The 72,089-nt window shown below is 36.0% G+C and overlaps 1 protein-coding gene across 1 annotated transcript; it reads left to right on the top strand.

Moving 5' to 3' along the window:
- Nucleotides 1-21,936: 21,936 nt before the first annotated feature.
- LOC309686478 (putative phospholipid-transporting ATPase IIB) lies at nucleotides 21,937-64,612 on the top strand (the record flags this gene model as incomplete). The annotated part of the gene is made up of 6 exons (XM_082499178.1): nucleotides 21,937-21,951; nucleotides 29,591-29,642; nucleotides 46,388-46,482; nucleotides 55,082-55,162; nucleotides 64,415-64,490; nucleotides 64,605-64,612. The coding sequence occupies exons 2-6, from the start codon at nucleotides 29,612-29,614 to the stop codon at nucleotides 64,610-64,612; spliced, it is 291 nt and encodes a 96-aa protein (XP_082355304.1). The 5' UTR covers nucleotides 21,937-21,951; nucleotides 29,591-29,611.
- Nucleotides 64,613-72,089: the final 7,477 nt, after the last annotated feature.

The raw sequence follows: 72,089 nt of genomic DNA, 5'->3' as shown, positions 1-72,089 counted from the left end.
TTGTGTCTCTACTTTTTTGGCATTTGCTAAACTAATGGTCATTGTGGCATCTGATTCAGCTTCTCTGTTGATCTGTAATGGAAAAAGTAGTTTTAAGAAGGGGGAAACTCACAGCAAGGAAGGCAGTATAATTCAGTTGCTTCACTCAAATGTTTAATTTTAGTGGTTGAAAAGTCCTCAGTGTCTGAGGAAATTATTCTGCAAAGCGATTGTATCTAGTCAAATCTTCAGTCTGTTTACAGTTTAAATTTAAAAACTGATTTAAGCAACGCAAGATTTCAAAGGTAGTCAGGAAACTTCTGTCTACAGGCTTGTAGACAGAAGCTGTCATGCTTGTTTGCTTTCCCTCAAAAAAAATATTTTTCTTGGAACTTTTTTGCTACAGATCTGTCTTGACACTTCTTACTATGCAGCTAAACTGTCTCTTCTGTTTGTATTGTCCTCTCCACCCCCCTGCCTTGGAAACTAATAATGTTTAAAACTTTAATTCCATGAGCAGTTTTATCGAGTGTAAATCCAAGCTGGCACCGAGTGGAATTGTTCCACCTTCTCCTGCAAGCATGTAGCCTGTGTTGTTTCAACTATTTTTACATTTATTTTTTTTATAGATTTTAAAGATTGGGGGTGGATCTAACTGAAAATAGTCCTCCCCTTTTTATTCTGTGTTAGTTTACAGCTGGATAAATTTGCGGGTCTGGTTTACCCATGCAGTTGCATGAGTAGTAGTGTCAGCACAAGGGAAGGGGCAAGAATCCACACCTTTCTTATGGAAGGAGGGTGGTACTAGCCATTTTGGCAGCAGAAGGATGGGTTCACAGCTGTTGAACTGACGGTGGAACCATGACATAGAAAGATTGCTGTTCATTTTGCTTTAAAGACAATTTAAGTAATGATCAAGGTAACTTGATTTTTCAGACTTGTATGTTACTAAGTAACAGGGCTGAATTTTGAATGTTGAACTAACGATTTTTTACGATAGAATCATTCTTTTTCACTATTTAAAAGTGATGGGAAAAAGTTGCTGAATGGGCTTGTATTTGTAACAGAAATAAAATGCATGTTTATGTAGGATCAAACCAAATTGATGTCCATACCATAGTGAAAGTTTCAGGGAGGAAATCTTAAGAATCCAGCATTTAAAACTGAAGTTTTAAATGTCAGCTCGTGAGTATTGGTGTAGTGGCATTTCTGTAACGAAGTGAATGATTTTACTATTGCATAATTTCTAGTTTTCTTTTAAAAGAGCCTGCAACTTTGAATTCCATTTGTTCTTTGGCAAAATTACTTTGCAATAGGCCTGGGATAATGTAGGCTACAGACAGGAACATTTAAAGTGGTACTCTGGCAACGTAAGCTAACGATCAGCCTTCCTTCCCTGCACATTTGTGTGTACCATGATTCTGTAATAGCAGAAAAAACAGAATAGGAAAGGATCTTAAGAGGTCATCCAGTTGATTCCTTGCCTGCACAGGATGAATTACACATATCACTTATGTCTGATCTAACCAGATCTTGGAGACCTGCAGTGGTAGGAATTCCAGCCCCCTTAAGTGTTTCTTTCCACCCTAGTTGTTAGAAGCATTTACTCAATGTCAGTTCTCCCCTTTACTTATTTGCCACAGTTGAAGTCCATCATTACTTAATCATGGTGTTATTCTCCACCTAGAGAATTAATTGTCCTTTTCTTCTGCAACTGTTTCTTACATATTTGAAACTATATTAGGTCCACACTCAGCCTTCTCTGAACGACTCCTGTTTCTTTCCATGTATCTAGTAGACAACCCTGCCCTGCTTTCTAGACCTCCAATTGTTTTGTTACTCTTGTGCGTGGTCTTTGTTTTCCTGATAGACCTGTTTGATTTTGGTATTCATAATGGTATTGTAAGTCAACTGAGATCTTGCTAGCACTGGATGGAGAAAAAGGAACCCATTCGTGACTTGCTAGCAGTACGCCTGTCCACGCTGACCAGATGCATGTCTTTTTTTGCTCATTCTCAGCAGTAACTGAGTTCTCCTCTTATAAGCTGCCATCTACTAATGCTGTACTAATTCTGTATTTGCATAGCTGATTATTTCTGTGTAAACTTACTATGTTGTGCTTTTGCTTGTTTAACTGCGTTCTATCTTTTCGAGATAGTTTTTCCAATCTGTCAAGACAGCTTTGAATTCTAATATCTTTGCACGTACTCCTGTCTCTTCTAGCATTTTTTGTCTGAAAAATGAAATATTTGATAGTCCATTACACAGTAAGTTCTAGATAAAGCTTTGCAGAACTTCACTGAAATTATTTTGGTTTTATAACAAGCTACTCTGCAATTACGTTTATTTTTTTGCAGCTGTGTCAATACCTTTACTTTCATTATGAGAAATATCTTGAGACCGAAGTTTTATTGGAGACATAGAATCATAGAATGATTTGGGTTGGAACGGACCTTTAAAGATTTTCTAGTCTAACCTCCCTGGCCATGGATCAGGGTGCTCAAAGCCCCAGGTGTCAAGAGAGGATGTGTACTCTAAAGGAGCAGTGCATGAGGCTCTTCTCAGAGGGAAATCGGTTCCATTTCTGAGGTTGCTCTTGCCATGTCAGTGTTGGTTATGACTTTGTTTTCTCTCAGGTGTGTAAAAGTACATGCAAATAGGTTGACTGTACAGAATTAATCCAGGAAACAATGCTGAGGTGTCTGGATCATAATTTTCCCCCCTCCTGTTCTCAGCAAAATCCTTTCTGCTGGTTTGAATACAACTTATAAGAGCTTCCCAATGGTTACTTTTTCTCCTTTCATGGAAAATATTGTCAGTGCATTCAAAAACCTCACTAGGAAACGTGTCGCTTTCCTTCACCTTCAACTTCACCTCCTGATGTAGCTGAAATCCACTGTGACTGGCTACGTCTGTGCTTCAGCTGCAGTAGGTGCTTACGGAAGGGCTGTCTGCTCAGTCTTCCTGATTCACTTGCCTAAAACAGGCTCATAACATGATTAAAGCACACACACCCCAGTATTAAAAAATGCAGAGAAATTCTCCTTTAACATACGGGATTGTAAAACAAGTATATACATCGTGTGGCAAACCTGCCTTTCTTTCCAAACTGTCAGTACTTAGTTGTGTTAACAGTCTGCCCCTGCGGATAGTCCTAGCAGGTCTTAAATTGGTTATATTTCATGAGTTGAATCATGTCCATGTTAGTTTCTTGTTTTACTGTTAGCAAACAGTCTGCTGAGCCTCAGTGGCATCCTTCCATTTGCCAGCCTTTTGTTCCTCCTACCTTATGATCTTATCCCATCGTTCCTTTGTCCTTGACCAAATTGCAGTTGTTTAAAGGTGGCTTTAAGCTCTTCCTGTTTGTCTCATTGCTCATAGTTTAAACCTTCTTCAGCAGATTTGTAAGCTAGTTAGGCAAGGATGCTCGCTCTTTCTCCTGTGAACCGAAGTTCACCATTGCAGATCGTTGTGTGATCTGCATTTACGTAGTTGTGGTTGTTTTTTTTTTTTTTTTTTTTTTTTCTTTTGGTTAAAAGCATTTGACAGTGTGGCATTAGGTATGCTTCTCTGTTTTGTCTGCTATAGGCAGTTTTATGGAGGAAACTAAGATTTACAAATTATGTGGTAATTATATACAAAGCTGTAAAAATTTTTCTAGCTTTATCTAACAGAAGTCTTATTTCCTTTTCAATCATTAGCATAATTTGAGTATCAGTAATACAATATAAAGAGCTTAACCAAATGACTATAAGGTATGATAGATGAGTTAATTATTTAATGGTGGGGGAATTCAGTCACTGCTAATACAGAGTTGTATTAACTAGAATTTTTTGAACCCGTGTCAGGGCAAGGTGTAGTGAAACTTGTCATTATTTTATTAGGATTTCCTGTAAAGACTGTGGAAGTGTTTATGTACATCTGAATGAGTTGAGTACTGTGTAATTGCACTAAATATTGCAAGTCAACATCATGCTTGCTTACTTAAGTGTGGCAAAATTTTTTAAGCCTGTTTTTCTTAGGTATTTGCCTTTAGGGTTCCAGGTTTGGAAACAGTAATCACGTATAGTAAATTTTTAGTTTTAAAGTAAAAAATTGTTTTTCTTTTCAGTTGTTCTGATTGGCTCATAAACATTTGCCGAAGAAAGAAAGAGCTGAAGGCTCGCACAGTGTGGCTTGGGTGTCCTGAAAAGTGTGAAGAAAAATATCCCAAAAATGCCATAAAAAATCAAAAGTACAACATCTTTACCTTTATACCTGGGGTAAGGCTACTAACCATTTTTTTTTGGTGTTGGGCTGACTATACGTTCTATAGATTCTGCAAAAAGCTAATTTTATTTGCGCAGATTCTTCTTTTTCTTTTTATGTTTATCTTGATGTCTTCAATTGAAATTGACAGTTTGAGAGCAAGGCTGCTTTTTTTTTTCTAAATTATTTTGTTTTCAAAGGGCTGTTTACTAAAGCAATGCAGTGTGTATGAATGAATGGTTGGAATTCAGTGAAGCTTTAGAAATTTGAGAGGGGTTTCCTTGCACATTTCTATTCATCATTAGAAATTTGTAATCCTCTTTTAAAAATAGAAGCACTTGTACAGAGTCAGTGAAAATACTACAAAGCACTGACTTTAACTGAGAAATAAATAGTTGAAAATTGCAGTGTATTCCCATAGATATGCTTTCAATGGCAGGGAGTATGACAAAATAATAAATAATGTATTCTGAAATAGGCAACTCCTTAAAGGACGAAAACAACTCTCACCAATTTATATGACAAATAAGGCCTAATAGTAACCTAGTACTTTTCAGAGTTGTATTTCTTATTGCAGTTTAAAAAATTGTGATGTCTTTTTGGTTTTGAATGCAGTTCTTCAGACAATACTTTTGTTGTGGAGTGTAAGGGTTTTTTGCCACTTTTTTCTAAGAAGACATACTGTGTCTTAATTTCAGGTTTTGGCCTATAATGTTAACAGTGTATGTGAAGACAAAAGACATTACAGTTTTGTCAAGTTCATACTTTTAAAATAATTTGTTATACTGAAATACAGCAATAGAGAAGACAATTTTTTTTACATTCAGTAGTTAAAACCTAAAAATGTATGCTGCCGTGATTATAAATTTTACTAATACGCTTTTACTAATACTGCCCAAGAGTCCTGTGTTCTGTTGCAAAAACTGTCTTCTTCATTTGAATAGAGACACACTTTGTCTTAAATTTTTTATTTAAGTGATCATGCTGGTTTATAAGTGTATTGATTCTGTTCTTCTGGCCTCATTGGTCCAATGACTGGCAGGTGCTTTCTAATACATTTCTTTATTAAAACAACAAAAAAAATTAATGGCTTTGTAATTAAGACTGATCTCCTGTCAAAGAAATAAAATGTCACTTATCACAGGTGGATAAAATATTCTCGTCTCTATCGAACGAAGTAAATGTTTTCTTCTGAAGTTTAAATTATTAAATACACTGAAACTGGTTAAGCCACGTATGCTTTCCTAAAGGTCACAAAATTCATTAAGCATATACTAAACCATTGATTATTGTGACTAGAAATCTGCAGTGTAGATTACAAATCCGAAACTAGATTCATGTTTCGTATAGGGATCAGCTATAGCTTGCAATTACCTGTTGAGAGAGAGAATGTTTGTTCTTTTTTGATCTTTTTAAAGTCTTGGTTTTTATGGTATAGGCAGAATCAGATTTTTATTTTGGTGGTAGTATTTGGAAACTCAGTCGTAACTTCAAAATTAAGTGAGATCCTAAATGTAAAATGCAATAGTTGGTGAAAATAAGATGTTTCTAAATTTTAATTCTAGACATAAACCAACACTTTTCATTGATTAGAAATACTGTGTAGCTATCTGGGTTTTATGCTGATCCACTAGAAGTAATTTGTAGGGAACATGGTCCTATAGGTTCCAAACCCATAAATGTTACTAAGTCGTAAATATTGACTCCAGTGATTTACCCTGGTTGGAATTTTCATCATGTGAAGTTTTGTCTTGTTTAGCGTTGTACCTTTTTTAACGTTGTGGCTGGCAATGTGTAATATTCAATGATTTCATACCAAAATGCGAGCTTGAAATAACATTTAGATTAACAGAATTTTACTTACTGGCTAAAAGAGCTGTAACATTTCTAAAATATCATCTAATTTCCTAATATTTATATAAAATACTTACTACTTCTTCCGGTACACCAGTTTGTTCTGTTTCTTTGTACTATTTTGTATATATCTTGGTCCAGCTGCTTAGGAATTTTCTGTAAATTTCCATAAAGAATATCTTCTGTGATGGGCAGGTTTTTAAGATATTTCTCCTGAAATCAAAGCAGCAGTCTATTTTTCTTTTAATCAGTTTTATGTAACTGGAGACTTTTCAGTTTGCTTAACAGGACTGAAATGTTTACCTTCATATTTAATGAACTGTCAGTGGTCTGCCAGGATTCAAAAGATTTGTAGGAAGGTGCTTTTTAACTCCGATGTTCTCCTGCAAGATGGTGCTCTTGCAGATCTGTACCTTCCAAAGTACTCTTTGGACTTTTCTTTGACCCGGTATGTCAAGTCTTTTTAAATTGTTATACTCACTTCTACCAGTATGTTTATGAACTTCATGGGTATTAACATAAGGTACAGGTTCAAGCTGAATTGATTTTATTTTGGAAGAATGCTCCAACTTTCACTGCAACTTCAAATTTGACTTTTTCTGGCTTTACAGTTTTGTTGGTAAATAGTGGAACAGAATTCCATGCTTTTGAAAAAAAAAATCTTCTGATTTGAGGCTGTTGAGGTAGCTGTTAGCTGAACAGTAGTATATCACTCTTGCAAGAAACTGGCAATTTTGAGGTACTGCTACTTTGTTGTGCCTGCCAGAAAGACAGTTTGACATGAATTTGCCTGAATATTTTTTCCTAGCTCATAGGCTTTTACACAATTGAATAATAATGTTGGACTGACAAGAGCAATAGATACCTGTCCAATAACTTTGATTTTCATGCATAAGTCATTGTAATATTAACTGCATTATAAGAGTAAAAGATGGAGACACTCTTTAAATGTGGCTTTTTGATCTATTTTGAATCTTTTTTAGCTTTGAAACAATTGATTATCCATTTTCTCAAGTCTCAGTGTTCTAAGTTCAGTAGCCACTTCTGATCATCCTGCTGGAGATGCCATGTTATCCTGGCCTATTAAAGAAATATGTGAATGAAGCCTTTGAAGATTCAAAACTCTAAAATGAATAATGTTCTTTGTTTTAGTTATAATCACAATACTATGTTGAGGACATGTGCTTGCTGAAGTGGTGCTTTTAATTACCAAAGTAATCGCTGCATCTGTCATTCCTTTGGAATATGGGACAGTGTTGTGGTTACTGCGTCTTCACTTTAAACTTGGAGTTTAATCTTTTTGGAAATATATTGCTGAGCATTTATTCTAAATTACCTCAAAAGCCCATATTATCCTGTCACAAACTTTCTGTAGTTTGAACTTTCTGAAAACCTGAACTGTGGTTGCTTTTGTAAAAAGCTTGTCTTGCTCTGGAAACTGAAGAATACTGCCTTATTCTGAGATTTCCACGATAACCATTTGGAAAGAGAGCAGTGTTGCTTACCCTTACTCATGGATCTTCTCTGTAGTGTTCGTTTTATCTTCCTAAAGAACATTTATTCTTGAACGTTGAGTAGTTTCACTATTTTTAAGAGCAGTGGGAAATGGTAATTTTGAAGGAGTGCATCTGACTTGATGGTAGCCTTTGTCCCTTTGAGAATCAAAGGACTTCAGAAAGAATCATAGAATCATAGAGTTAGTGAGGTTGGAAGGGACCTTTAAGATCATCAAGTCCAACCGTTAACCTACCCTGATAAAAACACCACCACTTCTAAACCATGTCCCTAAGCACCTCATCTAGCCTTTTCTTAAACGCCTCCAGGGATGGTGAATCCACCACCTCTCTGGGCAGCCTATTCCAATGTTTAATAACCCTTTCAGTGAAAAAATGCTTCCTAATATCCAATCTAAACCTGCCCTGACATAACTTGAACCCGTTTCCTCTTGTCCTATCACTTGTCACCAGAAGGCAGATGAGTTGTAGTTTCCGTCCCTGCAAGAGGAGAAACTTCAGCGGTTGTGTTGAGAGAGTGTGCTGAGGGAATGCAGTGAACAAAAGTAACGAGGATTTCATATTTACTGTTTTCTGTATGTGCTGCAGATAGGGCTGAAGTTTTAGGATTTTCTCACAGCGATGAAGAGCCAGCATGGTATAGCCTACTCAGTTTTGTTACTCTGTAGAAGTTCGAATGACAAAGACTAGGATAATACATTTGCAAATGTTTTCTGTTCATTTGATGCCAGTTTTTTTTTTTTAATTATTATTTAAGGCCAGGATAGGAAAATTTTTAAGACGGACATTGTGAGACCGATAAAACAGAATTTAAGTATTGGTACTTAAGGGAGAATGAAGATTTATTTTTAATGCTGTATTTTTAGGAAGAAAAGTTTTATCAGTTAAAAATGAAAACTTAATGTAAGAAATGAAATTTCAGATACGAACTTATTTTGCTTTTTTTATTGATACTATTAATAAAAAGAAAATTTTAAGTAACTTAAACATAAAGGTAACTAATGTGGATATAAAATTATTGCAAGATGCTTCTACAAATCTCTGAATTGTTTACTGTTAAAATTTTAGAGTAAATATTTGCATAGTGGTCTTTATGTATTTAATATGTGTAAAGATTGAGTGGTATACTATAATAGTATGCCATATAATGGCTTTATATATACTATAATGAAAAAGTGAATTTTATGTACATTATGGGTATAAATTTTAAGGCTTTTATCTATTCTTTGTTTTTTTATTTTAGGTTTTATATGAACAGTTCAAGTTTTTCTTGAATCTCTATTTTCTCGTCGTGTCCTGCTCACAGTTTGTACCAGCATTGAAAATAGGCTACCTGTACACGTACTGGGCTCCTCTGGTAAACAGAAAAATACTATTAAGTAGAAGTTTTGGGTTTTTTTTAACTTCAGATTAAAGGTTTATGTATATGTACATTTCATAAATTTGCATCTGGTAAACTACAGTGATTAAAGTATGTAACAAGTAAAACATTTACTTGAAATTACAGTATTTTACAGCAGATACACCAGAAACAGTTGTAGGATAGTCCTGCACTCCACCTGCCTACCACGCTCCTGCCCTACAGGCTAGAGATCGGTTTTGTTAACCAGTTAGCCTAAGTGAATAGTGTTCCTTTCTGGTGCTTGTCACTTGAAAGGTTTAAAAAAAAAACAACCAAAAAAACTTCCAGCTAGTAGAGAGCCTTACTTGGTAATGTAGGTAATTTGTGTGTTAAATAACAATTAACTGAAAGAAATTTGCTTACTATTTTATGTTTTCAGGCTAGGTCAGAATTGAAAGCATAATTTTTTTGCATTCCTTCTGTACTGGTTTTGATTGTGTCCTTCCTTCACAAAAATTGAAATAAAATATTTTAAGCCATGGATGAAGCAGGAGGAAAATGCATCTTGTTATTCATTAAACATGTTTTTCCTAATTGATTGTCCAGCTAGTTGCACTGGATTCCTTTCAAGATGTCTTTTTATTATTGAGCCCTCTGCAGTATTTTCTTGGGAAATGGTTCAAACCAGTTGCTTCTGACTCAGGTTTCCTAAGGTTTGAAAATTGTATTCTCTTTAGTGGAGGCCCTTTTGGTAGTCTGCCAGCTATATTTCTAAGATCAGGAATGCTTTTCTTATATGTAACTAGGTAATTACCTTCTCTTTCATCTTCCTCTTGGCCCCTCCACAACAGGTTCAAAAGCAAGGCAGGAAGAACAAATGGTTTATTTTCTATTTTTTTTTTTAAATCGTATTTTTCAGTAACATTTATTCTCAGTGGTATTCAAGAGGAAGTGACATGCTGACTGCCTGAGTAAAGCTCGTTCTTAACAAGCCAATAGAGTAAATATTCTGGATTGATTTAATTGTTTTAATTGTTGCAACATGTGTCCTTTTAAGTATTGATAAGTGAAGAGACTGTTCTGAAGGTTCTTCACATCTCTATTTCCAGACAACTTTTGGCTTCTGCTGCAGCAAAAAACAATTCCAAGACAGAAAACTTGTTCAACAGTAGGATTTGAAATAGATATTTACAAAGGTCTTTGTCACTGACCCAGTAAGAAAAGACAGAAGCCAGCCTTGTCTGGAAGTTGATCTCTTCATGGTGAAGTGCTTTGTACAGCTCTATAGTATAGTTACTGGGGTAGTAAGAAAATAAAAATCACTTAGCATATCAGCTGATGTCATCCCTGCCCAAAGAAAGGAGAAAATACCATGTTTTGCAAACACTGGTAATTTGTTCTGTATTGATATGTTTGTCTCATTCAAGGATATTTTGAATAATGTTTCCCAGTTTTCATATACAGTTTGATAATACAACAATATCTCAGTTAGGGCTAGCGGTACCCATTTTGGCTAAACTCGTTTTTACTTGGATGGCTTTTTCACTAATGATCAACCTCTAGGTAAAAGAGACTAGTTGGATGTTGAGCAAGGCTCAGTATGTATAATGCAAATATGAAACATTTAAGTCAAATCCATTGGGCTGGCTCTGTTGCTTAGCAGATAATTTTGGTTTTCTTTAAAGAGCATGTAACTGCTGATAAATTTTCAATAATAACCAGTGTTGCAGCTATGTATGGCTTGTATTTTCTCTCTGTATTTTAAAGGAAACAAAAAATTGTTTGGTTTGATAGTTAAACCCAACTGTATAGAAGTTGACTATGTCCTAAAAGGGTTTGGGTGTTTTTTTTTCATGGTGTGTGGGTGGTTTTTTTGTTGTTGTTTTGGTTTGGGTTTTTTGTTTGTTCTGTCTTTTTGTTTTTTACTTCAACAGTTTTTACAACAAACAGAAATAATACACTTAGATCATGCACTGGAGTTCTTCAAACAAGACTATTTTGCTGGTTTGTTTTCATTAGCGCAGTAGCAAATGGACTTCTCATTTTGAGTCCAACATACAAAGGATATAAAGCATACAAGACTGATTGTAAGCAGTATGCTAAAGATATTTAACTGCTTATAGTTAAAGGAAGATGACAGGTTTTTTTTTATAAGACTGGCTTCACAATTTCAGCTCCCCTTTGGAAGAGTATCAAATTCCTTTGAGCAAATGGGGGAAAAGGGGAAATGTCTCTTAAATTGTTCCTCATAATCATGGTCAGCTGTACTGACCGAGCTGCCTGGCAAGGCATGGTGACCACTAGGGGAAATTCTTGCAATTAACACCTTGCATTCTGTGCTTTGATTACCGTCTAGTTAATAAGATACATGCAAATGACAAATATATTTGAGGGTGCTTCAGGAGTGCCCGTTAAAATATCTATACTGCCAAAGCTCGTAAAAATGCTGCTGCCAGAAAAGGGGAAAACCTTACCACTCCTTTAGTTATGCCCTAGGAGTGAAGAGGAATTCATTTTGCAAAGACACTTTTTTTTTTTTTCTACAGAGTTCTAATATAATTGTTGTAGCTAATGCAAACCTGCATTTCCTCTACAGAGGAAAGTATTGGTGAGTATCTGAAGCTAGATTAGATAATCTAGAACCTTATCTGTTGGAGGATTTGTGAATATTTGAATTTTTTGGCCTTTTTACTTATAGTAATAAGATCCCTTTACTGTTGAGAATTTTATTTCCTTTTCACTGATGGAGAATGACTGAGCACTTGAGTTTAAGAAGCCAGAAGACCATATCTGAGGAGACGTAGAAAGGCAGAGAGGAAACTCTTACGTGCTTGTCCTGAACTGTTCTGTATTCTTCCTAGCTTACCATCTTTTGTGGCCAGAGACCATCTTAGTTGCATGTAGTGCACTCTGCACTTCCAGCAGAAGCTGCAGTGGCACTATCTTGTGAAAGTAGCAGCCAAAGGATGTAGAGACTTAGTTTTTCAGAACAAATGCCCTTTTTCTTTGTCAATATTTGTGACACATTGGTAAATAAATAGATTTAAGATGGCAAAATTAATTAAACTAACAATCCATTTACCTTTTCATTTCTGTCTGTTAGGAGAAAGGCAGTGAACTTAAAATTAGAATTGGAGACTTCTTAATGTTTTTGGTAAAACCATAAAATTTGTGGAAGATAGGGAAATACACTTATTGAACTATAAAAACTGTCTTTAGCTCATCCAAAGCATTTTAATTTTTTTAAATTTCAAATTATATCTAAATTGTGTATTTGGAAATGTAGTTATTCTAATTATATTTGTACAATGTACAAGTATGATTTTCATTTTTTTGGACTAAACAAAGATATTATTTTAAGTTTGAAGAAAACACCAAAACCCAAATAAGAAAAAAGTAGATATTCTAAGCACATGTTCCTACTCTGTATAGTGTTCCTACTCATGTATTTCTGTTCTAGTACTTTGACAATTCTGAATTGCATAATTATATCTTTAACAGGGATTTGTTTTGACGGTCACGGTGGTACGGGAAGCCGTTGATGAATTTCGACGTTACAAGAGAGACAAGGAAATGAACTCACAGTTATACAGCAAGCTGACAGTACGAGGTTAGCAAAACCATTTGTATAAATCCTTAAAATAATTAATCTTTTTCTTATATATACATTTACAGACTTTCAGTTCGAAGAAATAACTTAATGGTCTCAAGCTGCTGTATTCAGAATGAAACTGATACTGAACTAAAAGTCCTTGATTTCCCTCAGATAAATATGTATGTTAAACTGTTTAAGAAGTGTTGTAAATATTTTGTTATTTGTAAAGGAGAGGTGTATGTATATAATTGTATATATTTTTGAAGCATTCTGCTGTTTAGTACCACTACTTCAAAGTGCAGTTCTCCTCTGAAATTGATACTGAACAGTAACTCAGCAACTGTCAGCTGTGTATCAAGTGTATATAGGAAATAAGGGATCAGTAACTAAGAAATACGATCTATTTAAAATTCACTAGAGCCTTTCAAACTTGGTGGATATATTTGTACTTAAGAAAAGGAAGATGTATTGTGAGTCAGCTTCAGTATCAAATATACTGATTTCAATTTTTGCATATAATTTGAAATCTATATGATCATGCAGTAGCAACAGCCAGTTTTCTTTCCAGAAATTAATAAAAGGAGAAATCGCAGTTACAACTTTTTTTAGACTCAAAACCTTTGGTAGTTTTTCACGAAGACTTTTAAGGAAATGAAGCACTTCAACTGTGCAGTGACAATTAAATTTGGTAGGATACTGTAAATTTTAAACATGGGCATAAAAGAAAAAACTATGCTTTCCTCTCCACTTTTATGTTGCTTAGCTCATTTTAATTTTTGTATTCAGAACAGAGTATCACATAGAAAGGTGCCAAAAAGTAATGAAAAACCTATTATCAAGTCAAACTGTAACAAATAACATTACAAAACAACATGACCTTGCTGTTACCCTTGAAAGTTATTTTGCTGCAATATCCTGGAAAAACTCTGTTACGGATTTTCCTTGGCACAGAAGTTCTAGAAAGTGGGAAGTTTTTAAGGAATGTGAGGTTGTGTCTCAAGCAGTTAAAGTATATGGCATACATTGTGCCAAGTGTAAATTGTATTCACTGGTTACCAAATACATTTTACTGCACTTTTTAAAATATTTTGGTGAATATCTTCTGAGAGACAGTGGGAAGAGTAACCTCACCAGATCTGGGAGTCTTAAATAGAAACTAAACTCTTGGAGTAGCTCTGGAGTAGCGCTCTCCAGGAAAAAATGGGTGAAAAGCATGTAATGTAGCACAGGTGTGTTCTGACTAAAATCTTGCCCCATTTTTTAAAGTAATAGGAAGGTAAGTAAACAGGCAACAGTCCCATTAGTGATGACACAACCTAGCAGTTGAGGGGAATTGATACTGCTTCCTCAGTGTATGGAGGCTTGCATTTTTTTCTGGAGTTTGCTTACAGAAGGGAACGACTGTAGGGAATATTTGCCTGTTGTTCTTCCCTTCTGTGTCAGTCTGAAATAACTTTATCAACATTTGGACATACCGCTGTGGAAATTCACAATTGGGATAGCTATCACTTGTTTAACACAAGTGGTTAAGTGGTTGCATTGCTGGCCTCCGCATCTTTAGAGTCTTTAATGCAGTCTGGGAGAGGGAGGGTAAAAAAAAAAAGGAAAAAAGAGGACTATTAACAGTTTTTCTTTCAAAGTTGTAATTTAACCTGCTAGTTTGTTTATTCATTTTTTAGATCTGTTATGGTAGGCCACTGAACACTCACCGTTGAAACATACAGTACAGTCCTACCCTATTCAGCAATAGTGTTAGTAATCTGAAATTCTGAGTTCTGGAAGCACATGTATAGTTTATAGTTACCAATGTGATGTAAATGTCAAGACTGACATGTGCTGTTTTAAGAGATAAGTGTGGTGCCTTTTGTGCTTCTTTTTGTACTTAACTTGTTTAGAGTTAATATTGGAGTTTCTGGTAAATTGCTAGGCATTTAAGCTGCATTTAAGGAGAAGTTTTGGAATCCTGTCTTCCTCTTTCCCAGCTCATGAAATATTTCATGAGGTTATGTGTATCTGAGAAACTTTTCGTTTTGTAGCTTCTCCTAGAAATAAGGAAGTTGTCAAATTAAGATTGGATTTGGTCACCTTGACACAGTTGTTTTCTAGATATGGAATAGAGATTTAAAAATATACAGTAGTATATAGGTAAAGCCCAGCAGTTATATCAGGAACTGGCAGGTAGAGAGCAGTGACTTGTTCAAAAGCAGTTTTAAAAATGCCTTTTTTTAAAAAAGGATGTCAGCTTTACCCACAATGTGTATGTCTGTTTCAACTTTTAGGTTTTGATGTCAGTGTCATCATGATTTCATAGGTGGTTTTTTGAAGATCCTGATATTCTGTAGAAGTAAAGATTCAAGATCTCTGCTTACAATGAACTCTGAATTCCATGTTGACAGTGGTGTGATCAATGAGCTAACAATGTTTTGAGTCGTGGTCGATTTTAAGAATGAAAACATTATTGCAGTCCCCACTCAAAATTAAGCTGTACTAAAAATTTCCACAAATGCATAAATACAATAATGAATAGATGATAAATTGCACCTTCTTCATAATATAGGTTCTTTCATAATAAGGCATTCCGAAACTGAAAGGAATAATTTTGAGGCAAAAAATAGGACTTACTGCTGTGATAAAATTAGACCAAGATTTTTACAGATTTTGAGAAGGATTTAGGTATTCATCTCTGCAAATCAATAAGTTAAGTAATATGCTTCTGCAAACAATTTTTATAAATAACTTCCAATATAATTACCTACTTTTTAATACTGGCAGTACTCTTCAAGTGGAAAAATTCAGTTAGGCTTACTACACCGGCCTGCAGGCTAATGGTTTGGAGAAAGAAGGCTTTGTTACTTGTGAATGAACAAACTTGATACTGATTTAATTAAAAGCCTGAAAATCGATGCCACTCTTAAGAGTCACTTTTCAGAGTGGAACTGCACTTTATACTGCTCTAGCATTTGTTTTTTACCTAGTGATTTTTACTTGTGTAGGTTTTACAGTCCTCTCTTTGAAAAAGCTATTTTCCATCTCAAAGATGGAGAAACTGACATAGAGAGGTTAAGCAGGTTCCCTTTGCTCAAACTGGACAGTAGGAAAACTTAAAGTTAGCAAGGGTCAGTATTACCCTTGGTTTAATTGTACACCATTTATGGAAGATCAACATGAGAATTTAATCACTTCTAGTTAGTTGTTTTACAAAATTGTTTGTTTACTATAGGGAAACAAACATTTGTAGCAAGAGAAGCTACTGGGATTTGAATTGTGATTATTTACTTCTATAAAAATAGTGTGGGTAGGCTGATTTGTAAGTTAAAATCTTTTTATACAGCATTGCAATAGCTTAAAATCAGGAATTCTTTGACTACCTAGTGGTGTTGACTTTCTGTGGTGTCATTATTAGCCTCAGGAACCCCTAAAAGGATAAAACATGTGAATGTTGCCTTAGGACATGCGTGTTGCTGGTGTAAGAAGTACCAGCTTTTTGAAGATGGTGGATTCACAGTAATGACTCTTGAAGACTTAAAATTTCTTTTTAGTAGTTCAAGACCTTGAATAAGTATTTGTTCTAATCAGTAAGTCTTAGCTTTTCTAATAATAATGAGCTGTTCAGAACAGGAAATCAAGGGAGAATGTACCTTGCTTTTAAGTGTTACTTAATTGTACTTAGGCAGCAATGGCCAGCTTAATGCCTATATAGGAATTATGATCCAAGAGATATCCAGTGTTATGCAGTTTTTGATGTGTCATGTAACATGGCAAAACTCAGTCATCCCTTGGTGAATTTGCTATGTGTAACTTTGCACTTGTGAAGAAGATGATCTTGCTACACATGAAGTTTGAATGGTTTCTACTTTTTCAACCCTTTGTGTCAAGTGATGAAACATGCAAATCAGTAAATGTGTTGAATTTTTTTGTGACCGAGTCAATTAAGTGTACTGTTAAGTGTACATGTCTTTCACGTGAATCTTTTCCTGTGTATACTTTCCTAGGTTATGGTATTGAATCTCTTAAGTTGGTCAATGTATGATGCATTCTGCTGTCTTAATCTTTTTCTTGAAATGTTGCAAAATCTGCTTTCATTTTTTCTTATCAAAGTCTGCAAATCCTTAATAGACAGTTTTCAGTCAGTAAGCAAGTTAAAGTTGGATGGAGGAAGAGTATCTGCCTGTAGAACTGAAATTACCTTGCTATTGAAGATCCTGTCAATTTAATTGCCTTTTTCTGCTTCAGAGCAGCTCACCTGCACATCTTTTTGTAAAGCAGAAACTGCAATGGAAAAAATTTTAGACCTGTGCATGCAGGTTTGGGAGGACTTCTGTTTTTCTTTCCTAGGGGACCATTGTACTTTTGGCACAGCTTCTTGTCTTGTGTGCTTGGGTATGACTAGTTAAGTGCCTATGAAAAAACACTGCTGTTCTGCAGAAGAATCACCTCAAGTTCATAAACAGGTTATCTCTTTCATTAAGCTGCCAAAAGCCAATTTGATAATAAAATCGTAAAGCAATTTTGATTCTTTTTCCCTTCCCATTCTTGAAGTTGGCAGTCCTGCCCTGAACCTTTCCTAGTTAGGTTTGCCTGTGCAGTGTTACTGAAATTTTGAAGAAAAAAGATCAAGAAGAAAATAATTATAGTACTCACAACGGTGAGTTGCAGAAGCGGCGTGCATTTGTCACTTCATCTCAGGATGCTTAACGTGATTTTCAGAAGCGCTGCAGAATTCTATCTCACTTTGCAACCTACAAAGAAAAAGAAAAATGTCAGGAAAGATAAGATTAATGAAATGATTCCATCCAGGCTTCAAATGTGAAAGAGTTATGTCTTTGCTGTATCCTTAAGGGTTGTTTAAAAATGTAGTGAAGTTGAAAATATATGCCAAAACTATGTGAAATTGAGAAAATATCAATAACTGCTATACATAAGAGGAGAACAAAGTGTGAAAGCTAGTAGATTTCCTTTAAAATTGGAGAATTTACAACACTGTTTTAGAGAGCTACAGTGATTTGAATTATTTTTTTCTTTTTTACTTTTGAACTTCTGTTTATGCAGTGGGAGCTGCTCAGTTCCTAAAATGCCACCTTACCCAGTTTATATCTCAGCTGACCTTTTTTTAAATTGCAAAGTAGTGTATGTCAAGAGGCAGTCAGTTTTCAGTCATTCATACATGTTACCTGCAACTTTAAAATAAGATATTTGTCAGAATGTCTTGATTATTGTAATATTATTCTTTTGCGGTTATTTGAAATCTGTATTGAAACCTCTCATAAGATTAGAATTTCAGCTCTTCAAGAACAGGCTGTCCTTCTGCTTTTTAAAAAGCCACTGCATTAAAAAAAAATCAACATTATTTCTGAATGTAGAGGCACAACATTAGGTCTTTATTGCTTGCAATATTTCAAACTTACTGATGACTTCATTCCTGGTATTTAGACCATTCGGAACAGATAAGTTTTTAAAGTGTATCAATTTAATCTGGCTGATTAGGGAAGCAGTAAGCAACAGCAGAAACAGAACTTGAAATTTTAATGAACAAAAGAAATTCAAAAAGAGGCTGGAAGAGAGGAAGTGTCAAGGGGAGTGTTTTCTTCCACGTGTTTGCATCCTCCAGGAGATTGGATAAGAACAGAATGAAGGCTTTCCATTTCACTCAGGAGGAAAAAATACACAGAGGAGAGGAGCTAGGAAGTTTCTCCCTAGAGTTTTATATTGATGATTAAAGACTAACCCGAGTTCTCTATGCACGATTGAATTTGAAAGAAGGACCTAAGGACAGGGCTTGCACTGAAAGATCGGTATCCTCACCTTGGACTCACTGTAGCTTTAAGCTCCCTCCTCTCCCCCGCCTTGTATTATGTACACTCTAATCATGCTGACAGCTCAGGCTAATGGATGCCAGGTGAAACTTCCATATGGTCTATACTTGACCCCTTTCATTCAAGAGTTTTATTTATGGGTTAGAGACAAGCTCTGTTACCAACTCCCAAAGCAGTACGTCAGACAGTACTCAAGGTACCGTGGGTAAGATGTAATAGCAAATTAAAAAGAACTTGAAAGTGCTACTCTCAGAAGTTACTGTTCTTTCAGGAGTGGGTTGCACTCAGGTAGTAGAGACACTTCTTAAAAGAAAAAAAGCCTTTCTGATATAGTATACACCCACGTTTTGTTTACTTCATTTCTTAATTTTTTTATGTGAAATACTTGTTAGCACATATGAGATATTTATTAGTTTTTCAAATCATTGCAATTCATTTCAAAAGGCTTTATCTTGGGAGTATAATGAGTTACTACAGACACATTTCAGTGTTCCAGTTCTGCATAATTCTATATGTTGCTTTAGGCAAAAGCCTTGCGCCTTGGTGGACTATAAAGTCTGGATGCGCAGCCACTTCTGACAGCTTTGGACTTTTTATTGGTAATTACACAGATGGTAAAGAGTGTTTTGCTACAGAGATGTTTTTAGAGAAAAAATAGTTTGCAAAAATAATTTATGCAGTGAATAACATTCAGTGTCCTTTTTTTCCCCCTCTAAATGCATCTTCACTAAAATGTAGTATTGCATTATTTTAATGTTCTCTGAAATGTTGTCTAATGATTCTCATTTTTGCTAGTCTAAAGGAAAGTGTTATTTGTTGACTTCTCAAAATTTTAAGCCACTTCTTGAATTACTGCCACGTTTTACCATTAAGTTTTTAATGGAGTAAGTCCTGCCATTCAGATCCCTTGTAGAATTAATTGTCTTTTATGTCACAGACCACTTTCTTATGTGTGGGGATATACAAGATGCTCCAACAAGATATGTTAGTGTGTAATAAAGATGGTATTCCATCATGTTATACTAAGCCACCTAGAAAACAGTCTGATAAGGAACCTTTTCAATTCATAATGTGAAATTCCCTGGATTGCTCATCTGAGTACAAGCAAAGGTGCGGTGTGGGTTTCTATTGGTATGCTTGGCACCAGGAGTCTTTGCTTTTTGTCTGCCCTACATCATGTTGCAAATGAATGTTCTACCTTCTATTGTCCTCTTGAGACTTTGTCTTTTTATCTGTACTGTAGATGCTGTTAGAACATGACTGTGGAAAATTAAGTTGATAAAACTGCTAGTAATTGCATTTGATTAGTATCTCTGAATAGTTTTGGTCATATGTGACTGTGTAGGTGGCATAGATCTGAGACTTAATGCAGCTGGTACTAGGATTTTTTGGGCTGTTATTACTATAATTAATTGATTGACTTGGTTATCACACTGATAAACTGATGAAAATTGTTAGTGGAGGAATTGAAAACAAAATAGAAAATGTTATCCTTTTGGTAAAGCTAACAGACTTAGAAAGCAAAGTTAATATTATGATGTTTTTCTGGTATATACTATTCACCTCTAGTAAAAACTTGAGAATTTATACAGAGAATTCACAGGCTCATGCAGCTAAGCAGACTAAATATGTTGATTTGATATCAGAGTGTTCTTTTAGGATTGAGTTTTAGTATTAGTTACTTTAGGTTAAAAAAAAATAAAACAATGTTGAGAGAGTGACACTAACTTAATTTCCATTGGTATCTTGAAACTCCTGTAGAGAACTGCTAATGTTCCTTGCTACAGCTTTTTACACCTTGGTCTTCTGCTCCTTTCACACTCACAAATGTGTTATGGCAGAGTTAGGACTCAGATTGAAGATACAGTTAGTTTGTTTTGTATTTGGGGGAAGGTGTTTTTGGCAACTGAAAATTTGAACTGGTGTAAAAGATCATTATCAGTAACAAAGACTGGCTTTCAGAAATAACTTCATAGACAGGCCAAACAAAAGTTCAGTTTTTCCTCTGACATTGGACATTGTAGAAGAGCTAATGTCATGGAACATACATTAAACATTAGCTGTAGGAGTATATTATTGACTGAAGTAAACATAAAGCAACTGTTACTTTTGCATGAAATTATATTTTAAAGAGCAAGTACTGAAAATAATTACTCATAACATGAATCTTACTACATTTGACTAAATGCACATGTAAGTATAAGGAATTTTTTGAGGTTAACTACCTGATCTCTCTTCATTGAGAGTTATGATGAGGTCGTCTCATGGATTTGGAACCTACCTTATTTTTTGTTTTATACTTAGTATAATTTTCAGAGATGATAGAATGCCCATTGACAAATCTACTATTCATAATACTTTTGATTAAACTCCAAACTGCTGCTCATCCTGTGCTTTTATGGGTCTTCTGTTCTAATTTTTCCAGTCTGATTTTTATTTAGAACCGTAGCACCTTACCATGTTTTGACATACTTGCTATCTGATACCTGCTGATCAGATACCTACTGCTTGGAATCGTGACAGTGTTTCTGATGGGAAAAGAGATTTTGTATGGGTGTATGTTTCAGCTCATCAGGCTGTGTAAATACGTATGTGTTTCTATCCTGAGTTTATCACCTGTTATGTCTTGGAAGAGTATATCCATAGGTCACGATGGGTTTGTCTACAAGGTTTTTTTGGTTGTTTTTAACTCAGGGAATCAACTTTTTCTGGAATTGTAGTAAGGACCTGGGACTAGAACTCCTGAATTCTAATGAGATCAGCAATAACTCATTTTGATCAGTAGCTTAACCTCTCTGTATCAGTTTTTCAGTCTATCATATAAGAATGTTAAAACTCAACAGTCTTAGAAATATTAATACCTTACAGAACATGCATAAATTAAATTGGTACATATGCTGTATATATTTTTGAATGAGTTGTTCACAGCAGTTTATGAATGGGTAGCTCTAGAGAATGAAAAACCTCTATTTCATCTTTTGATATTTTACTTTTCTAAAATGAAATCTTCCGGCATTTATTCTAAATTTAGAGGGACTTACCTGTTTTCCACTATAATTGCCAACAAGTGTCAGACAGTTCCAATTACATCAGTAACTTCAGTGGCCAAGCAAAGCTACCTGTTAGTAACTGTGCTGTGACTAACAACTCGTGTGTGAGAATGCTCCATTACTGTAAGCCTAACAACTCTTGACTTGTCAGAAATAGAAGTGCTGTTTAGTAGGAGATGTGAAAGATTCCTTTTTCCAATTTCACAAGTCTGTTACTGATACTGTAGATCAGACTTGCAACTCTACCATATGTATTTTATTCCTGTGATACTTCTACAGTAGGTAACTGGTTACAAAACTAGACTTTTTTTTAACCAGTGAATTATTTAAACAGATGAAGCCTATTTATTAATGTGTTCATCAGAGATCTATTTTGTATAAATTGTAGCATTTTCACCAAACAATAATATCTTTATAACTTGCATTCTGGGATTTATATTCTTGTGACTCTTTATTAATGTTTGCCTAAGTTGATTAAATTTCTTCTTTTTTTTAAGGTAAAGTGCAAGTTAAGAGTTCAGACATACAAGTTGGAGACCTCATCATAGTGGAAAAGGTTGATACTTTTTAAATATATTTTAGAGACTAAAGATTATTAACATGCTAATTATCTTATGAAGAAAAGTATATTGAGGTACTTATCTGTGAAGTACTAACTAGCTAGTATTTTAGTTCAAGTCTTATTTGAGAATCTTCAAGGAAGCCTATTTTTGGATTAATTATAATCTTAATTGAATGTTATGAATTGGTATATGCTTAAATTTAACTAGTGAAGGGGATACAATTACTGAATTAAATTCTCTGGCTTGTGCTGTGGTGAATGTTCAAATAAGTGCTTTTCTATGTCTGAAGCCTTCAAGGATAAGTTTTGCTTATATATATATAAAACATTTATATAATATAATATGTATATAATACTATATTACATATAAGAAATAAAAGTTTATATATTTTTAAAAAAGGAGAAAAAGCTTACTAGTTGGATTGCAAATGGTGAGTGAGAGCTGTGAACTTTTTTCCCCTCTCTGTGTTAGTATTATAATAAATACAGTGTTGCTTATTTCAGTTGGGTTTCTGGGGTACTAAGAAATTATAGTGACCTTGAAAGTCAACTAAATTTTCATGTCAGAGGAAGCTGTTTTTACTCAATTTCATTCTGGAAAGGTGACTCACTTTCTAGGTGCCAGCAAGTGATTCCCATTACGCTTTGTATTAGAGATCTAATCCATGGAGATGCTGGAAGGAGGCACCTCAAGTTGAAGCTTGTATCTACAGCTTTCTTTGAAGTGTTGTATGGCGAGTTGCAGCTTGGCAGAATAATCCTTAGTGGAACCTAGTCAGTGACCAGACATTTCTAAACTTCTTGGTGGTTTTATTCCTACTGAGTGGAGTAAATTAGTTCTGATAAAAGATGATCCTTCAGCAAATATGCCCTGCTGATACATTTTATGCTTAATTTGTTAATACCTCTCCTTTTACTTGGAGAGTTTGGAGAATTCATAATTTTTTAGTGGATAGAGATTTTCTTTTTTCAGCCATATATAGAAACCCCTCTTCTGTTTGCTTTGGAAGACAGAATTCTGTTTCCTAGCTTTGTTTCTTTTATAGTCCGAAGAAAGAACAATACACCCAAGTCTCTTGATTTGCTCCTCTTGGCTTAAAATGCATCTATTTTCATGTAGTTTGTACTATTTCTTGCCCTTTTTTTTTTTTCCTTTCTTTCGTCTGCTGTCTGTACCTGATATCTTTTCGGGCCTGTCTGAGCAGCATATACTAGCATAGACAAGATTAGCACAAATATCTGGTTTTTACATCTGTTTTGCCTTACGCCTTGCTATCTTAGTGTGCAAGTGGAGTCAGCTTGCAACTGCTCACTTGTGCCTATTCGAGATCTTCTAGGAGACTGGGAATTAGATATTTGCTTTGATTTTTGTTAGGAATTTTTTTAGGGCCGCCTTAATCTCTAAACCTGGAATTAATTATTTTGGAGTGTAGAGAAGACTCTGGTGGCTAATTGCTAATCTGCCTTCTCTGAAATTTACTGAGATTCATCAGTCTGTTGAATTATTCTAGAATTTGGAAAACAAGAATTACTTTGGGGATCAATGTATCTTGTATGAAGTAAGTCATTAGCATCTATTTCAGCATTATTTGCAGCAGCTTACAGATCATATGTTGTGAGTACCTGAAGTTTCTAATGAAAAATAGTAATGTTTAAGGATTTAGGGAAATAATGAGTAGAGATTTTACTCGGGTATCTCAGTAAGATGCATGTAATTGTTTGAATGGTGTATTTCAGCTTCAAGATCCCTCCTGCTCCAGCAGAGCTTTTTTCTTTTTGGTCTAGCTAGGGGTGCCTTCAGACTTCAGACTAATGAAATTAAATGTTTTGTGGTTTTATTGAGAAGTGTATTTTGTTGGAGCAAGCAGTTTTCAATTTCAGAGTATGACTCTTAAGCCAAAGAACCAGTCGGGAGTGAAATGTTCAATTGCTCACTCTAATGGCAAAGGAACAAGTTAACATTGTATTTGACTGGAAGATGCATCAACAGCATTTCTGCAGTGAAATTAATGACTCATTTGAGGTGAAGATCCATATGTTAACTAGTGACTGCATCACAAATACGAACAACTTAAGTGAAAGGCTTTTCTGTATTTAAACCTTGAATATTCTGATTTTTTTTTTAATAGGCCTGATTCATTTCAAAGCACCTCTAAGTAACTGCACTGTGCTTAAAACAGTTTAGTTCCGAGCAATATATCTATCGTTTCAACTGAGGATTTTGTAATGCACTAGTACTAGGGCAGGAAGAGGCCTGCAGAGAAGAAAATACTGCCTGTTTGTAAAAGCTAAAAGAAACTTGTATACGTTAGCTGAAAAGTGGTCTCCTGCCTCGAACAGACATGCTGCTTCCTAGATGTTCTCCTTAGTTTGTGTTAAGATACATTTTTAGTTTCCAATGGGAGCACAGGTGTGCATAGTGTTCCTAAATAAGACAGCTGAAGGGATGACTTGATGAGTTCAGATATTGTTATTTAGACACTGTAGCTTATTGACAGTTTGGAATACATTTTGGAGATGTGAAGAGGGCATAAAACTTAGTAACGCATGTAGTTATAATTAATATGATACATTTACTCAATAACAATAATAACACATTTTTTTTTAAAATGTGTTTTAAAACATATGGAAAAATAATGCTTTATCTTAAAACTTTGAGAGCTTTTCCTGGAGCTGTAAAGGGATACTCGTTTTTCCTTAGTCTCGGATGTAAAGTGAAATTAATCTAATATTTGTAAAGATTGCAGTTAATGCTAGCATGCAAACAGAAGAAAACAACTGGAAAGTGATGCTTAGTTTATAACTCAGAAGCAAGCAGGAATATTTTTGTCAATGAGAAAAGCACATGGTTCATCATGTGAATGGAGAAGAAAGGACAATAAATGCAAAATTCTGAGGGTTTGTAGATATGGGCTAGTTGTTCCCCTAGTTGTAGGGAAATTAGAAGACTGACTAGGGAGCTGCTGAAGCTTATGTAAATAGCAATTTCATGATAATAACATGAGAAAAATGAAAAAGCAATTTGAAAGCTATGGAAATGGTATTTTTCAAGTGAATATTGTAGCCTGTGTTGCAGGGGAAGTATAGGTGTGTTTGTGGGTTTTCTTGTTTTCCAATCTGGCTAGTATTCCTGGATGGCACGGAGTTACCTATGGGATCCCAGAGGCTGGGGAAGAACTTACCTTGTGTTTACCATTGTCTTGCTGTAGTTATATCTCTAGGAATGAATCTGTAAGTCTGCAACATAGACAAACCCTGAGAGAAATGGAAGCCCTCCTTTCCTAGAGCTCTAATTCTGCCCAGACTGAAGCAAAACAATGTATTCAAGTCAGTTTCATGACATATATTCAAATTTCAGTATATATCAATAAACATTTCTAGCTTCATCTCCATGGTAATTGAGATTACATAGTTTCTTCATGAGTTTCTGAATGCTTGAAGTTGTATGTGTTGTCATTTTAACTTGTTCCACTTTGATAAATATGGCATGAGAGGGCTAACATGATTGATATATTGCTGCTGTTTGTCTGTGACAATGTACAACAGAACTTAATTTTCTCCATAATGAGGTGTTAAAGATTTTTGTAGCATGCTTGCCATCTGTTTCTGTGTAGTCACTCTTTTATAGTGACTAGGTACATCTTTGCAAGGGGGATCTTTGCTCTCCAGTGTCAGCAGTAATAGTGATGATGTTTTTTGGTATCCAGTACTCCTGTAGTACCTTTCTACCCACTTCCAAAATATGGAAAACCTGATGAAAAATTAGATGTCAATCTTAAATACTGTTGTGGGTTTGGTTTTGTTGGTTTGGTTTGGTTTTTTTTCCCCCGAGAGAGAAAGTAAAGACAAGGCGGTCTCTAGCCTTGCCTACATGGAAGGATACATTCGGATAGGTTAATGCAGAAAAGCTTACGTTATTTTACAGGAAAGAAAAGCAAGCAGAGAGAACATATTAATAAGATGTAAAATTAGGATGCATTTTTCTCTATTGAAATGTGAAAATGATCACATGACTAATTTGATCACAGTCTGCAACTTCCTCAAGGGGAGCAGCAGGGGGGAAGCGCTGATTTCCTCTCTCTGGTGACCAGCGGTAGGACATGAGAAAATGGAGTAAAGCTGTATCAGGGGAAGTTCAGGTTGGACATCAGGAATAGGTTCCTCACTGAGAGGGTGATTGGTCACTGGAACAGATGGCCCAGGGAAGTGGTCATGGCACCAAGCCTGTCAGAGTTCAAGGAGCGTCTGGACGATGTTCTTAGTCAAATGGCTTAGCTTTAGGCAGTCCTGTGTGGAGCAGGGATTTGGACTTGAGGATCCTTATGGGTCCCTTCCAACTTGAGATATTCTGTGATTCTGCCTAGTTTTGTCAGGCATAAAGACTGGAATCTTGGATAGCAGGTACCAGGTGAATGTTTTGTTTACTGAATGTGAAATGTGTTCTCTGTGGAAGTTGGTATGATTCGTAAAAAAACTTGATACCTCATTTGGATTATTCTAATATTTAATTCAATATTAGATCATTTGACTGTTATTTTTGCAAAATTTTTGGGTGTTGGTCAAGTGTTTTAGCTTGTTTACAAGTAACTGGAGGTTTATAGGCATGAAGCCAGTAACCTGAAACTTGTGTAATGGATTTATGTCAGAGCTGGCAGGGAAGCTGCAAAACTGTATAGCTAATCTATATGAAGACTGGATATCTGTTTAATTGTTATTGTCATTTAAGGAAGGATTTATTTAATTTTGAAGTTGCATTTTCCCTTTCCTCTTTTCTCTTTCCTCTAATATGTGCATAATAATATATATAAAGGTTAATGGTTTTACTGCAGTTTTTTCCAAATCTGAATGAGATACTTGTTGATGGCTCATGATGGATAATAAATTTCACTACATGTTTAATTATCTTCTGTTATAAGGCAAGATTCCAAAAAATGCTGTTCTAGCTGCAGTTGCAGATGAGTAGGCTCTTTGAGGTGAATACTGCTGACATACAGACAAGCACATGATTTTTTAACTCTGCTTTTACAAATAATTTGGAATTGCTGCAAATCAGGAAGTATCTATGCATGAAAATGCATAATTTTAAGGTATGAGAAGAGTTTTTTTGCTAACAGCATAGGATTTTAGGTAAACCAGAACATACATTTGTTTTCTAGTGTTTCCAAACTTGCTTGTTTTCCAAGCATCTTGTTTGCTTGAGATAGTACCATCTCTGTAGCCCTTTGTGGCCCCTCTGTACTGAACTTCCCATCAACAGAGAACAGTGTTGCAGTTGCTTCCAGTCCCACTTCTGAATTGTTCCTTGAGAGTATGTTACAGGCTGTGAATAGAGGTATCTGCTTCCCAGAGACTTTGAGTTTACACCATCTGCTTTTGAGAGCTGAACCCATATAACACAGAATCTGGCAGTTGACTCTGACAGATCTATTCAGATCACATTATTCCAAATGGCACTGTTGTGGCTGCGTGCTGATCTCAGGAAGGCTTCTTTGGAGGAATGAAGAACTTTGCCGACAGTATCCAGGATGTTTTGTGGTGAGAAATAATATTGCTATCTGAGAGTGGCTTATCAAGAACTAAGGCAAATGTTAGAGTACAGCATTACATATGGGAAAAAGCATCAGGTTCTTCAGTGGTGTTGTCTGGTGTTAATACACATTTATTCTTCATTATGAGTGAGACAATGTGATTTTTTTCACTCTGAACTGATTTTAATGGATAGTCAGGCATAGTATTTTGAAGGTCCTACACACCGAGTGTCATACAAAGCACTGTTTAGTTACCTTGACGTATATTTTGAGCTGTTTTATTGGAAGTGACTATGAGTGCATGTACTTCTAAAATTTTTTTTTTTCTTTTGACATGTGGTGATTAAGGGGAAGTGCTGCCTTCAAAAAAGTAAAAGGTGGAGGGTTAAAAACTAGGAACTATGTACCCGGTTTCAAATAAAACCGGCTTGAAGATGCTGGGTTTCTTCCTGTTCATAACAGTGTGTCCTTAAATGTTGAGATGAAGTATGAAATAGGCAATAGTTGTGTAGTTTTGAAATGCTTATACACTGAACATGCTTCTTAACTCTTTCTGAGTAAATTCAGTCAGGTTTTTAAGGCTGAAGTCTATGAGGTTCATGCATGCCATGTGGTGGGCTTTGTCAGCTACATTTGTTTTCTTTTCCACTCAAACAGACAGTTAAGCTCTTAAAAAAAAAAAAAAAAAAAAAAAAAAAAAAAAATGAGCCATAGATGAGCAGCGGCTTTCAGGGCAATATCAACCAGATATAACAGGGAAGCCTGGAATTTATTCTCAAATGGTGGTACTTTCCATGGGAAAAAAATATTTGTGTTATCCTCTTAACAAGTAACCTGGAATGAATACTAAGAAATATTTTTTTAGCATGAAACTAGTAAAGCCGTTGCTAATAATCCACTGAGATTTCTTAATTGGTTAAAGGTAGTCTGTAAATGAAATGCAAATGAATCTTTGTGTTTATCTCAGTATTGTGAGAAACACACTCGCTGTATTGAATTTTAGTCAGGGGCAAATTCGGTGGAGCAAAGAATATTTATTACAGCATTGGGAGTTAATTACTTATTACAGTATCAAACAGTACAGCATGTGGCATACTGGATGTAAGTTGTGATGGAAGAAACTGCAATTCAGCATGGTATCTTTTCTTATTGCTCTGTCCACTGTTCACTCTGGTCCCTGTAAGCTTAGTCTGTCACTTTTTTCCTTTCTAGGCCCATATCTCTTTCAGGTTTTGACATATTGGTTATTTTTACTTCCCCCAGTTTTTCCTTCTTAAACCCTATATTGGCAATGTGTAACTGGTGCTGGTGGATGCATTGTGAACAAGTGGTGGGGAAAGCTAAGAGTTTGGGTAGTCATGTAGCAGATGGTATGTGTGGGAGGGCGGTATTGTTAATTTTGTTTAATCTGTGAAAGCTGAGATTGGCCTTTCTGTGGTCAACAAAAAATTGAAACTGTGATTTGATACAGATAGTTCTGTGCTTGAAAGGGAAATGGCAGAACAGGTGTGCAGATGCGTCTGACTGTACATGTGGCTCTATTCCTTAGATACTGAGGAAGAAATTCTATTAATTTTTGTCTTGGTAAAGCAGAGGTTTATAGATATGTGAAACAGAAAATGCCGTTCCCTGACTTGCTGTTTCCTCTGTGTATGTTTGTGAGTGTTTGGAGAGAGGAGAACGTTTGCAAAATTGAGTGCCAAGACAGATGTTTTAAATTTCACTGTTTTTTCTATTATATATGCTGTGTCAGAGTTTTGCTCAGTGAAATTATTTTTTTTAAATATTTGAATTAGATATTTGTATTCTTGAACTGCTCTTTTCAGTCAAGAAAATGTAAATCTGTTTTAGTTCTTCAGGTATTTATGATTTCAATTATAGAGAGCATCTGAAAGGATTAGCTGTTTGCGTATTGTATAATTTTTTGAAAATATTGATTTCTGAATTGCAAATGCTGAATGTAAAGTACTGTGAGAAATCCTATTTTAATTGAGTTTCAATCCAAGTGTGACCTTTTGGTGATAGATCTTACTGGACATTTGATTGGAATTCACTTTTTTCCCTAGTTACCAAAAATAGACCTTTTTTTTTTCTCCTCTCCTCAGAATCAACGTATCCCATCTGACATGGTGTTTCTCAGAACATCGGAAAAAACTGGTATGTTTTGATAATTCAGATTGGTTATGTGATAATTTTGTGGTTGCCGTAAAATATTAGATTGTGCGTTGTGGCCAATTTGAAGTGATCAAATAGATTAAAGGTAGATCATCAGATTAATGGGAGAGGATCCATATGTGAGAAATACCGTATGCTTGGACTGTAAAACAGGAGAAGTCTTACTGTGAACATGAGACCTTTCTAGATCTGTTTCTCTACATAGATATTTTTTTTATGAATTGATATAACAAAATATTTAGGTAAACCAAATATTAAGGCTACTTTATATATAAAAAACTGTACTTTAATATGACTTGACAGTATTTTTAAGTGATTTATGACTAATCATTATCCTGCAACACATTTAAATGTTGTATGATTGTATTTCAGTTAATTGAAAAGAAGTGAAATCTGAACCTACTAATATGTGATTATTTTTTTTAAATCTATTTACAATAATCTAAAAAATGGAAATAACTTTTTTTTACTTAGAAATAGTATTGCCTTTTTGATCAGTCAAAAGAAAAAAAAACCCAACAATTTTCTTGAAAGAGAAAGAAAAGTACTTCTCATTAGCTCTACTTCTCTTCACATGGTGATAGGGGAGTACTCTTAATCTTTGAGAAACAAAGATTTCGTTTATAGGAACCCTATAAATTATAGCTGTTTTGATTAAAGTTTAGGAATTACTATTGGATGCCCCCCATATAACTCAAATGAGTTTCCCTTCTTTATATTACCATTTCTCTTCAGATCCTGAAGAACTGTCTGAAATTTGTCAAACAGCACTAAATTTCACAAAGCTAATAGCTGTGATATTGGTAAACCCTGTATTAGTGGCACTTAGTATTTCATTGTGGCACTGGAGTTATATATTTCAGATAAAAGGCTAAATTTGCAGAGATCATTTGCAAGAAAAGAAAAAAATATTTGATAGCCTACAGAGCACTACTAAAGCTATATATTTGCTAAAAGAAGAAGAAATTACTGTATAGTTACTGTGTCTTGCTAATGACTTTCAAATGCTGATTAGATGCACTAGATCATCTCTAACTGGTCTGGACTGACAAAGTTTCCTAATAGTCTGTATATAATCTCCATCTTGGTTAACCACTCTGTTTCAGGATACATGGGCTTTTCTTTTTCTTCCTTCCTGCAGTACCACATTTTATTAAAATGCATAATGTCTCTGACAAATCTCTGGGATCCAGTGTGATTATAAAAGGAATTATATTGTTTCTTTTCGGGCTACTTGCAATGTCATCTTTTCCTATTTACCCGAAAACTGTTTCAGCTGAAGTCACAGCTCCTAGAAAAGCAGAAAGTAGGAGGACTTCTGCACCTGTAGAATTACTTTAAACTAGGCCACTTGCATGCAATGTGTAAGTGGTAGAAGGTCAATGTGTGATGATCCAAAATTTTCCTAGCCTTTACTAGCTGTGTTGGATTGGGTGTTACATATCTAGGCATTTGGAAGCAGTCATCATCTGCTCTAGCACGGGTATGTATTGGTTGTAATTTCTTTTAAGTGATGTGTACCCAGTAGAAGTGTGTGGGGAACTCCATATGTAGTGTTTGCTCTTGTGGGAGTATCAAGAACTGTTTGTCTGGCGAGAGCTCACTTGCTCTCCTTAATTAGGATCCTTGCAGCAGTTTACATCAGATTCATTGTCACTGCTGGAGTAAATGAACAAGAACAAGATGAGACAGTTGCCTAGCTTGCAACAACACAAGTTCTTAAATTATGTATTTTGCATATCTGCACTATGGCATGTTTTTCTCCCTGTTAATTCTTAAATAGCTGGATTCTGTTTGTGAGGCTATAAGACACTGTAGTCTTCCTTCCCTGTAGTACCATTAGTTGAAGGATGGGGCACAGGTATGGCTGTCAGTGAACAACATAGGCCAGAAATGCATCTGCACAGGATAGCTCTGTGTCTTGGTTGCAATATATATGAATAGTAAATCTTGAAGGACCACAGTTAATAGAAGTTAAACTATCTCTTTGTCAAGATATAGATGGAAGTGGAACAGAGTGAATCCCTGTGTCAGAAATGTGTGAAGAAAATATTTTTAAAGTAAAATTCATCAAATCTATTTGTGTTCAGTGTTTAAGTCTACTTCAGTCAGCTTTCTTAGATGTCATAATTAAAATTTTCCTTTAAGAAGCTCCATTAAATTGCTATGTAGAAAATAAAGCTACTTATTTTAAAAGTTTATCATGCTGTAACAATAAACTTTCTATCATTGATATAAAAAAAAAATGCTTGTGAGCACTTGGAAAGAGTTGTGTACCTACTATGTTAATTTTCATTATAATGTAAAGTAACTAAAGAGCAAATTGAGCAAAATCTTCCCAGAACTCTCATTTAAACTTTTTTATATACACTTCTGCTACACGTGGAATGTGATTTTTAACGTTGAAAATGCACTTTCTATAAGCATGCAACAAGTTAACTAGTTATATTGGTGTTGCACCTCTCTAAAAACAAAAACAAACTTACAAAAAGAATATTCCCCTGAAGTTCAAGCATATGGCAGTAATAGTTTTTTGACTAAAGAGTGAATACTTACATCTGTAATTGTTTCTTCCTGGATGTTGCAGTTTTGACTGATTTATGGTTTAATTTATAGTTGACATTTTAAGTACTTTGTAAAACACATTAGTTTTTGCAAGGTTTTATGTTCTATATGTAATTTTATTTTATCTTCTGTGTGATAAAACAGTTTGACTATAACTCGTTACTATAAATCTATAATGAGTAAAGCAAAGAGTTTGAACTAATCTTAAAATCCAACCCACCCTGTAAGCTTCTTTTGGGGCAAAGTACTAATTTCCAACTTCACGCTATGTATTAATGTAGTGTTCAGCACTGCAGTAACCTATATCTTCAGTCAAAAAAAGAAGCAGTTTGAATTATAAATGTGTAGTTTACAAAGTTCAGCCTAAAAGTATTCTGGGTTCTTTTTGTGCAAGTGTGGTACCATGGAAGAAATGACACAGTGGTGGTTGCTTGTTTTCCTCCCCTTCCACTTCCTACCCACTCACCCCCCAGATGCACTTTTAGGAATGTGTAGTTTTTTAGGATACTTTTAACTCTACATAATAGAAGCTGAATTTCAGGGAATCAAGTTTATTTTGATAAAACTGAATCCCCATATAACAGGTCTTAACAAAACCTTCATAGGCTTCAGAAATTAAAAAAAAAAAAAAAGGCAAAAAACATCTGGAATAATATTTTGGTTATATATATATTTAAAAGGGGGGGGAGGAAGGTTAAGGCTGAATCTTTTTGTTCTTTATGTATGGCAGAGATAACAAAAATTTGGAAGATTTGCCCCACTTATCAACCTTTCATGGAATCACAGAATGGTCAGGGTTGGAGGGACTTCTGTAGATCATCTAGTCCAACCCCCCTGCCCGAGCAGGGTCACCTACAGCAGGTTGCACAGGACGGTGTCCAGGTGGGTTTTGAATGTCTCCAGAATGGGAGACTCCACAACCTCTCTGGGCAGCCCGTTCCATTGCTCTGCCACCCTCAAAGAAGTCCCTCCTCATGTTCAGATGGAGCTTCCTATATTCAAGTTTGTGCTCGTTACCTCTTATTCTATCACTGGGCACCACTGAAAAAAGACTGTTCCCATCTACCTGGCACCCTTCCTTTAACTATTTATAAGCATTGATATGATCCCCCCTCAGTCTTCTTTACTCTAGACTAAAAAGACCCAAGTCCTTCAGCCTTTCCTCATAAGAGAGATGTTCCAATCCCCTAATCATCTTTGTAGCACGTTGCTGTACCCTCTCCAGCAGTTGCTACTGTTTAATCTTTCATCAGATTAAAGTAAATGTTCATGCTGAGCTGTCTGCAAAAGATGGTTTAAAGGTGATTTTCATTTGGTTTATAAGCAGGCATCATGCGAAAAACAACTGACTACCATAGTGGAAAGCTGTTATGCAAATGTAGGCAAGATCTGTGTTACACCAGTGGAAAGCTCCCTTACTGAAATTAAGCTAGATCCTAAGTGGTCTCTAACATAGTTTTCACGTTCTTTTTTTTTAAATTGCTTGGCATGGTCTCTATGTTTTAGTTGTCTACATACCATGTCAATCATAGATCAAAAGCTAGACAGGGCATTCCAGACATCATATAACTTTATAATGTCCACAGGAACTGCCAACTGAAGCAGGTGTTAGTTCAGCGTTATGAGAATATGATTAAGAGAGTAGGCTTGTAATAGAAGAAAAATGTCAAAGATAAACTTTTTCCTTCCCTAAGCTAAAATGCTTGTCCTCCATCTTGGTTGTGCCTTGTGTTGGTACCTTGGTTGTGCCTTGGTTCAGTGACTGGCTTCTGATCCAGGTCAGGTACATGCTAACATACAAAGGTCTTCTGACGTGAACTGGAACTGGTCCTTCATAAATTGCTGGTGCATGTCTTTATAAAACTTAGTATCTCTGGAATATTTGTGCTCTGTTGACTTTCAAATGTGAAATTCTGAGAGGAATGCAAATTTGATAGGGTGGCTACACTGTCAGAAAAGAATGGATGAAGCTTAATTTTTTTTTTTCTTCAAACTTTTCATTTACCCACCTCCAGTAACTTCAGATTCTTATTGTTCATGGGGCAAAAGCTGGCATATGCAGTGGCTGGTTCTGAGCTAAGCACATGTTGATTTTTGTTATCAATTTTTACTAGGTCCTAGAACAGATGACTGCTGGAGCTGACAGCTTTGCTTTTCTTTTGTTCTTGTGGCTTTTTCATCCTCTAATTTTTCACAAAAGTTCAAGGAACTTCATGCCCTTGAGATCTTTGGTCTGCCATTCTTGATTGAAACTGACCACAAATTGGAAGTTACTGGAAGAAAGATGGCACAGCAGAATAGTATTGTACATGGAAACAGGGCTAAACAGGCTATTTGCTAAAGCCTCTGAAGCTGGAATAGCCAAAGGATAACTATCTTTTGGCCTTGTGACATGCTCCATAGATGCTTGGACTATGAGGAATTGTTTGAATTCTATACTACAGCTAACTCTTTAGGCCTATGACAGACTAATCACAACACTGTTATGATACTGGTTTTTGTTAGTAGCTTTTTAGGAGTTAAACCCTTCTGTTTGTTCCTGAGGTCCCCCTTGTCACTGATAATGCTTCATAATGGTATGAAAATTAGAGGTGGTGGGTTTTCTCTTCAGCCTTTTCTGGTAGAAACTGAACTCCCAAAGGTTCAAGTGGAATTGCTTTTTACTGGTCTACTTCAACTTTCCTGACCATGGTATTTGAACCTTGTACATGTCTTTTGCACGGAGTTAGAATTTTTGGTAGATGCTTGGTTCTATGTAGAGTAACAGCCACTGCTCCTGGAAAAAAAAAGTAGTTTTTCCAAGAGACAGAGTACTGCATTAAGATATTCCTCTTGTAACAAACTTGTAAAAGATTGCGAAAACTGTAAATGTAGATGTCTAGTAAAATAAAGTCCACAAAAGCATTTTAATGCATCAGCTCCTCTAGACTTCTCAGCAGCTACCAAATTTGTAAATTTTTTTTTTTTGGTATTGTTAGGGTGATACTCTAGAGAGAGCATCTTCCACTGCTGTCAAGCATGCTGTCATGCACAAATCATCATTATCAACAAAACAAGCAGTCCTGAGTAATGTGCTCTAGGCAATTCCTGCTCTAGCAGGGGAGTTGGACTAGATGATCTCTAGAGGTCCCTTCCAACTCTGATGATTCTGTGATTCTGTGTGAATTTTGTTACTGTATGTCTTTAAATCCAGTATATAGTAATTTACTGGTGTGGACGTTCCAGAAATACTGTATGTCTACTGCTACAGCTGAGCAATGGAAGCAATAGGGAAATGGGAAATCATTTACAAATTCTTACAATCCTTTGATTGTGAAAAACCTATAATTTCTTGCAAGGTAATGCCGGTTGCACAATTGTTACGTCTGGTATTTTTCAGGCCGCATTACATTGTTTTGGTCTTACCTATGTGACTACTTTAGATTGTATGTCACAATTGCAGAATGTTTGAGGTTGGAAGGGATCTACAGATATCATCTGGTCCAACACCCCTGCTCAAGCAGGGCCACTTAGAGCTGGTTGCCCAGGACCATGTCTTGACAGCTTTTGTGTATCTCCAAGGAGAGAAATTCCACAGTGTCTCTGGGAAAGCTGTGCCAGTACTCTGTTATCCTAACAGTTACAAAATAATAATTCTTGTTTCCTAATGTTCAAAGGGGATCTCCTTTGTTTCAGTTCACGCTCATTGCCTCTGGTCCTGTCACTGGGCACCACTGAAGAGTCTGGCTTAGTCTCTGCACCCTCCCTCCATGTATTTATAGACATTAATAGAGTCCTTCCTGAGCCTTGTCTTCTCCAGGCTGAGCAGTCCTAGCTTTCTCAGACTTTCCTCATATGTGAGTCCATCTTCTTTGTGGCCCTCTATTGGACCTTCTCCAGTATGCCTGTATCTCTCTTGTACTGGGGAGCCCAGAACTGGACACAGGACTCCAGGTGTGGCCACACCAGTGCTGAGCAGAGGGGAAGGATCACCTCCCTCAACCTGCTGGCAATACATTGCCTAATGCAAGCCAGGATACCGGTAGCCTTTTCTGCTACAAGGGCATGATGCTGGCTCATGCTCTACCTGGTGTCACCAGGATGCCCGGGTGCTTTTCTGTCAAGCTCCTTTCCAGCTGGGTGGCTTCCCAGCATATACTGGTGGGTGGAGGATTTTGCACCATTTCTTGTTGAACTTTGAGGTTCTTGTCACCCGTTTCTCCAACCTGTTGAGGTCCCTCTGGACATCCCCCATTGCATAGATTCTTTTCTTGAATTTCACTTATGGAACTCCTTAAAAATGGTATATTTACTCAGGCATAAATTATTAGTTGCAAACGTTTATATTTTTCAGAATTGTAACAAAAAGCAATCTCACTTGTATTAAAATTTGTAGTTAAGAGTTTTCAGTATTCTTTACTTGTAATTTAACAACAATGGTATGAGTGAAATGTGGGAATAAAACAGGAAAATAATTTTTCTTTTGAGGCTTTGTAGCAATTAATTTCTGTAGCAGTAGAACTGCCTCAGATGTGATTTTTTTTTTTTTAAAATCATAACCATTTTACTGGCATAAACTATGCAAGGAAAGTACAGGCTAAGTCATCATTCATATAGTTTGGTTTGCTGTTGGAAGGAGCTCTGAGTAAACGAGTAAAGGGTTACTCCAGAATCTACCTTCTCAAACAAAGTCTGCCAATTAAAGAAAAGAGTTATTTTGAAAATGATGAATTCTTAAGCGTTTCTCCACAGAGAGTGAGCATTGTGCTGGCAAGTATGTTTTACTTGTTTGAAAGGTCTAGTTTTGTAGATCTGAAAATGTAAGTATTAGTAGAACGCTTGTGTTCTACCCCAAAGTGGCTGCATGTAAAATTATAATAAAGGTGATACAAGTAGTATCTATTAATTCTGGACAGTTAGGAATAAGTGTTCTACAAACAACTTAATTGTCTGGGCCGCAGCCTATTCTGGAACTTCAGATACTTGAAAATCAAACCAGAGGAAAAAATGTCAGTTTGGAATTCAGTTGCTTAACTGTTGTAACTTTTTATCTCTTTATAAAACTGACTACTACAGAATAAAAAGGCTGAAGGAGTTGCATTTGTCACACATTCTTGAATTTTCTATTATGTTTAGAAAACAAGCATTATAAAACCTACCTGTCTGGGAACTAAAATGCTTTGAAAATCTATTGCTATAGGGAATGATAAATGAGTAGAGTTAAGTTTTGCACATATGGCCAGATAAAAGTTTATCTTCAGGGCATGAGTAGCTGCCAACAATCTGTCCAAACTACTTTAATCTGTTTCTATACTTCAGTTCCTATTCTGTTTTTAACATTTGATTTAACTGTGGCTTGAAATGTTTTGGTATCTACTTTAAGCCACTAAGTAACACTGATTCTGTGTGATCAGCTACTTGTTTAAGATATGAGTGTTATGTGGTGGAAGGTGTAAGTATGAGTGTTATGTGGTGGAAGGAGGCAGTCTCGGCAGGCATTAAGTATCACTCTTTGTATTAATGATGTAAAATTACACAGTAAAATGTTATTAGAAGGCATGATCATATATTTCATTCCCTAATTATTTTCTTGTATTTTCTGTGCAGACTTGGGTGGCTATCACCCAATGTGTTTCATTAGTTTTGCAGCAAAATAAGCAGTAACAAAGAAATATTTTACTAGTTATTTTTAGTATTTAAAAAAAAAGAGAGACTAGTAAGAGTTGATCTGTAAGGAGGCTGTATATTGTGTCAGGCATAAATTTGCCTGTTCCCACTGTGCAGTGATAATGAATTTCCCCAGAATTTCAGGGCATTTGGTGGCTTGGCTGGAGTAGCAGGATTCTTGGATATTGTCAGGATTCTTGGATTTTAATCCAGCGATGTGTTTGGATCATTCAGAGGAGGGCCACAAAGATGATCCGAGGGCTGGAGCACCTCTCCTTTGAAGACAGGCTGAGACAGTTGGGGTTCTTCAGCCTGGAGAAGAGAAGGCTCCAGGGAGACCTTATAGCAGCCTTCCAGTAACTAAAGGGGCCTACAGGAGAGCTGGGCAGGGACCCTATCAGGGAGTGTAGTGATAGGACAAGGGGTAACAGTTTTAAAGTGAAAGAGGGTCTGTGAGCATGGTGAGGCACTGGAACAGGCTTCCCAGAGAAGTTGTGGATGCCTCATCCTTGAAAGTTTTCAAGGCCAGGCTGGATGGGGCTTTGAGCTCCCTGGTCTAGTGGGAGGTGTCCCTGCCCATGGCAGGGGGGTTGGAACTCGATGATCCTTACGTCCCCTCCAACTCTTCACCATTCTGTGATTCATGGGACAGATCACCATAGGTTATTCCAGTTCTAAATGTTAAAACCAACTAGAATAGCAGACTAAGCAAATGTACAAACAGGGAATAGTGTCAGTGAAAAATATTTTGGTGATTGTATAAAATGTAATGGTAAAGCTGACATCTGCCAAATACAGGACTGATTTTCATACCATTTTAAAGTGGTATTCTGGTATCCTTTACCTTCTTTTGATCTGAAAAGCAAGATTTTTTCCAGTGTTCTAAGCATTCTGTATGGCAGAGTCTTTGATTTAGTCATTAAACTTAAGACGTAAATAATTCACACTACATCTTTTCTGTATTGCTGGGTTTCTTTAAAAAGATTACTAGTATACATCAGAAGAATAATGGAGCAAAGTGGTGCATCAAATCCTATTAAATGGAAAAGATAAAATAATGCTTTTGAGTGTCCTTCTGTATATCTCAAAATAATATAAATCTGTAAGTTAAAATTTGAGAATGTGAATATGAATGTAGATGTGCATGTTTTTTTCTTGGGACATTGTTTGCTATAGGTAAGAGAATTCCATAATGTTTTTAATAAAAATAGAGTTAAAAATTCCTAAAGCGTACTGAATCAATATAGCAATTCAAAAAAGATGTGGTGTGATCAAGCTTGGATTAAAAGCATCTGTGTGCTTGTCAATAAGGAACTGTGATGAGTTTGGGGGTATCATATTGACTGTGTATTAATACATGGTATCCTATAAGACCATCAGCTGATTGTTTAGAATGTAAATGAATCTGTTGATGGATCCAGTGACTGATGGCTTAAATTCCAATTAATCAATTGCTTCATCGGTTTCTTAATTCAGATCAAATATCTCAAGTACACACAGCTCTTTCATGGTCTTAAGAGAAATTAATGCTTTAAAACTAATTTAATCAGTCTTGTATAAATGCCACTATGGTTTTCAATTGCATCCTATGTGATGGCATTGTAGCTTAAATGTTTGGGACATTTCAGGTGTCTTGGGTTTTATTTTTTTTTTCCCTCCTTGGAAGCTATCGTGATTGAAAGCTTCTTGTTACAGTGGTAAATGAAACTCGGTACTCCAGCATGTCATCTTGGTACTGCTATTCATCTTGTCATCAGTTTAAAATTTTCATGCACATAGTCACTTAAGTAATATAAATGATTTAAAAATTAAGTTGTTCATAAATGATCTGGTGTTAAATGTGCAAAGTCAAAGTCCATTTTTCTTTTTATTTGGTATATTCTAGTAACCCATCTCTTTCAATGCTTTTGACTTAAAACAGGAGGGCTGGTAATATTAACAGACAATATATAGCTGCTTATGACACCACAGTTCCACGTGCCCTGTTTCCCAGTGACCGATCAATTAATTCATCAACACTTGACACAGGCTCTTCACTGTGACACTTATACCAGTTGATCTTAATTTGATTGCCGTTAAAACCTTCCTTTCCTGACAACTGTTGTCAATTATACAAAATAAAATCAAGTATTCATAAGTAGGCTGTAATAGGATATAGGCAGACAGATTTAATAATTCAGTTTTGCTGAGGCTTGAAAGGCATTAGTTGTAGCTGTTGTTCTCATTTGTAAAAAATTCATTGGATACAGCTCTTGAGAGAGAAGGCAGACATAATTTTATTTATTTAGATTTAACTGAGAAGAACCCAGACGTGTAGTGGTGGTTTAGCATTATCTCTCTTTAAGAATAACTGACATGAATTCTTATCAGTTACATATTGTAGAAAGTAAATGTAATTTAATTTTATGATTTTTTTAAAGACTAAGTACACACACTCTGCAGTTGTTTTTTGATGATACATCTGTAATGGAGTGTGGAATTCAACCCTGCATTTATGCAAACAAAACAATACCTTTTCAAGATTGGTGTACTTGGTCTTTAATATGCTGTAACATATGTATATTCCTGCATATCTGCTGCATACAACTAAACTATAGTTTCTTCCCTCCGATGCATCTTCAACACAGTATGACATTAAAATGCATGCTATGGTATATTTGAATTATACCTATAAGTTGTCTTTAATGTTTACTGGCAAGTTTCTTTTTTTAAGCTTGCTGATAATTGGCAAAAAAATTGCAAACAGAAATCTGTTAACTTTGATGTTCTTCAAGAGAAAGTTAAAAACTGTTTTCAGAACATTTGCGTTGTTGATTGGCTTCTTATATACTATTTTTTACTGTGTATACTGACATTTGTAACAAATACTGTGTGTAGGTTGACTGTTAAGGCTCTGTGGAAGGGATTTGAGTGTACTTGTGAAATCTAAAAATGGAAGCCTTTTTAAAAATAATTTCCTTTGTAAAGTGCTGATTAAATAGGTGTAATTGAAGACAAGGTCTGCTGTAAGTGGTTGCTCAAAGCAAGAGCAGAAAAAGTGAAGGACAGAAGTGTAAAAGTATTTTTCTAATGATGATTATTCACTTTGTCATTTTTTAATGGTAGTCAGAATATGTCATTCCTTATGTTTGGGTGTTTTTCCCCTGAATTCAGAATCCTCTCTCTTCCATCTCATGTTATGACTTAGATCTTCTTTCTTGGATCCTTCTTCCAGGCTGGGAACTGGGAGTGGCAAAATGAAAATTAAGCTTTGGAGACAGGGCAAGTGGGGTAGTTTAGTTTCCTACAGCAAGAAAACCATCTTAATTTCTTATATTGCTATTAGTCAAGAAACTTGGCCAGTCCTGGAATGCAAGTGCTTTAAGTATTCCCACCTTTAAGCTTTCCCACCTTCACTTTGTAAAAATAAAGCCACTAGACTTCACGATCAAGAATGAAGCAGGGAGGAAACTCTGCCTTTTCATGATGCCACTCTACCTAAATTTTTCCTTGCCATTTTCAGAATCTGATTTGCAGGGAATTTCCATGGGTTGATGCATGCATTTTGAGGTATTTGGATTCAATTGTCCCGCCTTCATTTATTCAAGAGCAGTATTGCCTAACAAAGAACATGAGGATGTACTTGTATAACTGGTAGGGTATTCTGCTTCTGTCTGATTATTTTAGGACACTATTAGGCTACTAGGAAAAGTTCTGTTGCAGTCTCCTACTACAGAGCCTTTGCCTAAAACATCTCTGAAAGAGCAATGTATGTAGTACGCAGGAATGCATGTATTACACAGGAGATGCTACGCATGACACAGTTTCATTTCTGCGGTAAACTAAACAAACTTCTCTAGGGTAGTTGAGATTTTTCTTTCTGTAGTTATCGCAAATATTAAATCTCATTGTAATTCAGATAATTTGATTTTTTTTCTTCATTATAGCCTTCCATGAAAATCGGATGATGCAATTTTATATAGAATAATTTAAATTACTTTCCTTTTGCAAAGTAGATTGCTCTTAGTCTGTCAATACTGCTATTTTGGGTTTCTTGTGTTAACTACACTTCCTTTAAAAAGTACTTTAAACAGGCTGAATGGTAAGCTAATTGTTTTAAGGAGAAGTTATCTACTTTTCTACTTATCAGAAACAACATTTCCAAATGAAATATAATAGGAATAAATAATTTAAATAATACACAACAATGTTCTCTTCTGAGGAACTTACTTTAAGAACCCTGTAAGCTAGAATACATTTAAATAAGCAACATCCTAAGTAATAGCTTATTTTCAGAAGCCTGTATTAATACTGTAATTAATACTCAGAAGAGTGTATTTAAACATAAAATTTAAGTACTTGGTGGTAGCACAAGTTTATGTACATAATATCAAGAAATTAAAGATATCTACACATAAAGAAATTAATGCATAAAAATGAATAGCAAGTTTGGTAGTATAAAAAATACAGGATTTGGCTATCTGATGATGATGCACAGTATTAAGGGAAAGCTTATGATATAACTGTTTTTTACTTCATTAAGAAGCTTCCCTTTCTGGCTGGGGGGGGCGGTTTCTCTTTTCTCCCCCTCTCACTTTTTTTTTTAAGTTTAAGACTAAAATATGATCAGCATTTTCCAAGCACATCCTGTTTAGTTTGAAAATTTTTTACAGAATTTACAGAGGTAGGCAGGCCCACAAAAGCGGTCACTGATGCATGTGTAAGTGTAATCCATTTCCAGAAACATTTGATATGTACATGCCCTGCATGTATGTTTTGAATAAAGCATAAAGTCCAGCACAAACTGCGTAAGTAGGATTCTTCCTGCTTACTCTGTACTGAGCACAATACCTTTGTTTGACAAATCTAGGCCAGGCATTTCATGGCCCTGAACTAGTGCCTTCGTAGATGAGCTTTTGTATCTCTTTTTCTAAACACCATAAAAGCTACAGAAATAAATGCTATTTTTGTTCAATATTCTATAAACACAAAAAATAGCTTTAAAAAAAAAAAAGACTTTTTAATCCTTAGTATCTCAAATAACCACACACAAGAAGTCTGTTAATAATTAGCAATGTATCCTTATATAAGTTATGTAGTCACTTCAGGTTATTATAACGGTTCTAATTCTTTGTATTACAGGTGCTGCTTTTATGCAGAAAAGCATTCTTAGGGTAAATTCTGGACAGACCCCAAATTGTTGAGCTTTTGCTAAAACACAAAATATGGAATTGTAGTCCGAGGACTTCCTTAAACATACAAGTTTTACAGATTTCAACTGAAATGATTTTAAAAATCAGTTTAGTTGCACTTGGGCAGCACCTTGCATGGACATGCTCTAAATTGATTTATACTTGTCCTCAACTGATGAGGCTAAATGGCTATTATATACTTGTAAATTAGTTTAAATGTGCTCACGTGAAGTTTGCACCACTTTTGCTAAATGATTAAACTCTTTAAATCCAGTGTAATTCCCTTAAATCAACCCTTAAATTCTAATTCAGATTACTTCAAAATTTTCACTGTAGGCAGAAATCTCAGACATGTTCACAATGTTCAACTTTGTCTACTAATCTTGAATGACTGTGTATTCCTATGGGAAATGAGCATCTGAGTACCCTCAATGTATGAAGTAAAGTTTAATTTTATTCATTCTCTGTTATATGTAGCCTTATCAAAATTTCTTATGTTCAGTGTGGAATTTCTTTCTTTTTTTTCAGACACATATGCTTTGATTGGTAAATATTTAAAATACTTTGACTTTTTCCTTTAAGCAGCACAGAACTTAATTTTGATTCTTGTGTGCTGCAAAATAATTGTCAGGTTCAAGAGTTAGCACTGAATTCAGAGAGAATAGCAATTCCTGATGTTTGTATAGGTGGCTTTTTCCTGGCAAGTCATGTTCAGGTTAGAAATGTAGGAGATTTTTCAACAGTGATCTAAAGCATTCTATTAAAGTACATAACACATATTTTTACTACATTTGGTGTTGTGTTTGGTTTTTGTGGGTTTGGGTTTGTTTTAGATTTTGTGATGGGGGAGGAGGCAATGCTTACAAGCATTTCAAAATTTTAAATAGCTATTTTTTCAGAAGGCTTTGATTTTCACAAGTTTTATGTACTGCTGACTCAAATACCTTACAAAGATAAGGTATGTGTGACATCCACCCAATACATAGTGGGGAATATTTAGTTTTTTACTGGTCCAAGGGCTTGGTAGGAATGAAGAGTTGTTTTTATACATTTTTCTAATTATATGTTTAATATTCCATGTTTATAGCTTAGTTAAACCAAGTTTAAAATCAGTATCTTATAGTATAATTAAAAGTACTTGGTCAAATCTGCTGCGGTATTTGAAGAAGAGCAGAGGATTGTATTGTTTCGGTTTTGCTGTTGTGATCACTATTGAAAGCTGACTTGGCAGAAAGCAGTCCCTTTTTCTGGATAAAAGGGAAACAGGCTATGAGATAAGTTATTGATGAAATTAACTGCTGAAGTGGAGAGGAAATGCAGCTGGCCAATACATGTCATAGTGTGAGCTCTATTAAATGAATATATGTGCAGTCAACCATTCACAGGAGCCACACTGGTCTTGAACTGCATTGATCTATAGTATAATTCTAAATGAAATTGATGGAAGAGAGCAACCATTGACAGGAAGGGTAAAGAGAACCATGAAATGTCTTGTACAGGAAAAGTATGACGGAAAGTAGGCTCATTTATGCCATGGATAGGAAGTGCGGTGAAACCGTGGTATTTATAGGTGTTCCTAGGTACCTCACCCTTAATTATAATGCAATGTATATCGCTGGACTCTTCAAAAAGTGCATTATAAAAATAAAACTATTTTTAGAAGGAAATCCAAAAAGAATCCTGTCAAGAACTTACAGCCTTTTAAGAACTTTAGAGCTTTGCAGCTTGCAGCTCTGAACTTTGGGTGAAATTCAGTTGTGATAATGTGTTCTGAGCTGTATATATTAACATTTAAAGATTTGTTTACTTACTATGCACTTAATATAAATACAGCCGTTAATGAAGGCTTGTAAACTTCTTTCAAGACTGTTGTGCAAAAATGTTACCTTCTAGTCCAATATAATTTCAGGTGGCTTCTCTCTCAAGCATGTCCTTTCAGACTGTTAGCTCATTGAACTGCTTAATTTACAGGCCCTGATGAATAAAACATGGGTTCTGTTAGATTTTACTTGTATCAGGGTCCACATGTCCTATAAAAGAGTCTCTCTCTATTTTGTGTTCACTGGTAGGTACCATTTCTTATGTATTGCCTATTAGATTCAAAGCTTCTAGTACATTGTCTTTTCTGTGTAAGAAGACTCAAACCTGGATAAACTCCTTCGCTAGTGTTTCCTTCAGTTTAATTGCTACCATATCACTTCTAATGATCAGACTACTTTGTTAGTTTTTATTGGATTGGTTGAAATATAGAAATAATTACGGGTATATATGCATGTATGTCTATACACATTGTTTAAAATTTACAAATAACTAGAAAAATCTATTTTTATTTCACACCCATAGCACACAATAACAATAACACACTTCCAATAATGGAAGTTGTAATTATTACTTCAGAAATATTTAAGGTTTCTTGAGTGTAGCAATTGTGAAGAGTATTGGTAAAATTTTGCCAACCTTTTCTAAATGCTTCAAACTAGATGGACATTGTAGCTACTTGTATGTGTTTTCAGTAGATTTTCAGTGTTTGAGAGCAGTCTTTTTTGAGTAACCTGTGTAATACTCCAGACTTGATAATATCCATCAAATTAGTTATTGGGGCAGGAGGAAGCTCTGCACTGGTCTCAGTTTTCTGTTTCTTGAATACTAGTCTTCTGTCTGTAAAGCATACCGATTCTCTTCACTATGTGTCAGTCTGTCTCTTGAGCTTCCCTCGTATCTTAAGTACTGTGCATGTTTTGACGGGTTTCATTAGCCTTGGATCCTTGACAATTACAGATGATTCAAAATTATTTCTTTTAAACATAATACGTTGGGTCTGACATTGTTTTGAATGGTATCCATGTTAAAGATTTAGTTAAAAAACAAAAACAAACTTCAGAGAAGCCAGGAATCTATAAGCAGTGGAAGTTTGTGATGTCATACCAGCAAAGAGACAAAAATCACAGGCATCAGCTCATTATTCTGTTGTGTTGGAATTGTACAAGTGGCACAATTCTAAAAAGAAAAAAAAATTAAACCTGTTTCAACTTCAGCCAGTGAAGTTGTATCTCTTGCTGATAACTTTTAGAAACCTTTTTAGAAACTATTAAGCAACCTGTAAAATAGGATTTCCTATCAGTTCATAAACAGGCATATTGTTAATTTTATCAGAAAAATTGTGTGATTCCTGGAGCATTCCTGGAAGAAAGCACACAGACATTCCAAAGTATGAATCCTTTTATAAGCAGCACATTTATTTAAAAACAGTTGTAAATTGCTTTATTTTCACTCCTCTACATTTTTTTTTAACCCAAACTGAATTTTTGAGATTGAAAAAATAGTTTGTCTCTTTATAACTTCAAGGTTCATGTTTCATTCGAACTGACCAGCTGGATGGAGAAACAGACTGGAAACTGAAGGTTGCTGTCAGTTGCACACAAAGATTGCCAGCTTTGGGGGTAAGCATTTAAATGTTTGCTTTTAAGATATCTTCCATGTATGCATCTCTCTCTTATCTAAAAGACAGTTACAGTTGTAAGTATTGGAAAGTCTCTGTTACCACAGTCTTAGTTTTTGCAATAAATAGGAGATGGCTATTCCACTGAATGCTGAATGTGAAGCTGGTTATGCAAATATTCTTGTTTTTACATTGAAAAGAAACTGTGACAGAACTTAGTGGTTCTTATTGTGGTCCCCACTGAGATCTATACTGCGCAAAAGCATATCACAGTTGTAGTGTTTTCAGCCAAGTGTTATACTGCAAGTGAAAGTCATTTTTGTCTCGGGAACTGTTACTTTAATCACTAACTTCTAAGCTTTCTTTTTGTTGTCAAGATACTTTCTGGTCTAACCAGGTACAATATGCAAGTTCTTGCAAGGAGGGTACCCCAAGAGTTGCCTGAATGTGTGTATTTTTTGACTGCATAAATGTGTCGTGTCCTGGGTAACTATTAAAATAGTGAAAAATGACACATGTCTGCATGTGTATATATGTATACATTCAAAATAGACATCTATCTACAAAAATGTACATAGAATTTTATAAATGTCTATTAATGAGAAGCTGAATTGTGGCCCTTGTACTGGGGAAGCTTGCTTTTTTACAGAATAGTTGGCTTGGTATTAAGAAACTTCCTCTGAAAACATGCTTAAGTTACAAGCTTGTGGAACTTTATCTGTACAGAATTTCTAGAGTTTTGACACTAAATCCTTTAGGTGTTTTATTAAAGGCAAACATAGCTTAAGAGGACCGTTTATATGCCATCGCAATAGAAAAAGTGTTACACTTCTGCCAGATATTAGCAGTACTTCTGCAGTTAATCTTTGGGAATTATGGAGTTGCTGCCACACTGAAATTAGCAAAAGGGAGAGATTTTTTCCTGTGTTCATAGTTCTCTGGCTACTGGCTTCACATGTGACAAGAGGAGGAAAAAATAGCGAGGAGTGGGAACAAAGGATGCAACTGAAGGTTGGTCATGCCAGACAGATATGCCAAGTCAGACTCCAAAATGAGAGTTCTGGTGCAAGAACAGACTCTAGCAAGTATTCTGTTACTGACAGTTGAATTTAGTATTTGTAATAATGCTTGTCCTGTAGGTTTTTACCATTTAATCATTGGTCCATCTTGTTTCCTCATTTAAAAAAAAAAAAAAAATCATGTTCACATTTGAGACAGATGCATGCATTTGACTAAAATGCAGTCAATTTTCTATCCTGCTTTAATTTTTTTTTATTATTAAATAGTGCTTTTCAGATAGTTACAACTGTGTCCAACTTAGCTATTATTTTTTTAGTTCTCTTTTGTTTTGGGAGCATCGCTGACTGCACTCAGCAAATATAACCCTTCATGCAGAGCACCGCGTCTTTGAGTTCTGTTTGGTTATAATTTCAGTGTTCTGAGGCTGATGAAATCTGGCAAAAATTACAATGCAAAGGTTTCTCTACACTACTTTGGAAAAGAAAAGGGAAAAAAGTTTTACATTCTTTTCTATTTTTTTTTTTTTTTTTTGAAAAAAACCCAAAACAAATCTGTCTGAAGTTTCCCCTCCTTGCTAGGAAGAAATAGACCTGGTAGAGCAGGGAACTGTTGTAAACTGTTGTACTATAACTTTTATATTATGTTCTTTGTTTAAAAAAAAAAAGGAAATCAGTGGTCAATAGACTTGACAAATAAATTATTAAGCATCTATGGAGATAATATAAAATTATAGTTAAACCTGTGCCTTTAATTTGAAATAAGTAAATGTTTGTATTGTAGTTGTTTACAGTGGAAAATAAATCAGAAATGCTTGAAGTTGGGGAGTCTGCATTTGAATGGTAGGACATGTGGCCTCAACTTCCTGCAGAAGTGAAGGTTTGCTTCAGGTGTTGGTTGTTTTGGGCATGTAGGGGAGGGAAAGGCAAGGTATCACCAAGAAATTATTCATGCATCTCAGAAAAAGCATACAGGAGTCAACTGTACAATGTAATAACCATTTCTTCCTTAGCTGTTTCCATTTAGTGCTATTAACCTACCTCTGACTGATGTGTGCTTCTTGCAAGATTTTTCTATTCTCCCTCTTCTTGAACTATAGGTGACAACCCGAGTTGTCTCATCAGGTGCAGTTAATCAAGGAGCTGTGTACAGTTAACAAACCTTGCCTGGCTACCAGCAGCAAATGGAAGCCACCAAGCAGTTGACTTGCCTTTTCTTGCATCACGCAATTATTGGTGGTTAAGCACGCTAGCCAAGACTTTGTCTGCATTAAGGTGACGTGTCATCCTCAAGTAACTGACACTGGGTATAATACTTTCTGCCAACTAAACTAAACTATTTCCCAGTTTCCATACTGTGTGGTTTGGTCAAACCGTTGACACTTGATGGTTCTTTAATGAGATCATTTTAAATGGCTGCTTCCCAGCTGGTCTTAGACTGCTGCTTCACTCCTAAGCCCCATCTGTCTGAATTGTTTTGGGGAAATGGTAGCCTAATGAATCCAAATGTAGATGCTTTTTAGGGGATCCCCACATCCTTCACAGAAGATAATGCTCAGTGCACATCCCAGAAGGCTGTTTCCATTCCTGTGGAAAGGACATTGCTATATCTTGAATTTCTGCAAAGACACTTTAACCTTTACTGGGATGGCAATAATATGCAAGAATATTAGCCATCTGAAGAAACTCTGTGGATGGACAACTTCAGAAGATCAGTATACGAAGCTCTAAGCAAGCTGTGAATTTAAAACTAACAAAAAATTGCATTATGGGATTACTTTATTCTAAGTCTAATTCTTGTAGTTCGTAATAGTCATTCCTAAGCTGTATCTGTATATAGTCCCTACACGTATTTGTTTTTTTTTAAGTTAAATTAAAATGCAGTGGGTAGAATTATTTCTTTATAGTTACAGTAAAAATAATGGTTTTGGAAAAAAGAGTAGAAACAGGATACAGGCTTTAAACATGTAGGGATCGAGTTTGGCACCCTTTGAAACTTTACACTCAATTTATCTAAAAAGGGATGCTTAAAATATGAAGTTGAGGTTTTCTTGGCGAACAGTATTCAAGCTCGCTTGTACATGCAGTGGAAAAAGTTTGAAGCAACTTGGTTAAAAGTAAGGATGCTTTGAGAAAACCATTTCAAGTGGACTTTTTCTCACCCTAAGCTTCTACAGTATCCTCTGTTGCTGAAAACTTCTCTTAATAAAACTGAAAAATCAGGCGTTTTCCAGATATTAACTTGAAGATGTCTGTTGCTTTGTAAAACATCCCTATGCTTCGTTTCTGCTCCCGACTTGAAAACCTACTATTCTACAGGGATTATCCTGCCAACTAACTGTGCAGCATGTAAGAGGGGCATATGCTTTTTGAGAGCCTTAAAACTACTTTTGCAGAAACTTGTTGGTGTTTGAAGCAGCCTGGCAAAGGACTGAGCTCTGCGCTCCTGTCTGGGATCAACTTTGGTTTCCTTTTCGCTACAGAATGTTAGGAGAATCGGGCAACGATCCTTTGTTCTGCTAAAAGGAGCTGCTGGGATGTGATCCCCCTTTCATTCTGTTTGCGTTGTGCTGCACGAGGTTGGCGGTGCATCGTGTATGCCCCCCAAAATAACTGACGTGGTGAAAATACGGCAGTTCAGGGAGCAGCTATCTAAATGCTTTGCTTTTGCTTTTTTAAATTGAGCCATTGAGGAAAGCTACTTTGCTTTAAGGAATTTTGGAAAACGAACCTTCCCGAATACCAGTTCGGTCATACCTAATAAATGCCGGTTTCTACCCATCCTGGGCAACACTGCCAACCACCACTGCCGCTTCCCTAGGTAGCGTAGTGCTACAATTGGTCGCCCGTGCCCGTTTTATCGCCCGTACGCCGGTAACGTGTGCGCTGGGGGAGGCGCCGCACGCCGGGGGGCGGCCCGGCCCGGCCGTGCCTCGCGGCTGCCACCTGCCGGGCGGCCGCCGGGACCTTGTGCAGGCAGGGAGGTGCGGGGGTTGTGGGTCGCAGCCCCTGGGGTGCGGTGTTTTGCCCTTGCAGTCTCGGGACTGACGTTTTGGGGTTTTGCTGTAACGGATCGAATAGTTTCGGCTAACTTTCTGTCTGAAGTAGCAGCTGTTCATCGCAGCAGTGCTTTTCCTGGCTTCCGGGGGCTCTCCGTGCATAAAGCAACACGCGGTACAGTGTCTTCTCCACGTGCTTGCTGTGTGTTTTTTAAAGCTGAGGCTTAGAGTTCGTATTTACATATTAAAGCATATTTTTAGTCATTTAAGAGGATGTGTGGAAATTGACTGTAAAATAAACCAACAAACGATTTGATCACGTGTTTGACAGAATATACTCTCAATAATTGTCACTCATTTTGATTTCTTTAGTTATCTGACGTAAAGGCAGCAAGTATCTTGTGTTGGCATGAGCTGTCAGTTGTGTCAACAGAGCAGCACTGTAACCCTACCCACTGTGACACCCAGAGTTAACAAACCTGCAGACCTTCAGAGCTTTCCTTAAAGAACAGGTGACACCACCAAGATGATCAGTACAGATTTTTTTTTGTCTTCTAAAGCACTTAATGTGATCAGAGAATTAAAATTTCAACAGGTCATTTAATGATGGCTGAGCAGCGAATATTGTAACACCTGGTTTAGGTTTCTTGCAGTTTCATAGTTTAGGCGGGGCAGTTCTTCTGGCGATACCTGTGTTCTAAGGCATTCTTCTCTATCTTGTGTAATCAACAAAATTTATTAACAGCAGTGAGGTCACTGTAATTTTCAATAAATGGTGACTTGCTGATTTATATCAGAAGATCCATACAGCAGTAAACAATACCATTTACATTTAATTAGTTTTATTGAACCAAAGGCAATTTTATTTGTAATGAACTACATGTTATGATTAAGAATGTATTTTAATGATCTTTAAGTAAGGTGAACAAATGTTGCCCTTGACCTAATAGAGGAGATTTTTCTATGTTATTGATAACTTTATGGTGATTTTTAGATTGTGAAATGCAAAAGAGAACACTTTCATTATTGTGCCATCATCAAGTAATTTCCTGTGTACATCTCAGTGTAGAAGGGTGAAATGCATTCTTCTGAATTATTTTCAAGTATGAGATAATTAAATGCATATCAAGGTTTTTAAAATCTCGTCTACTCTTGTATGAAAATAATGTAATTTTTATTGTTTGAGATTCAAGTCTTACATATAGTTTCTTTAATCTAGAACTGTTACAATCCCCCTACCCAAGTGTTTTTTTTTCCTTGAGTAAGAAAATAACTGGGGTCGTTTGCCCTTACTGTTTCCTAAAAGCAACATAATTTTAGATGTAAAATACTGTTTCCATTGAACATATCAGTAGAACTATTTGGCTTCAGTGAACGAGCAGTTCAGCGCTTATAGTAGGAAAGTAATTCTTTACAGAAGGTAAATTTCACAAAGATCAAGTCCCTCATTAGTTAAATCATTAATAAAAAGTATTTGTCTTTTCTTTTAAGTATAATTAAATCCTTTGTTTAAAGGGTGATTTTGCTTCTCCCTGCTTTTATATAGGGGAAAGCAATGACATAACCTAACCAGGTAAATTTTTCTTGCTCAGTGAGCAGAAGTTATATTTACATTTAGCGTTGTGTACAAATCTTGATAGCTCCTTGTTAAATACACCATTGTGACTTCTTTCAAGACACCGAGTTGAGAAATGCACAGCTTCTACTGGGAAAACAGCACTAGCTGAAGGAACATCTTTGTACTCTTATAGTCACCTTTATTGTTGAATGCAGTTCATATGTAATCTGTCTTCTATAACTGTATCATTCTTCGGATTTCTCAGTTTCCCTTCTGTTACAAAACTTCAACTGTATTGTGTTGGCCTGAGAACGATGTCCATTTGAAGTACAGAGCATTGGGCTACAGAAAAAGTCCTTATCGCTTTTCTTTACCCTAATAGTGAAAAAATACTTCAGAAAGCTACTTGAGCATGTGTAATATTCTTGCATGTCTTTTCTTTCTACTACTTACAAATGAAATGCCAATGAACTACCACTCTGGATTTCTCTCAGAGCATAGGTTTTTCTTATGTTTTTTAGATTTTGAGAAAAACATGCATTTTTTGAGTACTCTGGCGTTTCTAGTTTGTGGCCTTCCAGAGTAATGCCACAAATGTGTAGGGAATGTGCAGATCTCATATTTTTTTCAGAAAGATGAGTGAGTTTGTTTCGAAGTTGAAATTAAAAAAAGAGAAAAAAGAAAATGTGAAAGTTTAGGTGTTAAATCAGAAATGCAGAAGGAGAACTAAAACATAAAAAGAAAAGACACCAAAGGAATGTGGTAGAAATTTTTACATTTAAAATGTAACAAAGGAGAATGTCACAGTAGAAGAAAATGGATTAGAAAGCAGGAAAATACATTACTGTACAAATACCAGTATACTTAAAAAGGTAGATATTTCTGCTTCCTTTTATTCTAATGTTGCTTCCCACTAAGGCATTCTTTGAAGGGAGGAGTTCTTGGTTGACGCATTTCACTGGCAGTTTTTATTGTGTATATGAGTATGTGTGTGGTATTAGTTTTCTGCTGTGCTATCCACTACTGAGAGACTCTTTATTTTTCTTTGCATAATAAAGCACATAATAGCCTGGATTAGCTAAATTGTAGGTGATAACAGATTGGAAAGAAGTGAATGATGAAGATATAGGACACCACGTGTGTATTAGTTTCATATAAATTATTTCTCGTGAACCTGATGAAAGTAGGTTGGAAGAACAAGGATGCAATGAATGAACTTTGTGTGAAAGACTACAATAAATGGCTAACGGTTTAGGATAAAGATAATTTGTGAGAGTTAATGTTTAGATTTGATTCATGTTTTAAAAAGCATATGAAATACAAAGTGTGTGTTTTTTGCAAGGTATGGAGTGAGAGATTTCTTGTCTGCAGAATATAAATAGAAATACAAACTCATTATTTATAGAGCTACATGTTTTTAAGCTAAGGTGAAGCATGTTTGATAAATGTATAATATATTTAAAAAAACATTTGTTTTGATCTGGAAAAGTGGAAAAAAGGATATTCAAAAATCTGTAGCCATTATAACAGAGAAACAGATGGATACAAATGTGTCAGATTTTAGGACGTTAACACAGGTGGACAATTGTGCCTTTAGTTAATTTTTGTAATGTTCAAATTATGTAATATTCAAATATAGCTGTTTTTTCTTATATTCAAAATTATAAACAAAAACTAATGTCATGCTTTTAAAAATAGCTGCATTTGAGCCAAGGTGTGGTTATAAATCCGTGAAAGAAACTATAAAATTAATTCAGCTTTTGAAAATAGCACATTCTAGCTTGCATGAACAAAGTATTGTAGCCATGTAATCTGCTTCTCTGAGATGGTGTCTGATCAGCCTTTTGCAAGATTCATCCAGTAATAAAGGATGGAGGTAACTCAAATAGTTAGGCGCTACGTATGGTGAGAAGGTAGACACTCTTGCATTTCATCGTAAGTTATAATTCTTAGATCAACTGGGATTTGGTATCAAGCATCTGCTCCTCTTGAGAGTAGAAATTGGATTGCGGATCCATGCATGAGCGGTCTACTTGTGTTGAAATCTCATAGCTGCTGTTCTTCCTGACCGTCTAAAAAGCAACAAAATGTTTACTTTTGTGATGAGAAGAAAGTCCTTTGTATCAGCTTTTTAACAATTAGTCTGCGGTATTCTTTCTGGGGGAGATGGCTGTTTCAGAACAGTTACCTGATGAAATAATTGTTTCAGAATTTTAAGGTCATCCTCCCTGGGCCTCTAGGGACAGCTCTTAACACCTAATGATGGTCAAGTTTTTTTTTTTTCTTTCCCCTGTTTATACCATACCACCATCTATTTAGAGCGCCTGCTGCTGTAGTATCTAAGAGTCTCTTGTTCTTCTTAGTTTTAGGGTAGGAATGTTCATGGGTTGTTTGCTGTCATGAGTAGTAGTACCGCATATATTGGACCCAATTTTATCAGACTAGTTTAGCATATCCCTGACTTAAAGCATTGGAGTAATCCTGTTGATGTATCTAGGCTTTCTTAAAGCTGATGGGGTTTTCTCATGAGTTGACTGCAGATGTGCTTGAGTGTTTACGAGAATTTGAATCAATTTCATTGTTTCCTCTTGTATTCAGTTGGCTTTGTCCATGCTGGAAAAGTGTTTTCTTTCCAATTTCATTAAAAATGAAACAAAAAAATCCCGCTTTATTTTTAAAATAACAAATATATGGACAATATTTTAAGATTTTATTATTATAAATTCAAATGGGACTATTAAGAGAAAATAGATAAAATTTTAAACTCATGTTATAAGCATTTGACTGTTTAGTGTTTGAACTATCAACGCATTTAGAACATCTCGGATCTGGTTCCTTTATAGCAAGATGTACTGAAAAAACAGCGTCTTTTAGTTGGCTAAAAATTTCATGAACTTAACTTGGGATAGGGTGGTGGGGGTCTTTACCACTAAAAGTATGGTGGAATCTTTACCACTAAAAGGTTCTTCAAAATATGTGATTAAATTCAAGTTTAAATAACAGTAACTACATTAATCTGTTTTACAGGATCTCTTTTCAATCAATGCTTATGTTTATGCTCAGAAGCCACAGCTGGATATTCACAGTTTTGAGGGTACCTTCACACGGGTAAGTAGTATATGTAAATACAGTTCTACTTTTCTCTTCCATATCCCAGTGCACGTGAAACCCATACTTAGTCTCAAAGTTGTATAAGATCTTCCCTTAGCTTTACAGCATATTTCCATGTTCCTGCTATGGCAATAACTTCATATAAAAGATAAACACATATTGCAGAAAGCTAATACAAAAAGAATTGCTGGAAAAAACTTTAATCCAAGAATCAGATATTTGTTGAAATCACTGTAATCTTTTTATATGAAACTGCATGTATAGTAGCATATATTGTTTGTCTCTGGGCGTCTAATGTATTGTTCATATATATCAAAAAAGTGGCAAGTTGAATATATTCAGTACCCTGAGACAATGCAACTGGTTCATATGCAATAAAAATGTGCCTTGTTTAACAGCATTTCAGTTCAAGGGAAAGCTTGTATTTCCAAAGTTCAGTGGCCTCAAAGTAAAATAAAACTAAAAGCTACTTATGGAGGCTTTATTAAATCTCTTTTTTCCAGCTATATTTATATTCAAAACCAAATATGATGATGATAATGCAATAATTTCTATGACTTTTTTTCTGTTGTTTTCAAAAGGTGGCATGCTAAAGTTAATACTTTAAAGCAGGGTGTAATAATAGGTAGTAATTTTTTTTAAATTGCTTTACAGATTTGTAGCATATTAGCATACACAATGATTGTTTTGTTTATTTTAGCCAAACTCAGTGTTAGTAGACTCATTCCTCTTGATAGTTGGTTTCTAAAATAATTTGAGAGACTTAACTACTATGGAGGTAGAAAGAAGGGTTTTTTACCCAAGTGACTCAAATTGGTAATAGATTCTGTTCAGTAATTGGAATTCCAGTTCACAATTCTAAGTACACTGATGAATGAGATACTGCAATTGTTGGTTCTCGAAGACCAATTTATACCAGTTATGTAGTTCATGCTGCCTACAAAGTAAATGTCATTTGCCCACACCTTCAAAGCTGTAAGCAACAATGTTTACTTAAACCTTGTATTGACCAATTGTCCAAATGAAACTTCTATTAACAGCTGTAAAATTCATGTTATTCCTGTCCCAATGGATAAGTGTATACTTTTCTAAATATAAATTGAACTCCTCAGAGCCTTTTTAACAACTCCGGTATGTGTAATTGACACATTGGGAAATCATCACTAAACACTTGCTCCCTGTTGTGTGTTCTGTTTGTATGTGTAATAAGAGCTGTATGATTCAAGCATCCCTGATATGTGTAAATAATCCTGATACATTTTATGCTTTCAGGTTTTGTTTTGACTGCTTCAGTAGGAATGGCAGTTTAAACTGAAATCATGTGTGTGTGCATCAGAGGGCAGCACCCTCAGATTTGGCTTATAGTGGATCACACTGTGGATCTTTTTAGAAGATTATTTTTTTTGTTGTTGTTAACTGTGTACCATCTGCATAGTGAGGTGTTGGTTTAGGACACTTGTTTACTGATTTATCTTCCTACTTCTGCTGTGAGCCCTTGCTTCTTACACTAAATCAGATTTTGCGTCTAATTTGTATTTTATGTTAAAGTAAAAAAAAAATTAGTGTGCTTAGGGATGCTAATGCATACATTTTTCCTACTTAAGCATTGATGTTCAAAGAATTCTTGCAAGGGTAGGTTGACAGGGTAATAGCACATTGATTTTTCTTTTCTTTTTTTTTCCCCATTATGAAGACAGAGTACTAACAATGTAGAAGACAAACTTAGATAATTTCGAAAAGTGCATGACCATAAAACAAAACAAAACAGAAACTTAGGTGCACAGCTCTGGAGTTTTTATGAGGGACCAACTTCTCTTAAGTACTTCTATGGGAGAAATATATCCACAGCAAACTTGATAGCTGACAGAAGATACCTCTTGCAGTACACCTGCATAACCACATCAGGAGGAGTTAAAGCTCTGCTGTACTCTATTGATGTCTGACAGCTTCACATGAAGTAATTTTCTGTTGTCCTCTGTGGAGCCTGGTGTGTTATATGCAGTCAGTGCATAAAAAGTGAGAGTGTGTGTGTGGGCATGCGGGAAGGATCATGTCTGGCCCTTAAATAATGGCATGTTATGGTTTGAGAAATCCACAATGAGGATTGTCGTTTAGACAACCATTCTGTCATCTGATGACCCCTCCCTACCCAGGAAGGGGAATCGGCGGAAAAAACAAGGAAACCCAGGGGTTGAAATATAAACAGATTTAATAGAATAAGATCATATAATTAACATTAATAGCACTAAAGAACCAATATGGATCCCGATACCAATACAGAATATGCAAAGATTATACTCGGCCAATTCTATCAGTAGGAAGCCGTGCACCCCCAGCAGTGGACAGCAAATGTCAGAGGCTGCGAGTGCAACAGCTTCAAGGTGAAGGGAAGGCCTCAGGGGTCCGGCACTGGGGCAAGAAGTTCTCAGGATGGCAGCCATCAAGGGATAGAGAGAACTTTGCGGCAGTCTTTCTAATTTACAGTGAATGTGACATTCATGGTATGAAATAATGCTGTTGGCCTGCTCATGTTAAGTGCCCACGTCTCGTTCCTCCTCATCCCTGCACCTGGCAAGCTTGAAAACAGTGAGACCTTGAAACCCATCACCATAGCTGGCTGTAAAGTAAATATTTCCACAAATTGAGACACTAGAGTCTTCTAAAAGTGCAGTCTTCCCAAGTGTTAGAAGAGAAATTAGTCCTGTGTTACCCAAACCAGAACATGGTGTAAGTTAGTTCCTTTCCTCCTCTCCCTTCTTCTGGACATCCTACCAAGAAACAACAGATGAGCTAAATTAGTGACCTGTGAAAATGTGTGAGATTGTTTTATTTGTTCTCAGGGCATCGTCCATGTCTTGGCTGAGCTTACTTTGAAACAGTGATGCACAGAAAGGATTTACGCAGACATAACTACTAGAGTGTCTCTCTGTCTACTCCTATGCAGGCTTGATAAATAAGGAGGCTATTTCATCAATTCTGAAAAAGCATTGGAAAAACACATGTCTGTAGAAAGAGAATAAAAGGTTGCCATACTTCTTAACCCCAAAGAGTACACTAGAGCATTACATCAGTGTGTACTGGCATGACCAGTATTATTTACCTTTTGCTTACAGCTTCTATGCAGAATCATGGAAATTCTCTTCTGCTTTTGACATTGACTGGGTTTTGTTTAAATTTGGGTCCTTCTTCCACCATTCCCTTAAGAATCTTTTCCTTTAATGTCTTCTGCATTGCAGCTCTGTGCTGTCACCTCAGTCTCTTCATTTTCTTTGGGAATATACCTAAATCTTATTTTTTTTAATTCTAGTAGAAATCTCAGAGAACTGATTCCTTTGAGTTTAGTTCATCTGCTGTAGTACAATTTTTTTTACTATGGTACAGAACTACTTGGTATCTTTTTTTCCAGTATAGCACCTTGTCAGATGCTTAAAAAAAACTACCTTGATGCAAAACCTGTTGCACATATCTGTTGATACTTTGTAAAAATACATATCAAGATGTGAGCACTGAAAATTGTGTATTAATTTATGAGTACAGTCTCCGGCCTGGTGCTATTTATACAGATGTTTTCTTGGATAAGTCTTGTATTTTTAGTAGACAGAATGTTGAGTCATATTTTTACTTCGTATTTGCTGTTAGAGAATTACCTGTTTTGAAGCAATGGTTGTGTTCACTTCAATATAGGTTAATTTTATGTTGCCACTGAAGGGAATGGTAATATGTTTTGCAACTTCTTTTTACTCACCTTCCTTGTGCTGGCGGTAACAGCCATACAGACAGACAGACTAGGGAGCTAATGTGCAGAACCTAATCTGACCCTGTCCAAAATACCTATGCCAGTAAAAGGAACGTAGCAAGAATAATTAACTGCAGGGCTGGGATGGGGAAGGAATCTTTCAGTGATGCAAATAAACTAATGCATATTCTTCCACTTTCCTACAGAAGTTGGCGTGGGTGGTTGTGCTGCATCCTGTCAGGTAGGAATAGGGCTAGAAAAGGTTAAATGAAAGTGCTACGCTGATTCATTCAAGGATTAGGTATTTAGTCTCAAAGGCTCCTGTCATTATCTGAAAAAATTTCTAATGAATTGTAGCTTTGAAACCTTTTAAGTGGGGTACTTGAAACTTGTCATGATCCTTGGTCAGCTGCATTATGAATTCAGGACTGAGAGTAGGATATATTCAATTTTTATTTCACTGCTGATCTGTTCCTTTTTGTCTGCATGTGCAAGAGCTACAGAGTAATTTCCTATAATAGGAACTGTAGACAATTTAAATATCTATCATCAGTACTGCACATGATTTCAAAAACTGAGTCTGAATATGAAGCTTGAATGCAATACTGAACTGTACTATTCTGGTACTGAACTTAATTCAGAATTTAAAGGCCAATAAACATACAGCTGTCAAATGAAATTCAGCCCAGCAGACCCAAAGTGGAAACTTCGCCAGCTGGACAAAGAAGCCCTTGTATGTCAAATTTCTGCTACTAGAGTGAGTGATGGATTTCATTTACCCCAAAACATATATTTTTCTGTTAGCTGTAGTAGCCTCAGAAAATCTGCAGAACCATTTCTCTGTACCACAGACCCGGCCTTGTTCAGCAGCCTGAGACTTTGTCCCTTCCCTGCTTCATCTAGTCCTACCATCTCTCCAAAAGCAGAAATAAAAATAACCTGAAAAAGCTAAACTCATAACCTGTAAATATACTTCATATTTTTCATTTGAGTAACTTATGACAAATGAAAAATAAGGTTAAGTTGTATTAAATTGTATATTTGGTAAATCAAATGAGCTGTAGAAAGGATCATAGTGAAATAAGCAGAAGCTAACTTATCAGCCAAACCGTTCTGTTGATGAGCAAGGCATGAGTGGAAAGAGACATAGCTCATTAGATGTTTTCCTATTTTGAAAAGGAGGCATTTCACTAAGTCTTGTAGCAGGTAGAACATTGGACAAGTAACTTTTTCCTGGCTGTGTTGTCAGCTCTTCATAATCACTGCAGGGCTTTCGATTTCTTCTTGTAATGTGGAAGAGTTTCATAATTCACTGTCTTAAAATCTGCTAACTGAAGAATACACTAAGGCAGAAAAAAAAATTTCCTAGCTTAGTATCCTATACCTGACAACAGCCAGAAGCAGACTGCCAGGAAAGAGAATAAGACTAGAGTAAGGAGGTGGTAATGCCTCCTCAGAAGATTATTCTGTCTCTTAAAAACTGATGATGCGGGAACTTCCTGAGTCAGGGCTGGTTTCTGTAAGTAACCTGCAATGAATTTTCCTTCTTTAAACTTACACAGTCGCCCCTTGAACATAGATAACCTGTTAGCATTCAAATAAGAAGAATTTGTACAGGTTAATTACGTATTTTGAAGAGCAATTGCCTGTTGTTTTACTTTGGATGGCTTTATTTATGACTTCCTTCTTTGGTAAGATACAGCAGTATCTATCCTCCCTTTTTAGATGCCCATTCCATAGATGACTCATGTTCTTCATTGGAGTTCAGGTTTACGTAGTCATATATATTATGGAAGCTACATTGTCTACCCATGTTGCCCTTTTCGAACGTTTTCCAGCTCTCTTTATTTTCTGTTTGGAATAAGGGCAGGGGAGGAGGGATTTAGAACTATGTACTTAAGTCTTGGGCAAACCATGGATTTCTTTGTAGTAACATGATTTGTTGTTCTTTTTTTTTTTTTTTTTTCCTAGTAATTCTAAGCATTTAACTTGTTCTTGACTATTAAATTAGTGTTTTGGTAGATTTGTAATAATCCCAAAATTTGTTTTCTGAGTAGTCATGACAATTTCTGAGTAGTTACGAGTTCTGAGTAGTTTTGATCAGCTCAGAGCTTACCACTTTGTGAAGTTGGGATGTTTTCTTTCTTTGTGTGCATTGTTTTACATTTCACTGTATGGAATTTCATCTGTCCACTTCTTTGTAGGATATATTAACCTACAGTATTACCTCGCTATTAAATCATAGGTATTTTTTCTGTAGTTATTTTGTTATGAAGTCTTACTTTTATCTAAAGTTACAACTATAAAGTTATGTAAAGATATAAGCAGCAAACATTTCGTTGAATTCTACAGCTTTTCTGTATCTCTAATTCTGTACATTAGTTCTATGCTAACGGCTAGTTAAAACACAATGCTCCTGTCAAAATTCTTTTGTCATGCTGGAATTCAACATAATGCAAAAATGAATACTTCAGTATGATTGCAGTTTTAGTAAGTGGTAGATGGGAAATATCTCTTTCAGTGGTTGAGGGGAGCTATTTGGAGTCCCACTGTGGACAACAGGTATTCTGTATGTAACTTCTGAGGGCAAAATACAAAACCTTTTTAATTTATTGAGGCTACGTTCATCATAAGTCTGCTATTCACATCTGTGTCATATCCCTGTATGTTGATGATTGTATAAGACTGACCAATTCATTTCCATGAGGTTTCAGTGTTTGACTGAAATATGGGATCTTGTAGTTCTGTTAGTATGCATCATCCTATTATATGCCTGCTGGGGACTCCTCTGACAAACTCTAGTGTAATTTGCTCTTTGAGGTACAGTAGTGAGTGCTTATAAATAAAATCATTTTCCTTGTTCACCTATACATTGTTTTCAGTTGATCTAGTGATGCAGTGAGAAACTTCACAAATTTCTTGTTCAAAATACTTGAGCAGAATTTCCTTTTTTTTTGCAGTGTATGATGGTAGGTAGAATTGGAAAAAGCGATGGTAGGTAGAATTGGAAAAAGCGATGGTAGGTAGAATTGGAAAAAGCGATGGTAGGTAGAATTGGAAAAAGCGATGGTAGGTAGAATTGGAAAAAGCGATGGTAGGTAGAATTGGAAAAAGCGATGGTAGGTAGAATTGGAAAAAGCGATGGTAGGTAGAATTGGAAAAAGCGATGGTAGGTAGAATTGGAAAAAGCGATGGTAGGTAGAATTGGAAAAAGCGATGGTAGGTAGAATTGGAAAAAGCGATGGTAGGTAGAATTGGAAAAAGCGATGGTAGGTAGAATTGGAAAAAGCGATGGTAGGTAGAATTGGAAAAAGCGATGGTAGGTAGAATTGGAAAAAGCGATGGTAGGTAGAATTGGAAAAAGCGATGGTAGGTAGAATTGGAAAAAGCGATGGTAGGTAGAATTGGAAAAAGCGATGGTAGGTAGAATTGGAAAAAGCGATGGTAGGTAGAATTGGAAAAAGCGATGGTAGGTAGAATTGGAAAAAGCGATGGTAGGTAGAATTGGAAAAAGCGATGGTAGGTAGAATTGGAAAAAGCGATGGTAGGTAGAATTGGAAAAAGCGATGGTAGGTAGAATTGGAAAAAGCGATGGTAGGTAGAATTGGAAAAAGCGATGGTAGGTAGAATTGGAAAAAGCGATGGTAGGTAGAATTGGAAAAAGCGATGGTAGGTAGAATTGGAAAAAGCGATGGTAGGTAGAATTGGAAAAAGCGATGGTAGGTAGAATTGGAAAAAGCGATGGTAGGTAGAATTGGAAAAATCACGGAAGTTGAAACAGTTTGAACTCTGCAGAATTGTTTGTGGATGATAAAAAGTAATCAAGGTCAGCATGTGTGTTGCTGACTAGGAACAGCCTATGTGTCTCATGGCAAGTTGTGTGAAATTGACTTCTGTTTGCTGCCAGGCCCACTGTTAGGGTTGAAAGTGGCTAATCAGCATTGTCCATATGAAAGTATGACAATTTCAGGAAAGGTGTCCTGTTAGATTCAGCAATTCTTGAAAAGCCCTTGATAGGTATGAAAAAATTCAATATCCATTTTCAACTCATGTATGGCCAGTTTGTGTCCTATTTCTAGCCTTGCAGAAACAGATTCTGAAACCTCTAGAGTTCCGTATGGAAGCTTCCCACTGGATGTGGTCATGTTTCAACATTATAGGTATAGATGGCAATCCCTCTATTGACTGCCGTGCCCCAATCAGCTGCAGTTAGAATTTTGACTATATCACTGGCATCTTCCTCTGGAAAAACTAGTATTCTTGGATAATTTCTACTTGCACTTAATATGTTTATACACTGCTTAATTAGGCTTTCAGAAGGCCGAAATAATCACAGAATCTGAATCATCCAGGAAGAATCATAAGTCAAGTGAGGAATCTAAGCATTATGAAGTTAGGAAAAATTATCGGAAAAACTATCGGCTGTGGATGTAAGTTATTGAGTGTTACAAAGATGATTGATAATTGCCACAAATGATTATTTTTGAGCTGGGTCAGAATACTTCTCTTGTATTTAGTGTTTCAGTGATCAGGACTTCATGTGTTACTAATAATACCAATAAGTTTGAATGTATCTGTTTAGTTTGAGATTTTTCTTTTTTAGGAACAGAGATTTCTAAGCAGCTCATCCTGTGCTTGGTGGTTGTTTGAAAATAGACATGAAAAATGGACATAGGGTTGAATTATTGACATTGTGTAGAATTTATTCTCTACTTTGGTAAATCAGTAGTCCCCTTTTTGCTGCAAAATGTTTAGCACAATCTGTAATTTGATCAAATGCATTTGATTATCCTACCTCCTAAAGTTTTCTTTAGTTGTAAACAGCACATTTCACAGCTGCTAATGAGTAACAAATCTGTACATGCTCCAAATTGATTATGAGGGATTAAGTCTGTTTACAATCTGTGGACCATTATTGCTTGGGAGGAGAGAGAGGAGGGGAAAAAAAAAGTTTTAAATAATCATGGAAGCAGTTTCCTATTTGAAGTATTTTCCCATTGGATATGTATTTTGTAAGTATGTGGTAAGACAGCACAAGGGTACATTTCTTTTTAAAAGTCTAAATATTCTTTTCTGAAGTTGATATGATGTAGCTTGGCTTGCAAAATTATGATGACCATAACTTGTAGGAATTATAGATGATTTAAATTGTCATAGAGAACAGGATATAAATTTTTGGTGGTTAGTGTTCATAACTCACTTTGCTTAGTATAGCAAACTTCTGCAGTTTGATACATCTGAGGAAAAGAATATGTTCCTTTTAAAACAATGTTGACTTTAGTTATTTGGATATAATTGGATTTCAGTAATATGAACTTCAATCAGTATTTCACTTTTTAGAAAGTTATTTTTGTGTGTGTATAGACAAATGTATGTATAATAAATATTATTATACAGTGATTGATACAAGGACACAGGCATCCTGTGCAAGTTACTCAGATGGTTTGGCATTGTTCTTAACTATGACTATTTGTGATGTTGATTTACTTATTAGCTATTCATATTTTTAACAGGAAGACAGTGATCCAGCAGTTCATGAAAGCCTAAGCATAGAAAATACGTTATGGGCAAGCACTGTTGTGGCTTCGGGTAAGTGTTGCAATAGCAAAGTTGATAATGTATCTAAAACTTCTGTGGAAGCATTTTTTTTTTTTTTTCAAAAGCAATTAATATTTCACATTATAAAATCTTTTTGTCTTCCAGGCTGTTAATCTCTTGCTCCTTTGTCTGCCTTCCCATCAGTTTCATCATGCTACTCACAATATTTTCATACCTTCTTAATAGTTGGGGGGGTGTTTACTTAAATTTTGCTGTTTCAGTAGTCCTGTCCCTTGTACCTCACTAAAGCTACTGATCTCTTTGTTTTAATTAAAACTTCAGGTTGTGAAGTGCTCTGTTCAGCTTGCTGTGGATAGGGTCCTGCTGAAAAGCAAGGGTGGTTTTGTATGTTAGGAGTTTTTTTTATGTATACTCTGTACTGCACGTAAAGTTTGCTTAAAATCTTTTATCAGGCAAAATCTTAATCAGAAAGTATAGATCAGTTATATGGTTGTGTAATTTTAAAATAATGAGATCAAAATATTAGTGATACTTCATATGCATCTCAGATATTATAAGTTAATGTAATCTAGATGCTGTATTCAGGCTTTATGCCATTGTAACTTATCTTTTTTAAAAGCAGAAAATTGTTTTCTTCTGGTTTTGCTCTATGTAAGAAAAGTCAAAAAGACTGTAGAAAAAAGGGGCTGTGTCTTCTGCACAAAAAGATGAGGAGAAAGAATCAGGACAGCACGGTTGCTGAAAAGGAGCTAGGCTTTAAGATAGGGAGTCGGCTCATGTTTCCAGTTGTTCCAAGAGGAGGAGGGGTATGGAGGGAGGGGAAGAAAATGAAAAAGGGTCTCCACCTAACTTGTGTAGTCACTACTATGAAGTCATCTTACATCAGTGAGAGGCCTGCTGGAGGGTTGTGGGGAAGAGATCAAGTCTGAGGAGGTGGCAAAGGAGTCTGAGCACTCCTTTCCAGAGTCTGAAAAGATATTTGTGTTCTTTGCTCAGTGTTTGGTTTGATTGCAATGGGAAACTATTCTGTCTAAAACTGTTCTGTCAAATGTATGATGCCTAAAACTCCTCAGTTAGGCTTTTAAAAAACTTCAGTAGTCAAGATTTGTAACTGTGTGTAAAAAGATGCTGCTCATTATTTATAAATTTCAATACTGCGTAAACTTGTTTTGAGTTTGCTTTTGCTCAAATTTATATGTGGGGGAAAACCACACTCAAAGAGTATACATCTGCAAAGTTAATAATTCTGAATCAGTAATTTTGAGTTTTAATTGAATCATAGAATCGTAGAACGATACAATGGTTTAGGTTGGAAGGAACCTTAAAGATCATCTAGTTCCAACCCCCCTGCTATGGGCAGGGACACCTCACACTAGACCAGGGTGCTCAAAGCCCCATCCAACCTGGCCTTGAACACCTCCATGGGTGGGGCATTCACAACTTCACTGGGGAGCTTGTTCCAGTGCCTCACAACCCTCAGAGTAAAGAATTTCTTCCTATTATCTAATCTCAATCTACCCTCTTTCAGTTCAAAACTGTTACCCCTCGTCCTATCACTACATTCCCCAATAAAGAGTCCCTCCCCAGCTTTCCTGTAGGCCCCCTTTGGAAGGCTGCTATAAGGTCTCCCCAGAGCCTTCTCTTCTCCAGGCTGAAGAACCCCAACTGTCTCAGCCTGTCTTCATAGGAGAGGTGCTCCAGCTTTCGGATCATTTTTGTGGCCCTCCTCTGGACTTGCTCCAACAGGTCTACGTCCTTCTTATGTTGGGGAGCCCCAAAGCTGAATGCAGCTCTCTTGGTGAGGTCTCACAAGAGAAGAGGAGAGTAGAGGGGCAGAGTCACCTCCCTCGGCCAGGTGGCCACGCTTCTTTTGATGCAGCCCAGGATACAGTTGGCCTTCTGGGCTGTGATCGCACGTTGCCAGCTCATGTTGAGTTCCTTATCAACCAACACCCCCAAAACCGTTCATGTTTCCATTTCCAGGGGAGATGGTTTGATTTTGTTTAGAAGTGTAGCTAATGTCTGGGGTCTCTTGATCTGCTATCTAAAGTTGGCATGCAAATTACTGGAAATAGTGCTCCTTAAAACTTCTGCCTTAGCATATGTTTGGATTTTTTTACTTCTGAGGGGTCTTGTGCAGGTCTAATTGTTTATGAAAGAATTAGGTTCATTATTAACAATAGCAGTAGAAGAAACATAGAAGATAATTGTCTTGTTGAATAGTGGGATGAGACTCAGGGCAACTCACTGAATGGTACAAAGTAAAAATATTGAATGGCTCTTTAAGACTGCAGCCCCTTCTGAACGGGAAAAATAGCATGTGATCAAGTAATTAAAAATTTTGTCATGATGTGCATGCAGAAGTTGGTTGAATTAAGGTAGCAGAGAGAAATAATTTCCTTCAGTAACTGATTTTTTCACATTAATTATATCTTCTTAATCTAAACTTTGGCATATCATTCATTTCGCTTACTTCATGTCATGTATTAACTACAATTTAATACTGTGATAATGTGCTCCTCATGTAAGTACTGCAGTTATCAAGTAAGATTTCTATTTGGATATTTGCTTCTTCTGTATGGCATCATAAATCCAGATCATACAAATTGCTCAGCATTTCTGTGGAGGTAATTTTAGTATTTGGCAGGATTAGGCCTTTTACAAAGAGTAGGAAATTGTCTTCAGTCTGTTGCTTATTTAATAAGGAATTTATAAGGTCTTATAGACACACTGGCAAAACAATTAGTGGATTGTTACAATCAAGTTGTTCTAGATTTGGTTTATAACTGATGTATCGTTCAGTTGTTTTCATCTGACTTCCAAGGTGAATGTACATAGCTAAGTTAGGATGCCTGATGCTAAACCTAATTTAACTTGAATTTTTATATATTTTTTTAAAATATAAACGTCATAATTTAATTTCCAAGATTTGTGACAACTGTTAATAAAAATACTTGTTTGGCTGCATTATAAACACATATAAACTGCCTTACTTAAAGCTTGCCGTGGCAGGATGTCAGAGGTGGACTGTCTACACAAGTTTGCAGGCACCTCTGCATCCCCTCACCTACCATGTCCTTGATTATATCTGAAAAACTTAGTAGAAGATTATGCTTGTATACAACCTCTGCAGACAACTGCTGCTCAGACTCCATGAAAACAGAAGAATAAACAACCCGTAGTACGTGAAAGTCGGTACTGTTTTTCTACTCTGTAGATAGCTACTTCGCCTCAACCACACTTATATCTTATTTCAGTCTCCTTATTGTCTAGGTTCTGTTACGTGCAGGTATTTTTCTCCCAAAAGTATACAATGTCCATGTGCAAGCCTAGTATTCTACTCCTTTGCCATTTTAATTCAAGAAATTCAAGATTGTAGCTTGTGCCCAGGTGGTAGGTGGTAGAGTTCTGCCCTGCAATGTTGCCTGTGCATCTCTTCATTTACCTTAAGACTAGTATGGCAGTCTTTAAACTTGGAAGCTTCCTAGCTTGGAAGGCTGCTCCCTCCAGTGCTCTTTAAGCAGCCTGGACATCATCTGTTACTAAGCCAAAGCAAATACCTGACCCATTGTTCTTGGAACTATGTTATGCCCTTGCCAACACCTTGGAGGTTGTTACAAAGCATTTTGGGTCAACCTGCACTATTATCTTCACTTATTAATGCCTGATACTGTCAGTCTCGGGTGGAGACCAGAAGCTACATCACTGATGCCCAGGAAAGGAACATGGAGCTGAGCTGCAGATACGAAGACTTAATTTTAAAAAAGGTTTTGTGTAGGACATACAGGACAATTGTTGGGTGAGGAGGTTCTCCTTCCCATTTTCCTCCTTCCAGTGATTAAATATATGCTGAATTTCCTGGTATTCCCTTTGACATAATACATAAAACACATTGCATCAGCTAGGAGAGCCCAATTTTTTTTTTATTTCCAAGACATGTGCCAGTGCTATTTGTCAAGGTGATACATAGGGTCAAGGTCAGGCTAGAAGTAGTGTTTGGGGAATTTTGTGGGGAATACCTCAGAAAATTTGAGCTCTGGTTGCTGATGTCCTGACAGTTCTAGAGGAGAGAGACCACAAATCAATCATCTTGCAGATCAGTAACAGTAAATGTAAGTGTATAAAGATTTCAAGGAATCTTATCAACTACATGTTGAATGCAGATTGCCAAAGCTCATGAAAATATCAGGATACCACAATAATGGATTCTGCAGGGAAAAAAAAAAGCCTACTGCTAGAGCAGTACAAGTTACAAGAAAAATATTTGCTATAACTTAACACTATTTTTATTTTATTTTTTTAATTTTGGGAGCCAAAAAATTGGTTCAACAAAATAATGTAGTGTCAACTCAAGAATAAACTATTCCATAGCCTTTTTAAATCAACAAATAATGTTCAGGAGAGTGAGATTTCTCAAATTTGTGCGTTTGGAAGGTGTTTACTTTCCTTGGTTTCAGTACATCTCCTTACCCCTTAGAATACCAGTAAGCTAAATGGGGGGGAAAAATAATTACCATTTGGTCACATCTAATATAGATTATATACCCAGGTGTTATTGTCTCAGAATTGATAGTTTAGTTATCTAAATCAAGATTCCTACTGCTACCAACTCTGAAGTGCTTTCCGCCCTTGCTGTAAAGCCCCACCAGAGATCTGGTGACTGTGTGTATTATGTTTATCTGAACCACAGAAAGTACAAAGACTAATTTGCCAGGATCACACCGGAAGCTTCTGTCAGGGGTGGAAATCAAGAGCCCCCCTCTCAAGTCCAAAGCATGCAGCCATCCTGTTGTTATTTTTTAATGAGACAGGAAAAAATATCTTGATTTTTTTTTTTTCCACTTAAAGGCAACATCCCAGTGAGTTTCAAAAATGTAGCAGCAAGGTACAGAGTCTATGTGCCATTCTTAATATCTGTGGTTTTGCTGTGGAATTAATAATAGTGCCTGAAGGAAAGGAAGTTTTGCTTAGTGAAAACTTGAAAAGCTGCTCTCACTGAAGAAACAACTTTAAATATAACCAAATAATTTAAACCGCTAAGTATTTTGAAAACCTCTTAAGTTATCTTCAATCAAATTACTTAACTTTCAGATAATTTGTGACATCCCTTATTGTGGTGTTTGTGATTACTGAAAGCTTTGGTTGATTTCCTTTAAGAAAGGGAGAGGGTAAAGTCAAGAGTTAAATTTTAAAAAGCCTCGAAAGTTCCACTACAGTATGGACTTCAACTTTTTGCTCTCCATTTAGTGTGATGATCAGTGTGGTTCAAACTCTAAACGAGATAATGCCATTTTCCGAGACATCTGCTGACATATCTATTAAAAGGAGATTTGTATTAATGGAATTTTGTGATCGTTTTGCCAGGTGTCAGTCTTTCAGAGTCACTTTAGATAAAATCAGAACAATTTGTATAACTGCACAGCTGTAAAAAGCACTATTTTGTGCCAAGTCCTACACACGATTTTAATTAATTTGGGCGCTCTCTTGTTTTTATATGGTTCACATAATTTTTGGTGTCTCCCAAGCACTAATAGGATCACACACTAGATGCAGCGTCTGCCTGGCTATTTGTGTGTATTAATTCTGCACATCCTCTTTTATCTTTTTTCCAGGCCTACGTGTTTATTCTAGTGGTATCTCCTGCAACTTCTCTCTCCTTTGTTAACCGCTGTGCCCTTACCAATCAGTGATTGCCCAATTTACATGAAAGCCAATTTGCATAGAGGCCCATATGTAAAAATACTTGACTCGTTGTTTTTAATAAGCCTGAGCTTGTAGTACAGCTACGCTTCCAGGAACCCCCAAGTGGATTCAGTTCTTTCTGCTGTGGACCAGGGTGGAGTTTAGTGCAAGTATGCATCTCTCTTCACAGGTGATATTAAGCGTAGATTTGCTGAGGATAATGAGAGGGAATAGCGGTTAAAAAAACCTCCAGAAAACCATAACTGTCCTTGGTGCAACCACTGTGGAACACTAATATAAGGCTTGAAGTTCCCTACACTGATGTAATTCAGGTCTAAGGAACCTTAGATTTACCAGTGATATTGTGCTAGTAACTAACAACCCCAAAAGTTTAAAATCGACCATCAACACCTCAGTAAAAGCAGCAGCTCAGTCAGATTTAGCCAAAATTATTATCAAAATTCAGTAGTCAAAATGGATTTTATTTAACTTTCACCTTTGAAACCAACTTTTCAAGGAGCAAAATATGAGACAAGTAGGATGGCTTGTTTTCCTGAGTGGCATCAGCTTATCCAGGTGAAACTTACTGGAAAGTTGCCATCTGGAACAGAACAGCCCTCCCTAACTTTTACTGAACTAAGGAGCTGCAAAGGCAGAGATTGTTGGTGTGTGCAGGAGGGGGTTCCCTATAGGTTATCGTCTGGACAGAGGTCAGCTCAGAGGATCACTCCAAAATAAAGTGCCCTAAAGGGATATGGGCATTGGTTGGAGATCAGTAGATAGAGTTCAGGAATTATGGATTGGTGACTATTCCTTTACAAAAGTCAGGAGGAATTCTGGGGTGTACTGGCGGCATGTTACCTGTATACTAATGTTCAGATTTGCATGTGGAACTGTCAGCAGAGGTAAACTAGCTTTGGGGAAAATGTTATGTCAAGGGAGGTCTTGAAAGAAAGCTTTAGTATATTGGGGAAAAGAGTAGAAAAACTAATTTAATTGTCCAGATGTAATGTGTAATCACTGATGTTTCGTATGTTTTCACTTCAATTCTTATTTTTGAGTAAATGAAACTTCCCTTAATGCTGACATCTTCAACTGTCATATTTTTTTCTTTGTGGGTTTCTTCCATTTTTTTATGACCTGTTACACTGCAAGAGTAGTGATAGCAGATCTTGCATGTGGTCCTGATAGCCAAAGACAAATTAAGTTACTTAATGTCAGACAAATCTGTAATACTTCTACAGTTGTTAAAGTTTACTGAGCAGGGTGCTTCTGACAAGTTACGTGCTGTGGTTTGGGCTGGAGCCATGACCCTGGTGTTATCAGCACTAAGGCTGGCATCAACCCTCAAACCAGGACATGATGTTAATTATTTCTTTATAGCATAAAGAGAGCAATACCACATTATTGGTTGTACTGCCATAAAGCTAGTTCAGGTAACTTGAAAAAGTAATAAAAATAAGGCTTTTGTTTTGTGCTAGAAAGTGTGATAGTAGCATATTAACAAAACCTAAATTGTAATTTAATATAAAAATTTATTTAGTGATGCTGAAGTCAAGTTTTCCTATACCATCCAGTAATAATTGACTAAAAGATAATTGGAACTGGGGAATCATTTTTATACGTTAATGATCAGGATAATATTTTTGTGTGGGATTCTAAGTAATTAATTGGGTAAACTAGACTTTACATTATAGATGACAAAGCTAGCAGGCAATTTGTGTATGATGTGTTCAGCATATTGTACTAATTTTTGTATTCTTTGTGAAGGGCAGTTATTTATGTTGTGTGTTAACTTCTGAAAAGTTGGAGACAATTTTAAGTTCAAGCATAAGTTTTTAACCAGTTGCATTGAAAGCATTGTTTCCATTAAAAAGAACGAAAGCATGTTGTTATTTTTATGGCTGTTAATGAAACAAGTTATAATGATCCCTCATAGTCAATTCT

The sequence above is a fragment of the Vanellus vanellus genome, assembly GCF_965231255.1.
Source record: "Vanellus vanellus genome assembly, chromosome: 2".
NCBI classification, from domain to species: domain Eukaryota; kingdom Metazoa; phylum Chordata; class Aves; order Charadriiformes; family Charadriidae; genus Vanellus; species Vanellus vanellus.
Note: the sequence above shows the minus strand (reverse complement) of the source record. Positions and strands in the feature narration are given on the sequence as shown.